Raw genomic sequence first — 72,089 nt, forward strand, 5'->3', positions numbered from 1 at the left:
GCCTTTGGGGTTAGATTGGCATAAGTGTATATAAAAAGCATGTTAATTGAGTATAAAGTCTCTTCTCAATGCTTTAATGTGCTTTTTAAAAAGTAGATTAAATATATGCCTTAATAGCTAATTTGCACTACTAATTTACATTTAGGTAGCTATTGAAAAGATAAAGATAAAGATAAGTCTGGATTTTGCTCAGATTATCAACAATTCAGATTATGGGAATCTAGATCAGGTATACAATGGTATATGATGAAAGCAGGATTTTGTTGAGAGGGTCCAGACATGGGGCACTGGAATGAAGGCAGGCAGGTGAAAGTCAACTCACAAATACTTAATGTGCGAAGCAATATCAGGGTCATGATGGGAGCACAGGTGAAACAGACATAAACCATGATTTCAAAGACAGTATGAAAAAAATACCTTGAAAAATGCATATTATCAATTACATCATTCATGGATTTCAAAAATTTTGCACCAAGATAAATTTATCTTTTAATTCATTTTCAAAACTTTTTAAAGTATCCTCATGTACATAACCATAACCTAATGTGACTGTGGTTAGAGTGCATGGTAATAATGGAAGATGGGATGACTTGGCTAACATTGAATGCTAGACTGAGAGAGGAAGTAATGAGTAGCCAAAGAAACTTTAAGCAGGGGAACAATCTAATCAAAGCTGTGTTGTAAGAGTAGCCATGCATGTGGTAATTGGAGCATGTTGTTAGGGTAGTGCTATGTAGTTTGAATGACAAGCATTATCCAAGAATTATAAACTATGGCAGTAAACTGTGACAAAGGGAAAAGTTCTCAAAAGAGAGTCTGAGACTTCCAGCCTGGGGGATATGGCAGGATGATAATAGGGTCAGTCAAGTGACAGAAGGTGAGACTGCTTTGAAAACTGAGTTTTGGCAATGATTTTGGACATTTGATTGTGAGTCCATGTGGATTATGCAGGAGAAATGTAGTTGGTAGATGGTCTTACACTTGGTTAAGATGAGTCCAAATTATAAATTAGAAAATCAATTGTATAAAGGTAAGATGAATATAGTAATTAGAGATCCAGAGTGGACAAAAGCAAAGAACTTAAGTCTGAGCTACATGTCATTAATTCTACCTTTAGGAAGTAGCACCTGTGGTCTGTTTATTCTAACTCCAGGCAGCATGAGTCTGTGTTGCAGTGAATGGGGATAAAGATGGGACAACTAAGCTTCCCTGTGAAGAAATATACCAGCACACTGTACAACCAGTGACTAGATCTTCTTGGTCTGCCAGATTATGTTGAACTCACAATAAAATTATCCTATTGAGCATTCTCAGTATTTGCTTCCTTTTTCTTTGTCTCTGTCCTTTATGTACTTTTGACTCATGATTCACTGTTAGAAATTTCCTGTGTAGTTCGGGGCTGAGAATTAGGGGGTCAGGTATTGGGATTTGTAACTGAAACGAATCTTTTACTTGTTCCTACAGTACTCTTTTTTAATTTAATAAATATAAATTTACAAAGTACAACTTCTGCATTATTGTGGCTTTTTCCCCCATAACCTCCTTCCAACTCGCAACCATCCCATCTCCCATTCCCTCTCCCATCCCACTCTTCATCAAGATTCATTTTTAATTATCTTTATATACAGATGGTCAACTTAGTATATACTAAGTAAAGATTTCAACAGACTGCACCCACACAACTGCACAAGATATAGAGTACCCTACAGTACTCTCAAATTAATTTCAGACTCAGAGGCTATCCTGCAAAAATACCAAGAACAATCTAGATTTTTATTTCTGTGTTTATCCAAAAAGTAAGCATGTGTGAAGAACAGCATAAAGTTCATCTCAGAGTAACCAAATCATGCTATTGGTTGAGAACATTAATGGATCAAATCTCACAACTGACTTCTGAAGTAAACATTTGGAAAGATAAATATAATTAATTTTGCTAAAAGATGTTACAGAATATGAGATGTAGTATATCAAGAACCCAGATCAAGCCTTAAGACATCAATAAGACAAGAAAGTCTTATTGCTGACCAATCCAATTCAACAAATACTTAGTTGTGCCCATTGAGGAAAGTGCCCATTGGGAAAAGGATTCAGTATGACCAGGGTGTGGTTGGTTTTTCTAAGAAGTCATACATAATCTTTGTTCTCTGGGATGGCATACTCTAATGGGTGACCTTATGTGTATGAATTACAATAGCCATAATCATGGCAATAACAAACTGGATAGAATACAAAGCAAAATGAGATAAATATGAGCTGAGACAAAGACATACAGAGTATGGGGGTAGTAACATCCTTCTGAGGAGAAGATTAGGAAAGTTTTCTCCAAAAAGATGAAATTGAACTGCATCTTTGAAGATAATTGTGAGCTTGATGTTGAGTGTTGTTGAAGATGATGATGATGAAGAGCAGTCACCATCCATTGCATGCATACGACTTACCCAAATTTGTATTACATGAGAAACAGGTAAAATGTTATCAATAATGCAATAGGCACAGCAGAGCAAGGGAATTTCATATAAAGAATGTGAAGAAACATGGTGTGGTTGATGTGTGTACAACAGAGCCCTTTGACTTATTCAAGGTCCATTGTGCATGGAATGTGGTTGTAGAAAGGCTACAATTGGAATCTGAATGGAGACCCAATCAGTAAGAATTTCCAAATGCTTTATGAGTCACCCAAGTCACCCTAAGAGCTCTCTATATCCATGTGTGGGAAGCTGACCCCATGAGGCTAATCAGGACAGGCTTGTGGTATGCCCATCTGTTCTCAAACACCAGGAAAATGCTCTTTGGCAGTGCATGATCTGAAATTAACTTGAGGCCTATGAAAAAAAGACCTTGAACCCAACATTTGTTGGTTTGAAAAAAAAATGGATCTGGTAAGAAGGCCCAACAGCCATCATTAGTAAAATATCTCTGTTACATCTTGGGAAAAGAAGAGCCCATGCTGGGTGATGCCTTCTCAGATGATGGGATATTCTTGTCCATTTAATTCACATGATTCCCAAAGCATGGGAACTTTTTACTTGAAACATTTTTACTAGAAATTCTGCATAGTTTACTGCCATAGTTTATAATTTTTGTATCATGATTCTCATTCAAAATATGTAGCAGCACCCTTACTACCTGCTGCAATTACCACATGCATGGTTACTCTTACAACACAGCTGAAATAGCCTACAAGCACTTCAACATTTTGATAACAAACAGTATTTTTTATTACTTCTAAAATCAACTGAATCCAGAGTCTGCAACAGTGAAAAGAAGCCTATTCATGCTGAAGGTGTCTTTATGGGAAAAATGCAGAGAATTTTGATAGTTCTTAAAGAGATAGAAAAACAGGAAAATAATGACCCCAGGAAAGGATATTATATTTTTCAAACAAGTTGAAATATCTTAGAGATATTGGTTGTAGTCTTTTTTTTTAAAGTATGTGGTCATTTGGGGAATGAGGAGGGAAGGTATGTGTGTGGCAGGAGGGTTTAATCAGCTTGATAAAGCTAACTACTTTATTCCAGTTGGGTTGAGTCCAGTGGAGATTAGAAAGGAACAGAAAGGTTCAGAACAATTAGTGGGTTATGAGGAATATTCAGTTCTGGTTTTAGTTTTGGTAAATCTCAAGCAAGATGATGACATAACAATGGCAAGACAAATACAACAGAACCTTAACTGACCCATATCTATGCTTTTACTAGATTTTGCAGACAGAAAAATCAGATATTTGAGACTTACTTCTCTGGGTCATGAAACAGAGAACATTGCTCCCAGACGTTGATTGCAGATTTATTCCTGGTGTCCCTGGGCATGCTGGGAGCAGAAGCACAGTCAGATGCAGGGAGGAAACCAGTTTCCAGAGTTTCTAGGCATCCACAAGGTTTAGTTTCCAGCAAAAAAGGTTATCTTTAAAATTCCAGAGATTTCTAGGCAAGCTGTTGGCATGAAACTTGATGTTTAACTATTTACCTCTCAAATCTGCCTTGAAACAATCAATGGAATATTCAAAAAAATGGGAAAAGAAATCTTTATTCACATGAGTGAGCAGTGAAGGATACCATCTGCATGCTAGACTCTTAGGGGATTTGGTTAGATACAGTGCTCTGGGGATAAAATGCAGCCAGTAAACAGTGGACTGACCAAACCTATCATGAAAATGTTTAAATAGTTTTTTAACAAGCAGAGAGATAGAGAGAGAGAGACAGAGAGACAGAGAGAGACAGAGAGATCTCCTACCTACTGGTTCACTACCCAAATGCCAGCAAAATCTGGGGCTATCCCAGGCCAAAGTCACAAGTTAGGAACTCTCAGTCTGAGTCTTCCATGTGGGTGGCAGGGGCCCAGGTACTTGAGTAGTTGTCTGCTAACTCATGGAGTTTGCATTAATAGATCTGGGACTTGAACCCAGGCAATACACTATGAGATGTGGGTGTCCCGAGTGGTGTCTTAACGGCTACATTTGTCCCTGAAATACTTTTATATTGGTTGACAGACAGTTACTTCCTAGAGCCTTTTGCTATTCTTGACATCTTGGTGATGATTTCCTTCTTTGAGAACTCTTGAGTCCCTTTACTGTCCGGCAAATAGCAGGATAAAGCGTGATGCAACAGGGAAGCCAGCGTCTGCCTTCTGTATTATGGCTAGTGTTCATTCTGAGTGCCCAAGCTGTATTACTGTTTAATGGTTTGAATGTCAGTGCAGTTGATTTCCTAACTGAGATGGTATATGAGGACAATATTACTGTTATTTATTTTTATCTTCTCAGTACCCTTCTCTTTGTGGGAAGTGCTTCTTCCCTAAGTGAAGAATTTGGTTTTGATGGGATAGCAAACAGCTTCCCATTCCTTTAACTGTAGTGATTGGTTTAGGGATGAACATGTAACTCAAACCCAGGTCAATTAACATTTGTTTGTCTATTTATTATTAATTGGAGAGAGAGAGAGAGAGAGAGAAAGGAAAGCTCCTACTTGCTAGTCAACAATCTTGCAGTGTTCATGAGTGAGCTGGCACTAGCCAGGTCTTCAATGTTGGAGGCAAGAACCCAATTGCTTGAGCCGCCACTTCTGCCTTTCAGAATCTGTTGGCAGGAGGTTGGAGTCAGGAGTGGGAACCAGAAACCCACACCTAGGCAGTCCTATATGGTATGTGGGTGTTTTAACTGCTAGGCTAAATGCCCACACCAATTTATTTGTTATTTTTTAATAGAAGCTGCCACTGTTAGGGGACAAAGTAAAGGAACTTGGATATGCCCATAGCAATTCTCCTGCCACATGGGGACCCTGTAAAAGAAAACAAAATGTACACAAGGAGAAGTAAAAATAGAAATCTCAGGGAAGCCTTCAGGAAGTTGATCTGGGTCTAGTTGTCTAGGAAGCATCCGTTCTTCCCACACCTATTCTGATTACTCTCGCCTTGATATAGCTGGATTTGGATTTTTGTTACTTTCTACCAAAGTCCTAAGTAGGAATTAATGAGATCTAATTCTGGAGACACTCTGTGGATTCTGTAGATTGAGGGTCTTGGCATCGAGGCCCTCATATTGAGAAGAAAAGAAATCCTATCTACTGGAGAAACCATATTGATTGCCTATCAGCAACTGAAGAAGACACAGAGCACAGTACCTGGTGGAAGTGATCACACCTTCCTGAGGCATGGCCAGGGGACCCTGTCTCCATTTATGTGCTGAGAGGAGGCTTGCAGCTGTAACTCATGTTAGATTCTTTGTGTTTCTTGATTCCACATGCTCAGAAATGTTCTCTGATATGTTCATCTATTGTTTGGGGTGTGCTGTTTTCCCATTTCAGTTTCTTGAGTCTGTCTGGAGTCTCTTCTGTTGGTTTCCATCAAGAGGATGCAGACCTGGTTCTCACAAATCCCAGCCTAAATCCTACCTGACTATGAGCCAATGTCAGGTAACATTATCACCCTTATTATGTGCTAGACACTGTAAAGTGCACACATTGCCTCATTTATCACCTGAAACAATTTTATGAGGTAAGTACTGGTATTCCAACTATTTTATATATGGTGAAATTAGGATGAGAAAATGTCACAGTGCTAACAATTGGTGGAGTCGTAACTTGAACTCAAGCAGTCGGACTCTTAACTGTATTGCTGCACTGTGAACCAAATCTGAGACAGTAGTCCTGTGAGAAACCTAAAGTTGTGGTGGTGCTCAGTTATCCCTGAAGCCTCTGCTCCAAGCTAGCTCATTTTGCTGCGTTTTTCATTGAATTCTTTGATCTAATGTGAGCTGGGTTTTTGGCTGCTTTCAACTTCTAACCAAAAGAGTAAGAATAAGGAGTAAGAATAAGAAAACCCTTGAGGTATTGATTACTGAAGGCAGAGGTTAGCACTCTTTGCAAGGCAAAGAGCGGAGATTTCCTTCTCTGGACTGATGGTGGGCCTTAGATAACCGTCTGCACATCAGGAGGTGATAGATGCCCTGACAGGTCAGAACTCTGAAATGTCTTCGCTAAAGAAAATGAACATTTGAGAAACTATTTGAGGCGTATTCTTAAACTCAATATGGCAACAGGAGCCATGAATTATATCCTTAAAAGGGAGGGAATCAACACAAGTACTTTATCTGGATGGAATACTTTATGACAAAATTAAAAATTAATTTTGAAAAAAAATGGCTTAGTTGATGCCATGAAAGACAATTAATGATGGAACAGAAACTTTAAAAAGTTTTCCATAAGTCTAAGGAAAAAGGAAAATGGTAAGAGGTTGATTAAGACATATGGGAATAAGTCTTGGAGACCAAACTGTACATAAGAAAACCCCCTAAAGACAAAATAGCACAGGTACAGTGAGGATGAACAGAAAGAAGTAATAAAAGAAAAGTGCTTGGTTGAAATGGGAGAGATGGCAAGAAAACAGAAGGGAAAAGAAGAAAAAAAGATGTAAAATAAGCTGATTAAAAAGAATATAACAGATTTGTAATACAACAGCAAACTTCCTCAGATTGGCTTAAGTTTAGAGGAATAAATGTTAATAAGAGACTCAGTCAAGGAAAACAACAAAAAGGGATTTAAAATAAAAGAATAGATAGTACTACATCAGGGATGCATAAAAAAAGAAATCTGTTAGCATACAGTGGTATCAGATAAAGTAGAAATTAAAGTAGAAGCAATTAAGGGGCCACAAATAGTCACTACATTGAACAAAGCATTGATGATAATGAAAATATGGGGTCATGATTTTGTATGTTACCAGTAACATAATGTCTGCATAGCTACTGCTTCAACTTAGAAATCTGAGGAAAGATCAACTGCAACATACTCGCATTAGGTTTGAACATAGCACTATCAGTTTATTGAAGCTTAAGTAGGCAATAATAAAAATGAAACAGGAAAACAAGAGTAAGGGCCGGCAGCACTGGGTAAACACCAGAGCAGAATTTCCAGGTTGGTGCTCCACTTCATGTGCTTACAGATAAGGTTCCTCCTTGTTGAGCATCCTTGGAACACTCATAAACATTGTCTTGTTCTCATTTTATGCCACAAAGAACATCTCAATACGAAACACCCACCAAAACCAAACAGGCTGTGTGCTAATCACAGGTTCTGACCAATAGCTTTAATAAGGAAAAAAAACTAATAAAACATTGGGTCATTTGACAAGGCCCTAGGTGAACTCCTGGCTTCCTTGTTCAAACTGTTAAGGTCTGGATTTTGAGAACAAGCATTTTGTACTCTGTGCTGTTGTAATTTTCACAAAAAGGGAACAATGTGAAATAATATACCCAGCAGGGGAGCATAGAAATTTACTGCAGGCAACTTCATGTTCGTTTTTAGAAAGAAAGGAATTTATCAAATGATTTTTTTTTTAAAAATGGAACTGTGGAATTAGATTCTTGAATCATCATTCTGTCCAGCTCTTATTTTACATAGGAGGAGATGGAGACCCAGAGAGGGAAAGGATCTGTCCCAGGTGTGCAACAAATGAAACTTGGCTACTGCCTGAACCTCTCAGTTCTGTGCCCTTCCCTGCTCAAGTTCATCCTGAAGTCAGAACTGGGTGCACATCAAGCATTTGGGTCCTGTGGTCGGTTCCAGATTTGAATGACTGTGGCGTGCTCATTTGCCTTGCAGAACTGAGACAGGCGACTCCCAGGGGACTCCTTGGTTCCAGAATCCCTGCTCCTCTTGTGGGAAAAGCCGGAGCAATGTGGTTGCTATTAGCAGAATCACAGGCATTCCACCTCTGCCAGGTAACCTGCGAAACAACCTCTGACATCATTAAACGCTGGAATCACTGAAGTGTAAGCGTGTGCTAGGGGGTGTTTTTTGGCACGCTCCTGTGACCTCCTTTGTCAAGGCTCGTTTTGTTGTTATTTTTTCCCCAGGATCTGACTGCTTTCCCCCTTTTCTGTCCTCCGCACAGGCACCCGGGATAGGTCACACCCTCTGCCTTACCTCTGGCTGTTGTCACTGAGAACTCTGTGTGTTTCTAAGTCACTCCAGGTGGGCAGCTGCTTTTCCACATCACCGGGCCAAGTTATGTTTTCTCGATTGTTGTCCAGCTGCACTGCTGTTGCATACCAGGCCTTAGTGACGGAGTGGAGAAAGCAGACACTCAGAGGTCTCGCTCGCCTCTCAAGACTCTGCTGAACTAACAGCTTTGGAGTGGGGGGAGCTGTTTCCAGCCGTGAACTTATGAACTGAGGATTTTATGAAATCCAATCCTCATTGTTATTATAGCATAATCCTCTCTCAGTTATCCACTCAATTTTTCTGTAACAGTCACTTATTCCTTTCCCTGTCAGGGGGCTCTGGTCACTTAAGCTTGGGGTATTCATCTACTGACCCCTCTCTCTGTTAAGATGCTGGGACCAAAACTCAGAAACCCATTCAAGCTTCAGAACCACAGCCAGTGGGGTGTGATCCCTGCAGCGCCTCTGGGTGGAGGAAGGAGGAGATTTCCTGTAACAGGGTTCCTCCCACACACCATGACACTTGCAGATGAGTACTTTGTGTTGAGACATGAGAAAAGCAAAGGACATGAGGGAAAGCAGGGATCCTGGAGACTGTCCTCTCTGGACTCTCTTGGTCTCCACTGCTGAGTAGAGCAAACATAATGACCAACACCATTTATTGACTCATGACTCTGGAATTTTGGGGGCGCTTGGTAGAGCTGTCTTGGCACCAGGTGGGTTTTGCTGGGGGCCGTGGTGCTCCTCCCTGTGACCTCTCTTTCTCCATATGGCTGCTCACCATCTTCTCTTAGAGGGTGGCTTCTAAGAGACAAAAGGCAGAACCGACACATTGCTTCTGCCACACTGTCTTGGTCAAATCAAGTCACAAGGCCAGCCCAGCTTCTAGGGGAGGGGAGGTGGACTCCACCTTTCAATTCAAGGAGGGTAGGAGCTTGCAGGAACAGGAGGTGCTTGACAGCGTCTTTGCAAACAGTCCTCCACGTGCTGTTATTTGCAGAGAGCTGCAATCGGCCCTCCATACCACTGAGCAAGCCAAATGAATTGGTGGCATCATTGCAGACTCTCCCTACTTATCAGGAAAGAATTGAAGTTTCCTCTTGGACTAATCTGAAATTAGGGGATGGGAGGCATGTAGTGATGGTGAGGGATTCGGGTAAGATGGGAAACAGATATGTGGTTTCAAGCCCACAACTCAGATCCATTGGCTAAATCAAGTTCACATTTCCATTTGGACTTACACTTCCCCATCCCTGGACTTCTCTGTATGATTGTTGAGTAACTTTTGATGATACCACTCCACCAAGACCACTTTTAATCTGTAAATGCATTATGTAAGCACCAGAAAGTGAAATGTTGAGGTATTTCTTATGTATACCCAAAGGTGACAATGCAAACCTGCTACTTCATCTAGAAGGAGCGGTAATGAGATGGGGAGGAAATCCCATACTAACACATGCATGAACAGAACCCGGCAGTCAGTGCTGTGAGCTCTGAGATCTATCAGAGAGCGTGGGGCTTCCTTGAGGAGGTGCTGCAACCCCCTGGCCATTTCTCCTTTTCCTTTGTTCTTTGGGAAGAGGTTCCAAAGAAGGTTGATGGAACTCTTTTGAGAATGACATAGGTGAGGTTTGTTACTCACTTTCCTGAGCTGCTTATTCGTTGGGTACTGCCTTGACTCAATGTTAGTGGTCTCCCTATTCCCCAGTCTGGGGATGAGACTATCTATGTCTGCTTTGTAGCAGATAGTACTCACAGTCGTCATCTCAGTCATTTCTTGCCCTGAAGTACAGCAGTAGGCAGGACTTTCTGGTTTTATCCCTGAGGTCTTCATATATTGCGAAGTGTTTCTCTTTAAGAGAAGGGTTTTAAGCTTCAAACTTCAAGCTTGATAGCTATGTCTATGAGTACCAACACACTCTCCTCTATTTGAAGTTATTTGGGGACGCTATAAGTGCTTAGTGTTAAAAAAAGACAACAAAAAAGAAGGTTTAGATTTTATAGTTTATTTTGATGAAAGAGATCGCCAGGAGATGCAAATACCCTGCAGGACTGAAGTCTCAAAGAAATAAATTGAATTTAATATTAAATGAAACAAATTAAAGATATAGAGGATGAAATAATTGTGATGCTAAGAGAAAACACCAGCAGGAATTTCACTGCTTTATTATTGTATTATCTATTTTTGTTAGTGCTCTGGTTAAAATTTCATGTTTTGAGTGGTCTCCCCTTAACTTATTTTTCCAAAAACCCTGCTGCTTTTACAAAATGTGATATTTATCAGAAGCACATATATGACATTACAACAAATAGCATTTCATTAAATTTCAAAGTTTCAATTAATTTCTCTGCCAGTGACAGATAACGTCGAAACTAGAATGTTAATTCTGATTTTCCTAGATTCCTCTCTCCCCACCCCAAAGGAGGATATTTTCCCCATACAGAAAAGGAGGGCATTTGTGAAATTTGAAAGATTTGAAAGAGTTTGGGCACAGGTAGCATTACGCTAATTTTAAACCAAAAGTAAGAAAAAAGAAGGTTAAGAAAAAATGAGAAGAAGATTCAGAAGTGAGACTAATAATCAATGTTACATTATTTCACTAATTTCTTAAGAAACTTAAGTTTGATTATTTATGCAAATGGACTTGGTGCTGGACTTGGCTGTTGCATTCTTTTTTTTTTTTTTTTTTTTTGACAGGCAGAGTTAAACAGTGAGAGAGAGAGAGAGAGAGAGAGACAAAAAGGTCTTCCTTCCGTTGGTTCACCCCCAAATGGCCACTACGACCGGTGTGCTGCGCCAATCTGAAGCCAGGAGCCAGGTGCTTCCTCCTGGTCTCCCATGCAGGTGCAGGGCCCAAGGACTTCCCAGGCCACAGCAGAGAGCTGAACTGGAAGAGGAGCAACCAGGACTAGAACCCGGGGTGCCAGCACTGCAGGCGGAGGATTAGCCAAGTGAACCACGGCGCCCGCCAACTATTGCATTCTGTTCAGCATCTTGTGGAAATGGTCATAAGATATCTCCAGGACCACAGAAATCCAACTTTCTTAGGGAAATTATGCACTAGGATGGTATTAGGCCCATGTTTCCCATCCCCACTTGGCTGTCTGGCACTCACCTGCTCAGTGATCGGAATTGATTTAGAAAAAGCCACCTTTGACACCAATGAAGCAGATTGTTGGGATCATCTGCGGAGAGACAGGCCCTGGCAAGAATTTTAGGCTCTTTCCATTTGTAGAAGAGCTGTTTCCTTTTAAGTTCAGAATTGTGTATTCATAAACTAAGAGAGAAAGCAAAAGAGAGAGAGAGAGACAGAGAGAGAGAGACAGAGAGAGAGTGAGAACTCTTGGATTCTGCCCATACTCTGTTCCCTACCCTGGGATTTATTTGGGGGTAACATCAGCATGAAGGCCATCTTTTTCTACAGGGGCTTGGCAGGCCAGGGGCTGGGGAGTGATGCTGGGTACACAGACCCCTGCCCCTCAAGGTGGGAGCAGGCATTGACTCAGTCCCTTCTGTCTGCCTTAGTTTTGAAAAGAGGAGGTAAAAGGGCAAGAGGAGGTGAACTTTTGCTATGCAGAGAGACAAGGCAGACAATGTGAGTTTTAATTGAAATCATATCCCTAGCATTTTACTTTTCAAAAGCTGTTAGCATGATCGGGGTTGCATTTTCTTGTGACTACTATTATTACTGTCATGCTGACTGCTCTGGGCAGGGGCTGAAGGTTACATGTGGGCTGAGAATGCTGGGCTGTGTGGGAGGGGCTGGCAGACCCAGCACCCCAGCCCGTAAATGCTCCTCCCCAGCTAGGCTCTGACCACCTTGCCTCTGGGTTCCATGCTGTCACAACACTGGGGATCCTCTCCATGCAGTGTGCAGTGTGCATGCTTGTTGGCTTCTGTTCTCTTCTGGTTCAGGCCTCTTGTTTCTTCAACGTCTCCCTCCATCCTGGAGAGGTGGATGGAGCAGCTCGAGGATTACAAAGAAAACTCCTGCTTGAGACTGTCTCTGCAAAAAATTGTGCGTTCTTAGGGCTTTCGCAAGGGTTCTACTCTATGAGAGGGGACTGTAGCTTACTTAGGCTCCCCAGCCTTTAATGCATATTTGAATCTCCTGGGCGTCTTGGTGAAAGGTAGGTGTTGATTAAGTGGGTTTAGGATGGGGCTCAAGACTGTAGTTTTAGCAAGCTCCCAAGTGATGCCAAGGCTGCTGGCCTGTGGACCACACTTGAATTCAAAAGACTAAGCATATAGCTGGAAACCAAGTTGGAGCAGGCCTCTGAATTGTGCATATTTTTAGAAAGAAAATCCAGGGAGAGAAAACTATAGGGCCCTCTGTATTTGCTGAGCACACGGACTATTGGTGCTGTGTGGGAGAAAACCTAAGTGAGGTGAGGAACATAATCTGTTGCCAGCCGCTGAGGAGTGACTGCCGTGGCTGGGAAGACAAGGCTCACACACATGCGGCCATCAATCACCTACCATATTTTATTGCTGCTGAAGTGCCAAGCGAGGGGTATGGCCTCTGTGTGCTCTGATGTTGGAAGTAGAAGGCAGTCCATGGGAGCTGGGAAATCTTGGTTCAAAATGAGGCTTGTTCAGATGTGGGAGTGGTGGTTTACTCATAGGAGTTGGTGTCAAGGATAATGCCCCTATTCACCTTGGTTCTCAACACTCAAGACTATCTGATTTCCCAGTCCCTTATGTCACCATTGATTTCCTTATGTAGACTCAGTGGTCAGGGGGAGTGAAAGGGGTCTTCACATTCACTTGTCTGTGTAACTGGCCCAGTGGGGTGTGACAGGAGAAATGTCCCTTCAACCAGAATCCATTCAGCTACTGTTTCCTGAGGGCCCACTATGCTCCAGGCGGAGTGTCCCCAAGGTCCAGCCTGTGTACATGTGAGCTGACATGTCCTCATCTTTAAGAGCTCACGTTGGTGAAAATGCAGCAGCTTTGGTTGTAGTGAAATTTGTTTCTCAGGTCCAGCATGCAACTAAGGGGTTCCTTATAATAGGCAGCTGTTGAGTTTCTTCAAAATCAGTGCAGAGAAAAAATATTAACAGTTTTCCATGAAGATTTGTTTTGGATTCTTCTGACACATTCTCAAAGAGGAGCTTCCTAAAGTCTTCTCTCTCTCCTATTAGAGGTGACTGTGTTTGTAGAGAGGTGTCAGCATGATGCTCAAGCCTCCTCGGATTTTATTTTTTTTTAATTTTTAAAAATATTTATTTATTTGTTTGAAAGCCATGGTTATATATATATATATGTATATATAGACACACACACACACTCACAGAGAGAGAGAGAGAGAGAGAGAGATCTTGCACCTGCTGGTTCACTCCCAAATGGCCACAGTGGCTGGGGCTGGGCCAGACCAAAGCCAGGAACTAGGTGATTCATCCAGGTCTCCCACGTATGTGGCAGGGGCCCAAGCACATGGGCCATCTTCTGTTGCTTCCCCAGGTACACTTAGCAAGGAGCTGGGTTGGAAATGGAACAGCTGGGACTCAAACTGATGTTCATATGGGATGTCAGCATCACAGGTGGCCGCTTAACCCACTCAGCCACAGAGCCAGTCCTTCTTGGACTTCCTAAAGATCTAAAAATCTGGGGCATGCATCCTCCTCCTCCTCCTCCTCTTTCTTCTTCTCTTTCTTCTTCTCTCTCTCTCTCTCTGTCTCTCTCTCTTCCCATAACTCTGCCTCTCAAATAAATAAATAAATCTTAAAAAAAAAAATAAAGTCCAAGGGTCTTGGGTTTCTTAATCACTTAACTATTTAGCAATGATGCAATGAGTTGGTTTGAGTAGGTGAGATAGGTTCACTTTCTGGGTCTAAGGATCCTTGTGGTCACAGGGCATACTGGTGATCCTCAGGTAGGAAACCACCTCTGACACCTTCTGCAACCCAGAGCATTGGCTGTCATCATCATGCTCATTTTTTTTTTTCTTGTGGATGTTGCCTTAAGTGTTATTAGAAGAAAAAAACCCCTGTTTTATCATTATTTTCTTGACAAAATTTAAGCACTAAAGTGACTTTGAATACAATTCCTAAGTTCGATATGTTTAACTGGGTCAGTGGCCATCAAGCTAAAACTCCTGTCACGTTGTCTCTGTAATGTGCACCGAACATTCCTGCTGGGAGTGAGAGCCGTGAGTGTTATTTTCTTGGCTTGGGTCTTGGCAGGTGTGTAACATGACTCCTGATAGCAGGACAGCAGATTACATACGGCTATAAAACCATTTCTAAGGCTCTTGGCACCCGAACTGTTATTGCATGTCTGCAGGTGTTTGGTAATTGGATTAATGCAGAGCCGAAGGAATGTCTGCTCCCCGGCTCTGAGAAACATTGAGGAAAGACAAATTCATTTCAGAGAGTGACCTGGAATGCATGATGACAGGCCTGCGCTCACACATGAAGTCAGATCTAAGCCTGCATGTTTCAAATGAACTGCTGTGAACAGTCACCTTCCATAGGAGAGTTTATCCAAAGCTAAATACAATAACAATGGCCTTGTGAGTCAGGAGGGAAGGAGCTTCAGCCTCGGTTTTGATCCTTTTCCAAAAGCAACTCAGACAACTTGAGCTTAAGCCTTCCTATCATGCCACTCATGAACCCTACAATCCTAGGTGTTTAATAATAATAGTAATTTTTAAAAGACCTGGGTAAACAGAAGAGGATGCTAAGCCTCCCAGGGAAGTGCAGAAACCACACTAGGATCCTGGATCATCATCTTCTTGCCAATGAGTCTCCCCCTTGAGTGTAAAGAGGCAGATTTCAAGTGTCACAGACCTAAGAAACACACTTGATAAAGGGTCAGTCAGTGTCCACGTTCTGCTGCAATGGGCCCAGTGCAAAGAAGTGACTCCTCTCCAGGTAATACTGCATTCTGACTGATGGAAATTGAGGCAATCCTCCGAGAGCAAGAAGGCACCCCCAGAAGCTCCATCTGAGTAGATGAAACCTAATGGTTTGCCCACACAAACAGAACCTCTTTCTCAGCCTTGTAACTCAGAAGGGAGGCGGGCTGTTTGGAGAGAATCCAAGAAGGAAGATAATAGTGAAAAGGCAAAAGAATTGGTACTGTTTAGTTTAAATCCTAGTGGGGTAACTTGTAGTTCACAAATATTATTACAGTAGGTAGTGAGAACAGAATGGGGATGGGGGAGGACAAGGAACCAGTCATGCATGCAGAGCACGAGTTTGAAGCTAAGAGCTTGGAAGGCAGAGGAAATGAGCAATCTGAGAAACCTGTGTGTGGAGGAAGGAGCATGGCCCAGATGGCCACACATTCAGTCAGCTAAATACACGCTTCCCATCTGTGTGCCCTCCCCGTGTGGGGAAAGTCTAGGAAGCACGGGCACATGAGAGGAAGGCTCTGGAGGTGACTGGATGGCTGTAATACTGCCTGCAGTGGGTTGGTGTTGCTGCTGTGTACGGGGCCGAGATGCCAGTTTGAGCCCCTGCTGCTCCACTTCTGACCTAGCTCCCTGCTAATGTGCACGAGAAAGCAGTAGAAGGTGGCCCAAGAAACTGGGCCCCTGTCATTCACATCAGAGATCTGGATGAAGTTCCTGGATCCTGACTTTGGCCTGGACCAGCCCCTGCTGTTGACAGCCATTTGGGGAGTAAACCAGCAGATGGGGGCTCTCTGTGTGTGTGTGTGTGTCTCTCCCTCTTTCTCTGTAACTCTGCCTTTCAAATAAATAAAATAAATCTTTTACAAAAATGACTGAATAGAGTATCTCAATGACCTGGGTAGACAAGAGAGGAGATGTGTCTGGGAAGGTGTTATTTTTCTTTGGAAGACACCAGGCCTTCTTGGCTGGGTTGATGGAGTTCTAACTGACTCTCCAACTAGAAAGAAAAAAAATGCTATTTGCAGAGTGTGATTGGGATGAAGTTATAACTGGAGAGTCCATGTTTGGGTAGTAGCTGAGTAAAAAAACTAAAACCTGGCTGTGTTCACCCTCTTTTTAAAAAATTTGGCACTTTGCTTTACCAGGTGAAATGACAATGAGTATTTTAATGTTTATTTATTTATTCTAATTTTCTTGCAAAGCAGAGCAATACAGAGGAAGAGACAAAGATAGATAGATAGACAGACAGACAGACACACAGAGAGATCCATCCACTGGTTCACTCCCCAAATGCCTACAACAGGAAGGGCTGGGCTAGGTCACAGCCAGGAACCAGAGACTTCATCTCAGTCTCCCACACAGGTAGTAGAGAACCAAGCACTGAGCCATTATCTGCTGCCTACTGGTTTGATATGGGATAGCTGCATTCTCAGCAGTGGCTCAACTGTACCACAATGCCTGCCCCTGTGTTCATCTTGACATATAATATTCTAGAGTCTGGAGGGGGACCATGAGGGGCATGTTGGGGAAGGAGACAAGTAGGTGGTATGTGCAGAGGAAAGAGAAGGGAATCTGTAAATAACAGACAATCACAGACAGAACTAGACAGCAGCAATAACAGTGAAACTTGCAAATGCAAGGTTGTTTAGCAGGCAAAGAGCTCTGAGCCTTCATCTCTCAGGGTCAATAGGTGGGGCAGGGGGATATCTCAGAAAAGATGGGTAGAAGTAGAAGGAGAAGAGGGCTTTCATAGAGTCAGGCATTCATGCCGGGGCCAGGAAGAAGGGGATTCTAAACGAATCACTGTGAACAAGTGGAGGAAGGGCATCTCGGGGTGCTGCTGAGTCTCAGTTCTGCTTCAGGTTCCTGCTTCCTGCTGTTGCCCATTCTGGGAGGTAGCAGGGGATGGCGCAAGTGCTTCGATCCTTGCCACTACAGGAGAGACCTAGATTGAGTTCCAGGCGTCTGGCTTCAGCCTGGCCGTTGTGGGCATTTGGGGGACCGAAGCAGTGGCTCTCTGTATGTCTATATCTCTACCTTTGAAATAAAATGAAAAATACTTATAAAAGAGTAAATGGTGAGGTGAGTGAGACAGAGGAGCTGACCTAGAGCATCACAGGATTGCACTGGCTGCTTATTTTCCCAGAGGCAAAAAAGAGCTTGGATAATAAAGATGGTGACAAGAAGCCACAAGGGCTAATGAGATGAGAAAAGTTTAATTGTAAGTATCCATTCAAAAGTTGTAAATGAAAAGAAATTATGAAACTGTTGCCAAAGGGACTCACCAGGTGACATTTGAAGAGCCTGGAATTATATAAACCCTCGGAGTTAAGCCAGAAGCAATTCTTAGAAATTGTAAATCCTTTGGTTTGCAGCTGAGGAAATAGAGAAGGACTTGGGTCTAATCACACACCCAACTGTGATGACTCGGGGCTCCCCAGGGGCCCGGAGGGGTATGGGAAAGAAGACAGTGGAGCTGAGAGGAAATGAGGCATCTCTGCTGTGCACTGCTTCCTACCCGGAAGTGATGTCATTTCCAGGGGTTCACTGATGATGGAGCGAGTGTGAGGCCTTGGGAAAGGTGGCGGAGTGTGTGGCAAAGAGCTTTCAGTTCTATTGGGAGTGACAGGAAGTCTCTGGCAGAGAACAATGGGGCCCTTAATATCTCAGCAGGTGCAGACACCATTGTGGTAGGTATGATCCTGGAGGACTGAACAATACAGGGGTGTGTGTGTGTGTGAGAGAGAGAGAGAGAGAGAGAGAGGTACATAGATAGAGACAAGTACAGACAGAGATACGAGATGAGAGGAGAGAAGAGGGGGGGTCCACAAGGCACTCACAGGTTAGTCATTTGGAAAGTCATAGCACAGCTTCTACTGAGAAATAAAATGGGTTACTGACATTGATGCTCAGTGTTGATGTCTCCTCCACAAACACTCAGGGCCAGAACGTGGCAAGCAGAGAGGGATTCTTGCAGCTGTGTGCTCACCTCCCCAGTGTTACCAGCATTCCGTTGGCCTCATCCGTGAAGTGGGATGTCTTGTTAGGAAGATATTTCCATTTTGAGCCAGTGTTGTTCAGGTAGCATCTGGAGATGCTCTCAGCTCCCAGCCCAGACTCGTTTTGTGAGGGAACTCAGTGCCCACACACAGTTGGCAGATGTTCCTTGGGCCAGGAAGGGAGAGGGCCTTCGTCAGACCTCCTCTGCTCACTGTCTGTCAACATCCCCTTTCAGCAAGGCCTCATCCTGGAAGCCTCTGAAAATGCAGTCACTCTGCACTCAGAACTGCTCCTTCCAAGATGCTTGGGCACAGATGGAGTTATTGCTTCACAGGCCAATTTATTCACCTCTTCTAAAAATTTTATCATGTAAAGCAGCCTGCTGAAAAATCTCAAGGCTACTGACAATTGCAAAACCAAGTGGAGATTCATCTGCTTTGGAATTGCATCCAAAGACTTTTCCGTATATACCCCACAGCCTGCAGTGCACCTGCCACTATCATCCAGGACAACGAGAGAGATTCTTCACCTTTCTTAGGCCAGCATTGGTCCTGAGAAGTCACCTTCCAGTAGATTCTTCTAGGGGATGCTTTCCCAGGTAAACCCTGCTGAACCTCTGGCAAGAGGAAGACTGTCATCCGAATTAGTACGGTTATCTTCTTAGAACTATGTCTATGAAATACAGGAAATCTGTTCTCTTTATATTAATAAAAATAAAAGAATTAAAAAAGCGAGAAAGCCAGTTATACACCCAAACCAGACAAATAAGTGTTTACTGATTAGTAGAGGGTCCTGTGGGATATGTTTTAAGAAGTAAATTGAGTTGAATCACAATGGATGTTACTCATATATGCAATTCATAAAGACAGTTATTTTATTAAATCAAACAGAAATTCTACTTTATTATTCTGTTTACTCTGCTGATATTATTTAATCAAACCCCTTTTTATTCAAAGATGTGGCACAGGTAAATTTTAACCTAGACACTCAATTATCCAAATCACTGACATTTTCCTGTTTTAGAAAAGCCTCTGGAAACACAGGCCGCTTGTTTCTCTACTACTTGGACTAGCAGAGCATGGCAGCAGTAAACACAGAAAGTTGGCACAATTCCACTTTTAATGCCAAAAACTGGGATACATCTTGCTTCTTTTTCTCCCTAAAATAGAAATAAGAAATAAAAGAAACCCTTCTTTATATAAAATTGAATCTTGATATTATCCAAAGGAGTGCTACCTCCTGCACTCAGATGAAGAGGGCCCAGTTTTCCCAGAGAATAATCTAGGATAGGGGAGCAAGGTGAATGGCTTCCTTCTGTAGTTGCAGGAACTCCAAGCCACCTCCAAGGGGACAGAGGGAAGCATCTTGGGGTGAGGAGCTGAGTCATCAAGGGGCAGAGACCTGGGAACCAGAGAGAGAACCTGGGGAGGCAGCTTCAGCTGCTGGGGCTTGCGTCCCATATTCTGCCTGGAATGGGGCTGGGTGGGAGTTAGTAATCTTAGCACTGAGGCCAACTCAAAAGAGAAGCACCAGGGGAAGAAGACAGTAAATGACTCCAAGTAGTGTTGACTGGTTGATGATCATTCATTCGTGATTCCGAAAGTATTCCACAACCTCTGTGTGTCAGGCCCAAGGCCAAGCAGAAGGTACAGAGATAAATGGTTGGTGGTTGCTACCTCCAGGAGGCTCCCAGTCTAGAGGCCCAAGAAGAAGCTGAGTCTCGCCAAGAGTCTTGGAATTCTGGCTGTGATTGTGTTTGCGCGTCTTTACTCCTTGTTGAGCCACAGTGTCAGTCTTTTCCAGTGGATCAGGCGCACCATGGTCTTATGAAGTGATGGAAATTAGTATAGCCTGCATAATTAAGAAAACTGAATTTAAGTTCTGGCTCTGTCTCAGGGTGGGCTTAGTGAAAAGCAAGTGACATGCCTAGGACACAAAATCTAAGGAAGCCCTCAATGCCAGGGTCAAGGAAGTGCAGGGCCTGCCTGACTTTGGCAAGTTGGCAGACATTTGTACAAGTCTTTTTGTTTTTAAATATATCTGAAGATTTCATGTTTTTGTTCATCAGTGTTCATTTTACAAAATTATCTTGTATTTAGCAAAATCATTGCATCATTTCCAAGTTTGTTCTTCCCTAAAGTTTTAAAAATAAATTTGGAGACCAAAAACTTAATATGTTGCATACATGTACAAATTATTGAATATATAAATATATATGTTGCATACATGTACAAATTATTGAATGAATCTAAAAATGAAGCATTCATGAGGTCACACATTGAAGTATTTTGATACTTCCATGATTATTCAGTACATATCATGAAGCCAAGGGTTGTAGAAAGGAATTTAAAAATGACTCTCCTAGTAGGTTGCATAAATATAAAAATGGAATTTGTTGGTACCATAGTTTAGATGATAATTTCATTTTTTTAATTGTTAATTTTAAAAATTTATTTTATTTATTTGAAAGTCAGAGTTACAGAGAGAGGCAGAGACGGAGAGAGAAAAATCTTCTATCTCTGGTTCACTGGTTCACTCCCAATTGAACGCAGTGGCTGGAGCTGAGCTGAGCTCAGCCGATTGGAAGCCAGGAACCAGGAGCTTCTTCTGGGTCTCCCACATTGGGTGCAGGGGCCCAAGGACTTGGGCCATCCTCCACTGCTTTCCCAGCATATTATCATGGAGCTGGAGAGGAAATAGAACAGCCAGACTCAAACTGGCACCCATATGCACTGCAGGCCAGGGCTTTATCCTGCTGTGCCACAGTGCAGGCCCCTAATTGTTATTTTTTTGCTTATTTGAAAGAGTTACAGAGTGGGGGGGGTGCGGAGAGAGCCATTCCATCTGCTGGTTCACTTCCCAAGTGGCTGCAATGGCTGGGCTGGGCCAGGCCAAAACCAGGAGCCAGTTTCTTCCAGGTCTCCCATGTGGGTGCAGAGACCCAAGCACTTGGGCCATCCTCCACTTCTTTCCCAGGTACATTAGCAGGGAACTGGATGGGAAATGGAGCAGCCTGGTCTGGAACCAGTACCCACATGGATTGCTACCATCATAGGCAGTGGCTTTACCCACTACCCCACAATGCTGGTCCCAATTTCTAAAATATTTATTGATGTAAAGAGAACAGATTTAAGCCTTAAGCTCTTTGTGTCTGTTTCCCACTTGTAAGACAGAAACAGAACCTACCTCATGCAGTTATTGAAAAAGTTAGTATAATGTTAGAATGTATGATAAATATAAATTATGTATAAATGTATGCTGGTTTTTTGAGTAGTAGCGAAAATTAATTATGACCATTTTCATTAACTGCAATGACATTTGTAATAACCATAATCAAGACTCAATAGGCTAATCCTCTGTCTGTGGAGCCGGCACACCGGGTTCTAGTCCCAGTCGGGGCGCCGGATTCTGTCCCAGTTGCTCCTCTTCCAGTCCAGCTCTCTGCTGTGGCCCGGGAGTGCAGTGGAGGATGGCCCAAGTCCTTTGGACCTGCATCCCATGGGAGACCAGGAGAAGCACCCGGCTCCTGCCTTCGGATCAGCGCGGTGCACCGGCCACAGTGGCCATTGCGGGGTGAACCAACGGAAAAAGGAAGACCTTTTTCCTACACTTTCTAAGAAACAGTACTAATATACAATATGGCAGTTAACTATAGTAAACTCTGGATTCTGGATTCTGACAGATGTTGATTTTAATCCCAGCTTTGTCATCTACACACATTTCAATGCTAAACTGAGTCTCTTCATTTGTGAAAAAGAGTAATAATAACTGAATGATAGAGTTGTTTTAAATATTTATTTAATCAGAGTTACACAGATAGAGAAGGAGAGGCAGAGGCAGAGTGAGAGAGAGAGAGAGAGAGGTCTTCCATCCACTGGCTCACTCCCCAATTGGCCACAACAGCCAGAGCTGCACCGATCTAAAGCCAGGAGCCAGGAGATTCTTCCGGGTCTCCCACGTAGGTGCAGGGACCCAAGGGCTTGGGCCATCTTCTACTGTTTTCCCAGGCCACAGCAGAGAGTTAGATGGGAAGCGGAGCAGCTGGGACTCAAACTGGCGCCCTTATGGGATGCTGGCACTGCAGGTGGCAGCTTTACCCATTATGCCACAGTGCTGGCCCCCATAGAGTTTTTTTAAATTAAGGATTCAATGAAATGAAGTGTGTAAAACTCATTGTATTATATGGTACTTAGAGAGCACTATATAAATGTGAATTTTTTTTGAGGGGCAGAGAGAGAGTTAGAGAGGGAGGAGGGAGGGAGATAGGGAGAGAGGGAGGGAGGGAGGGAGAAAAGTATCCTATTTGCTAGTTTATTCCCCAGATACCCACTGGGAGCTTCAAACTCAGTCTGGGTCTCTCACATGGGTGATGGGGACCCAGCTACTTGAGCCATCACTTGCTGTCCCAAGATGCACATTAGTAGGAAGGTGGAATCAAAGTGGATCAGGGACTGACCTCAGACACTCAGATGTGGAATGCGGGTACCACATGCAGCGTCTCAACTGCTGCACCTAATGCCAACCCCTCTGTGAGCTGTTATTTCTATGTGGTGACAGTAGCGGAAACAAATCTGGCACAGGCCAGCATGTCTCTTTTTTTTGGTGCTGGAGCTGAGTCCGTATCACACAATTGTGAATACCGGGTGCTGTTTTTCCTACAGACTTGATTTTTAAGGAACAATCATTAGACATTGTTCCTCTCATTCCCGAGGTTCTCCAGAACTAATACTATGGTATTGGTGCCTGAAAGTAGAGACTGGATTTTTTTTTTTCTTAAAAATAAAGCCAGAGGGGCCAGCATGTAGCATAGCAGGTAAAGCCACTGCCTGTGGCACTGGCATCCCATATGGACACCGGTTTGAGTCTTGTCTGCTCCACTTCTGATCCAGCTCCCTTCTAATGTGCCTGGGAAAGAAACAGAAGATGGCCCAAGTCCTTGGGTCCCTGCACTCATGCTGGAGACCCAAAGGAAGCTCCTGGCTCTTGGCTTCGGATTGGCCCAGCTCCAGCAATTGTGGCCATTTGGGGAGTGAACCAGTGGATGGAGGATCTTGCTTTCTCTCTCTCTCTCTCTGTAACTCTGCCTTTCAAACAAATAAATAAGCCTTTAAAAAATAAAGCTGGAAACTATATTATTAGTGGAATCATGTTTTTGCTTTATTAATTTGGCGATTCCAGTAATTTACACTAAATATCATTTTATTTTTAGAATGTATTTTACTTACCTCAGTATATCCAAACTATTATTGCTTCCACATGAAATCAACATAAAAAGTCATTGACAGATTTAACTTTACTGTATTTCTAGCTATTATTTTAAAACTCTGCCATTATTTTGAAACTAACGAATCTCATTTCATACTAGTCACATTCTTAGTGAATGCTAAGTAATAGTATGGGATAGCCCAGCCCTATGCAATGATTTTAAAACTGCAGGTCATAATCATTTACTGGGGTAAGAAGCAATTTAGAAGAAAGAAAATTAGATTTTAAAAATGAAGTGGAGGGGTGGGCGCTGTGGTGCAACGGGTTAAAGTCCTGGCCTGCAGCGGTGGTATCCCATATGGGCATGTGATTCGAGGCCCAGCTACTCCACTTATGATCCAGCTTCCTGCTATTGTGCCTGGGAAAGCAGCGGAGGATGGCCCAAGTCCTTGGGCCCCTGTACCCATATGGGAGACCCAGAAGAAGCTCCTGGCTTCTGGCTTCAGATCAATTCATCTCTGGCAGTTGCAGTCCTTTGGGTAGTGAACCAGAGGATGGTAGACCTCTCTCTGTCTCTGTCTCTCTGTCTTTCTCTCTCTCTGGCTCTACCTTTCTCTCTGTAACTCTAACTTTCAAATAAATAAAAAATAAATCTTAAAAAATGAAGTGGAAGCAAATAGGAACTTTTAGAGTTTATTGCATATAGAAATGACATGGGTTGTTTCTTGAATTTGTGTGCGCATTTATCACAGTCAAACATGTTAAATATTCTCTTGGAATTTCAGCATTTATTTTATTTTATTTTATTTATTTATTTGAAAGGCAGAGTTATAGACAGAGAGGAGAGACAGAAAGAAAGGTCTTTAATCTGCTGTTTTATTCCCCAAATGGCTGCGACCACCAGAGCTGGGCCGATCCAAAGCCAGGAGACAGGAACTTCCTCAGGGCCTTCCATGTGAGTGCAGGGGCCCAAGCGCTTGGGTCATCTTCCATTAGTTTCCCAGGTCATAGCAGAGAGCTACTTTAGAAGAGGAGCAGCTGGGACATGATCTGATGCCTATATGGGATCCTGGTGCTACAGGAAGAGGCTTGGCCTACTATGACTGTACCACAGAGCTGACCCCTAGTATTTATTTTAAAAAGCACCAGAGGTCGGCGCCGCAGCTCAATAGGCTAATCCTCCACCTAGTGGCGCCGGCACACCGGGTTCTAGTCCCGGTCAGGGCGCCGGATTCTGTCCTGGTTGCCCCTCTTCCAGGCCAGCTCTCTGCTATGGCCCGGGAGTGCAGTGGAGGATGGCCCAAGTGCTTGGGCCCTGTACCCCATAGGAGCCCAGGATAAGCACCTGGCTCCTGCCTTCGGATCAGCGCAGTGTGCCGGCCGTGGCGGCCATTGGAGGAGGAACCAACGGCAAAAGGAAGACCTTTCTCTCTGTCTCTCTCCCTCACTGTCCACTCTGCCTGTTAAAGAAAAAACAAAACAAAACAAAACAAAACAAAACAAAACAAAAAAACACCAGAGTCTGGCATTGTCCTGACCTGACCCTTCACTGTGGGAAGCCAGTGATCCGCCTCATCGAGTGATATGAAGGGTGGCCTTTGTAGCTTCCTTGTGCAGCTCAGAATGAGAAAAGGAAGACAAACATGGCTGTTTCTCTCTTGCTCCTATTGCCAGAAGCTGGAGATGTGGGCAGGGCTGGGGACACACGGTAGAGTTGATGCTCAGGGCCTGGGAAGACACATGGAGCAGTGAGTTAGTTCTAGGAGGTACAGGTTTGGGTCTAAAGAGAGGACTATATTGCAGCCTCCAGAGGGGGTCTTATAGAACATCCCTATGCTTGGGGAAAGACTTCTTGGCACATCTCCAAGCAACTATTTACCGAGAATCCAGTGACATCATCAAGACCGCTTGTGGCACACACACAACACATAGACCTTGGCTTGAAGGTGCTTTGGGATAGTGTGAAGGCAACAATATTATACACAGAACAGAGAAACTTACTTCTACAACACAGAATCGTTGCTGGACATATGGAGATTCAGGTTTCATGAGTCTGTCTCAAAAATTTGCCTTTTTTTTTCTTAACTATGTCAGTGTCTTATCTGTTATCTATCAAGTCTTGTTGGCCATTGCTAAATCCAGATCCTGGCATAGAAAAAGGCCCTTAGGAAAAAATACTGTGTCTGAATAAGTGAGTGAGTGAGTGTGTAGACCCTCACCTTGATGCCCAAAGAAAGGAATTGTTAATGGTGACATTGACAGGGTTCTCTTTTCACCAAGGAGAAGGGGTCTTGGACACTGTTGGTCTCTGCTTTCCCATCAGCATTAGTTCATTAGATTGTTTGTGGGATGTTCTCTATGTCACTTTGAGCATTTTGATGCTCAAAGGAGATCAACGATGAAGATTTGGGGTTGTGCATTGTCAAGAGTTGTGATAGATTTTTCCTGGGGTGTAAGTTTAGAAATAAGTGTGCCTCTAAAGATGGATTAAAATGCTTTGGATTGAGAGATAATAACTATTCTTTTTTTTTAATAATGTCTACACTCTTTATTTCATAAAGAAGCACTTTTAATTCTCTGATGCTTGATTTAAAAACCTCAGGAGTCCACATAAACAGCATTTAGACTCCCTACACCCATAGAAGTGGGTCTAGAGGCAGGAGTGGTCAAATCTAGGGTTGTTTTTGTGTGGGAAAAGAAGCTAGGATTTCTCTGTAACAGTGTATGCCAGTTTCCCAAATGTAACTGAAATGTCTTTAAGCCTCCATCATTTCCAAATTTTCTCCATGGAATCTGTGATAGAATAACACTCATCTCTTATATACAAACCATTAGGGAGTGAGAGGGGTGGGGTAGTGTTGGAACAGTCTTCACACATGCACCAGTCTATGTTTTCAGCCAAAAAGTTGCTTTCTGATCCAGTTTCATGGCAGTGAGTTTGTGTACAACTGTGGTGTGTGCTACCTTTTCCTCAGAGTGGCTGGGCTGGAGATTTGTAAATAGAAGCATTTCCCATGATAATAGTAAATAAAACTCAAAAGAAAAAAATAATGTTGCTGTTATCCCTAGGAGGAGGGTAAGAGTTGCTTCCAAGAATCCAGGGATGCCCACATCGCAAACCAATCCTAAACACAGCCAGTTTCCCCGAGACAGCTAGAAAGCACTAAACATCTGGAGTGGGGGAGCAGAGATTGGGGACAGTGCTTGGGAAGATGTGGGATGGAATTTTTTTTTTCCTCCCACCACCAAAAACTACAGATCTGCACACACACCTAGACACACTTATGTATCTGTTTCCAAGGTTTTCCTCTCTGTGACCTCAGGCTCCCATAATCCAGTGTCTCTCAGGCAGAGAGACAGTTACCAATTAACCTCACAGATCTAGTGTTTGGACCTCCTGTATGAGGTTCTGGGTTGTTGCACATACCGAAGGGGCAGAGCTGGGGAGCAGATTTGCTTTCTGCCTGAAATACAGCCTACTCAGCAACACTCTCTGATCTGGAGGCTGGGAGCAGCTCTGTGGGCACAATATGGTGGATGACCTGATGGTCCCCTCCCACTATGGTAAGGGGGTAGTGATTGAGAGGGGGCCAAGTAGCATCTCTCACAAAGTCTCTGTGTTCAGCCTTCAAGGCTGGGAAGGATGCACTGTGTGGGGAGAACACCAGCCCAGTGACACACTGAGAGTGCAAAGCTGAACTGAGGGCACAGCTTGTACTCTTGGTGTCCATAAGAGATACAGTGGTATTCTCGTCACCAAAGACAGAATGCACTTTGCTGAGGATGCCAAGTCAGTGAAGTAGGAAGGCAGCCAGCTGCACTGGAGCCCATCTGTGATGCTGACTTGGACCAGCGGGGATCCCATAGTCAAATACTATTGTCATCACTACATGAAAGAGGCCCAAATCCCTTGTGGGGAGATGCAGCAACACAGGTGATCTGCCCTGCCCTGCGTGAACTCACCATGAAGTCTGTACCATCTGCAGAGTAAGGTTCCAAACCTTGATGCAGAAGTCTTGGCCACCACTGACCACCTGTGTGCCAGAGCTTAGGACACTTGAGTATAGACACAATCTCATCATGCTCATACTTCCAGAACTTGCTGTTAGTAAATGTCTCATTCTCATCCAGCTCCCACAATTCAATTATACCTAGATCAGAAGCCACTAAGATACTTCTGTCTCCCACCTGCATGGGGTCTGCCATCGTGGCCTCTTCTGGACTCAGGTGGAACAGAAGTCCTGTTGGGAGCAGCACAGGGGTCCTTGAAAAGCCAGAGTGAGCCAGCCCAGCAGTGGCCGCTTAGGCTGGGGGCCCCGAGGAATAGCGCCCCATCAGATTGGTAAGGTGCAGCGTCCTACTACCATTCTATACAGGCGGGTGCATTAGGGGGCACTGTAAAAGTCAGTTTCCTTCCTCATCTCCAGGGTTCCAACTTCCACCCAAACCCAAACTGGATGCCGGTGGGAGATTCAGCACCATAGATAATAACCATTCTTAATCCAGTGTGCTGCCCATTTATTCTTAGTAGTCTTAAATCAGGGGCTAATGTTGTAGTGCAGTGAATTAAGCTGGGATACTAGCTTCACCTGTCGGAGTGGCAGTTGGAGACCCAGTTGCTCTGCATCCAAACTAGCTTCCTGCTGACGCAGCTGGGAAGGCAGTGAAGGGTGGCCTAAGTACTTGGACCCCTACCTCCTATGTAGGAGACCCACGTGGCATTCCTGGCTCCTGACTGCAACCTGGCCCAGCCACAGCTATTGGGACCATTTGGGGAGTGAACCAGTAATTGGAAGATCTCCTTTTTTCTTTCTGTCTTCCTCTCTGTGTGGTTATTTCAAATAAATAAATAAATCTTTAAAAATACTTAAATCAATATCCAACTGTTATGCTAAACCTACTTCAGTACCTGCTAATTCCATTCTTGTTCTGACTTTATGTTGTGCTTTTATCTTGGGATCATAGTTTAGCAACAATTTCTTTGTATTTCAGTTTCTGGGGAGAGAGATCAGCATCTTCTCAGGAGGATAAAAAGTTCAAGACCTCTTGTTTAGCAAGTCCTCATTCTTAATGGTGATTGCCTGGACACAATATAGTGAGGAGTAAAGTTGAAGCAATAGCTACTCTATAGTTCATGTCCCTTCTCTTGTTTTATTATTGGAACCCCAACACTCTTGCCTACCCCGTCTTGGTTAGGGGTTCACGGAATGCCAGTTAAGGCCAATGAGAGGACTCATTCTGCATCTCTCTTATTCTGGGAGGGAGTTCACCCTCTCTTATTCTTTCCCCTAAGACCTCTGGAAGGTCAAATGCCTCAAACCTTATTAAGCAAAAATTTCTGTAGGAAATGTGATGGACTTTCCCTGTGTCCTTTAGAGGCTTCCTGGAGCTCCATGATACTGGGAAGCAAGGCAGCCAGGAGAAACGCAGGGTCCGAGGACTTACAATGGAGATTTGGCACCAGGGAGGATCCACTTTTCTCTTTTGCCTTCACAATTCAAAACAGCTTAGGAAAGTGGGACTACTTGATTTTCAGAATATTTTTTATGATTCTTTTTGACTCCTAGCTATAAATTTGCTCCTTGAAACCCAGCAAGTTCAGATATAGTACATTTTTCTTCTACCTTTTAGCTCACTCATGAAATAAGACTATCATCAGAAACTATCAATCCAGTGGCAGGGTTGAGGATGGTGGTGAGTAGGTAGTCAGTAAAGCAGCTCCAAGAAGAAACTGAAAGAAATTAAGTAACTTGCCCAACATCACAAAATAAGCAGAGAAGCAGAAATAAGTCCTGTCCAATCCCCAAACCTGTGCTCTGAAACACTCTGCAAAACCACCAAGTGCAGCAGAGCATTTGTGGATTTCGTCCAAGACAGCAGGATAGCAACAGGATGGTTGGACTCACACGAGGCACAATTCGTGTGTAAAAAGGGTTGAAACTGCATTCCTGAGATAAAGTCATGGGGCATTCATAGCAGAAAACCCAGCGAGAGTGGCAGAGACAGCCCAGGTCTGTGCTGAAAGAGTGAGAAGGAAATCGCCAGCCCCAGCGACCAGGTGGTGGTGGGGAATTCACAGATTCGAGGAGCTGCAGATAGCAGCAGGAGGGATTGCTCTGCAAACTGCTTCTGAAGTTACACAAGCACAAGGAATACATGAACAGATAGGGAAGTGGTGCCCCTCTCTCTCCCTCCCTCCCTCCCCTCCCCCTCCCTCCTCTCTTCCTCTCCCTCCACCCTGCAGGGACCAGCAGCTTCCTGAAGAAGCCATTCTGCTGGTTTGAATTTTGTTGTTGTTGTTGTTTTTTCTTTTTTTTCCTCTAATTTTGGACCAAGCAGATGGCAGCTACCCCTGCCTCCTGTGCCTGCAACCAGCAATAGCGAGGGTCACTTTACCCTCTACCCAGTGAGGAACACAATAATTCAGAATACCTTCCCCCTCCATGCAAGCCATATGGCAAGGGGAAGCCGTGCCTATAGAAAGCTCCTGTCAGCCCACCACCATTCAGAAGCAAGCCCAGTAAGCGGGGGCTCTGTGCACATGCCCAAGACCCACAGACCTTTGGCAGCTCACAATGGAGGGAACCATGCTCACAGGAAAATGGCCACAGAACAAAGGTATAGTTCATTAATCAGTCCCAAATAGTGTTGAAAACACCAGAGTTAAGACCAGTGCCTCCTGCAGCATGAGGAGAAAGACTAGTCACAACAATAGAGGTGAACACCCTCCTCTACAGACATCCATAGGAGAGCTATAAAGCGCCACAGGGGCCTAACTTTGGATACTTACTCTATACTGGAATACTGAAAAAAATAACCGGCCAAACCCACCACATGCCTCCTGGTACTCACTGAAAGTATACTCATCCCACTAAGCCACACAAATGCTGAAAATCAAAGAAAAAAATAAGAATAAGGAAGACACCATGAGCTCCCCCAAAGGAACTTTGCAACACTTCAATAGTAGAAAGTGAAGATGAAAAGATTGAATATATGCTAGAAATGGAATTCAGAAAGTTAATAATCAGACTACTTTGAAGCAACCAAAAGCAAATTCAAAAAAATAAATGAAAAATTTTCCCACAAAATTGAAATTGAGATATTAAAGATAAATAGAATGAAATACTAGAAATGAAGAACTCTATAGATGAAATAAAAATGCAGTAAATAGAATGAAATACTAGAAATGAAGAACTCTATAGATGAAATAAAAATGCAGTGGAAAGTTTTAGCAACAGAGTATATGAGACAAGAAAGAATATCAGAACTAGAAGACAAATTTCTGGAAATTTTACAGTCAGAACAAAAAAAAAGAGAAGAAGTTAGAATACAAAAAAATGCTGTTGGAGATCTACAAGATACTATCAAACGACCTAATATATGGTGCTGGGAGTTCCTGAAGCTGTGGAAAGACAGAAAGGATTAGAAGGCCTTCTTAATGAAATAATGATAGAAAACTTCCCCAATTTGGAGAAAGAAAGGGACAACCAAGTACAAGAAGCAAATAGAACTCCCAGTAGACATGACCAGAAATATTTTCACAATACATTGTAGTCATACTTTCCACAGTAAAACATAAAAAAAAATTCTAAAATGTGCATGAGAGAAATGCCAGACCACATTCAGAGATTCTTTAATTAGACTCACAGCTGATGTTTCATCAGAAACCCTACAGGATAGGAGAGAATGGCAAGATATATCCGAACTTTAGAGACAAGAACTGTCAACCCAGAATACTATACCTTGCAAAGCTCTCATGTATGAATGGAGGTGAAATAAAGATCTTCCATAACAAACAGAAATTGAAAGAATTTGTAACCATCCACCCATCCCTACAAAAGATGCTCAAGGATGTGCTACATACAGAAACACAGAAACATGGTCATCACTATGAAAGAATGTGAAGGCAGAAGATTTCCCAGTAGAAGTACAAAAGAAATCCAAAGTAAACAATAGGAATATTTATGGGAAAATGGCAGGACCAAGTCATTAATTATCAATAGTCACCTTGAATATAAATGGCCTCAACTCTCCAGTTAAAAAATACAGACTAGCTGAATGGATTAAAAAGCAAGACCCACCTGTTTGCTGCCTACAAGAAACACATCTCACCAACACAGATATACACAGTCTGAAAGTGAAGGGTGGAAAAAGATAACCCATGCAAATACAGACCCAAAAAGAGCTGGTGTAGCCATCCAAATATCAGACAAAATAGACTTTAACACAAAAATTATTAAGAGACAAAGAAGGCACTGTATAATGATTAACAGATCAATTCAACAGGAAGAGGTGACTATTGTAAATGTATATGCACCTAATTACCGGGTACCAGGCTATTTAAAAGAAATGTTAATGGATTTAAAAGGAGACATAGACTTAAATACATAGTAATTGGGGACTTCAGTACCCTACTTTCAGCAATGGACAGATCAACCAGACAGAAAATCAGCAAGCAAGCAGCAGAGTTAATTGACACTATAGACCAAATGGACCTAACAGATATCTACAGAGCTTTCTACCCTACAGTCAAAGAATTCACATTTTTCTCACCGCATGGAACTTTCTCTAGAATTGACCACATTCTAGGCCATAAAGCAAGTCTCAGCAAATTCAAAAAAAAAAAAATCAAAATCATACCATGCATATTCTCTGATGACAATGGAATGAAGTTGGTAATCAACAACTCAGGAATCCCTAGAACAGATGCAAACACATGGAGACTGAACAACATGCTCCTTAATGAAAAGTGGATCATCAAAGAAATCAAAAGAGAAATCAAAAAATTTATGGAAACAAATGAAGATGACAATACAACATAGCAAAACTTATGGGATACAGCAAAAGCAGTGTTAAGAAGAAAGTTTATAGCAATTAGAGCCTACATCAAGAAACTGGAAAGACTACAAATAGATGAGCTCTCAATGCATCTCAAGGACCTAGAAAAACAACAGCAAACCCAACACCAAACTTGTAGGAGAAAAGAAATAATTAAAATTAGAGGAGAAATCCACAAAATTGAAACCAATGAAGAGCTGATTTTTCAAAAACAAAAATAAAAAGAATTCACACACATTAGCCCAAATAACCAAAAAAAGGAGAGAGAAGATCCAAATTTATAGAACCAGAGATGTAAAAAGAAATGTAACAGACACCACAGAAATGAAAAAAAAAGAATCATCAGAAATTACTACAAAAAGCTGTATTTGTACAAAATGGGAAACCTAGATTCCTGGTCAGATGTGACCTACCTAAATTGAGTCATGAAGACATAGAAAACATAAATAGATCAATAACCAAGACAGATCTTGAACCAGTAATGAATACCCTCCCAACAAAGAGAAGTCCAAGACTGGATAACTTCACCACTGAATTCTACCAAACATATAAAGAAGAACTAACATGAATCTTCTCAAGCTATTCAAAACTATCAAAACTATTGAAATGGAAGGAATCCTCCCAAATTCTTTCTAGGAAGCCAACATCGCCATAATTCCTAAGCCTGAAAAAGGTGTGACGGAGAAAGAGAACTGCAAACCAATCTCTCTGATGAACATAGATGTAAAATCCTCAACAAAATATTAGCCAATTGAATCCAACAACACATCAAAGAGATCATCCACCCAGACCAAATGAGATTTATTCCTGGTATGCAGGGATGGTTCAACATTCATAAATCAATCAATGTGATACATCACATTAACAAAAATTGAAGATTAGAAACCATATGATTATCTCAATTTCTCAAATAGAGAAAGTGTTTGACAAAATACAACACCCTTTTCATAGTGAAAACTTTAAGCAAATAGGGAATAAAGGAACATTTCTCAACATAATCAAGGCAATTTATGACAAACCCACGGCCAACATACTATTGAACAGGGAAAAGTTTGAAGCATTTCCACTGAGATCTGGAACTAGACAGGGATGCCCACTCTCACCATTGGTTTTTTATATAGTCCTGGAAGTTCTAACCCAAGCTATTAGACAAGACAAAGAAATCAAGGGGGTACAATTTGGGAAGGAGTAAGTCAAATTATTCTTATTTGCAGATGACATGATTCTATATATAGGGGATTCAAAATAGTCCACTTAGAAACCATTGCAACTCAGAAGAATTTGGAAAGGTAACAGAAAACAAAATCAACACACTAAAATCAACAATCTTTGCTTATGCAGACAATGCCACAGCTGAGAAAGGGCTTCTAAATCAATCCCATTCACAATAGCTACAAAAAATCAAATACTTTGGAATAAATTTAACCAATGATGTCAAAGATCTCTACAATGAGAATTACAAAACGTTAAGGAAAGAAATAGAGGAAGATACAAAAAAAAAATGGGAAAATCTTCCATGTTCATAGCTTGGAAGAATCAATATTACCAAAATATCCATACTACCAAAAGCAATTTGCAGATTCAATGTGGTACCAATCAAACTACCAAAGACATTCTTCTCAGATATAGAAAAGATGATATTGAAATTCATATGGAAACACAGGAGACCCCGAATAGCTAAAGCAATCTTATACAACAAAATCAAAGCCAGAGGCATCACAATACCAGATTTCAAGACATACTACGGGGCAGTTATAATCAAAACAGCCTGGTACTGGTACAAAAACAGATGGATAGACCAATTGAACAGAATAGAAACACCCAAAATCAATCCAATCATCTACAACCAATTTATCTTTGAAAAATCAGCTAAAATCAACCCCTGGAGCAAGGACAGTCTCTTCAACAGATCGTGCCAGGAAAGCTGGGTGACCACAAGCAGAAGTTTCAAGCCAGACCTTTAACTGACACCTTTCACTAAAATCCAATCAAAATTGCTTATAGACCTAAATCTATGACCTGACAATATCAAATTATTAGAGAACGTTGGGGAAATCCTACAAGACATTGGCATAGATAATAACAGTCCTTGGCAAAGACCCCAGAGGCACAGGCAATCAAAGCCAAAATCGAAAATGGGATTACATAAAACTGAAAAGCTTCTGCAGTGCAAAAGAAACCATCAGCAAAGTGAACAGACAACTGACAGAATGGGAAAAAAAATTGCAAACTATACAACTGATAAAAGTTTAATAACCCAAATATAGAAAGAGATTAAATAACAACAACAAAATAATCTAGTTAAGAAATGGGCAAAAGTCTAAACAGAAATTTTTCAAAAGAGAAAATCCAAATGCCCAACAGACATGTGAAAAAATGCTCAGGATCACCAGCCACCAGAGAAGTGGAAATCAAAACCACAATGAGGTTTCACCTCACCCCATTAGAATGGCTTTCATACACAAATCAACAAACAACAGATTCTGGCAAGGATGTGGGGGAAAAGGCACCCTATCCACTGTTGGTGGGAATGTAAACTGGTAAAGCCATTGTGGAAGACAGTGTGGAGATACCTCTGAGGTCTGAAGATAGACCTTCCATATGACCCAGCCATTCTACTCCTGGGAATCTACCCAAAAGAAATGAAGTCAGCATATCAGAAAGCTATCTGTACCTCCATGTTTATCACAGCTCAATTCACAATAGTAAAGACATGGTATCAACCCAAATGCCCATCAACTGATGACTGGATAGAAATTACGGGGTATATATATATATATATATACACGCACACACACACACACACATATATATATGTATATATATACACCATGGAATACTATACAGCAGTAAAAAATGAAGTCTGGTCATTCCCAATAAAATGGATGAAATTGGAAAACATAATACTTATTGAAATAAGCCAGTCCCAAGGGGACAAATTCTAAATGTTCTCCCTGACATGTGATAACTAATAGAGCACATAAAAGACAACGTGTAGAAACAAAATTGACACTCTGAGAAGCAATGAACAGCCCTTCTCTTGTCTGTTGAGGAACAGCTTCTTATTCTGTATTTCTGTTTATCTTTTCCTTTATAATATTTTCCTTATCTTTTTCTTTTCATGTGATTCATCAAATGCTATACTTAACATAGAGTTGCATGCATGGTAAACAACAGTTGATCATATATGTATAAAGTTAATTTAAAATAGATCTTAGTAAAGAATAAGAGCGAGAATAAGAAAGGGAAGAGGAAGAGGGTGGGAGTGAGAGTGGGAGGTAAGGCACAGTGGGAAGAATTACCAAGATTCTAAAGTTGTAATTGTGAAACCTATGAAGTTTGCAACTGCAAAGCAGTACAGTCCTGCATACATTTGTACATACTTCTAAGGGTACAATCTAACAACTAGTCATAAGACCCCCAAATCCCTTAAACTGGATGATAAAAATAGCAGCTTAAGTGTTACAAAGATCAGATGGATAGGAAGAAGTGGTAAAATGAGCAACTAGATACAATCAAGAGTTAGAGTGATCATATTAATAGGACTAAGTGTTTGGAAACAAGAATAGACAGAATTAAAAAGTAATGAAGGTTACAACACGGGAAGCAGTCCATACAGCAGACTCATGGAATGACAATCACTTTAGTTAACACTCCAACCTCAGAATTAGCTTTTAAGGCATTTCATTCTGGCTGGAAAGCCCAGGGCAAGCATTTCAGGCATGGAAAGCCAACATGCTCTGGGAAGAAAATGTCCTATATAAAGGACCCCTGTGGCTGAGACCCCAGTGGAAAGAAGTGGCCACCAAAGAAAGAGGAACTTTTCTCTGAAGGGAGGAGAGAATTTCCACTTTTCTTATAGCCTTGTCGAGCTACTGCATCCAAAAGACTTCCATAGCTGAGGCAGCTCATGTCAAGAGCCCTGGGTGATCACTGATGTTATATATAAGAGTGTTATTTGTTAAATAAACAACAAGAGTCACTGTGCACTAACTTCCCATGCAGGACCTCTCTCCACAAAGAGTTGTATCATGAGACTTAATAGTAAAACTTGTTCTCAAGAATCACTTTCTTTGGCCGGTGCCACGGCTCTCTTGGCTAATCATCCACCTGCGGCGCCAGCACCCCGGGTTCTAGTCCCAGCCGGGGCACTGGTTCTGTCTCGGTTGCTCCTCTTCCAGTCCAGTTCTCTGCTGTGGCCTGGGAGTGCAGTGGAGGATGGCCCAAGTGCTTGGGCCCTGCACTGGCATGGGAGACCAGGAGGAAGCATCTGGCTCCTGGCTTTGGATCGACACAGCACGCCCACCGCAACGCGCCGTCCGTAGCGGCCATTTGGGGGGTGAACCAACGGAAAAAGGAAGACCTTTCTCTCTGTCTCTCTCTCTCTCTCTCTCTCTCTCTCACTGTCCACTCTGCCTGTCAAAAAAAAAAAAAAAGAATCACTTTCTTTTAGTGTATTAAAAGAAGGTTATTATTATGTATCATAAGTTATATTGATGTCTGAGAGGTCACAAAAGATGTATCATCCTTGGGTTCTTCTTTGAAGACAGTTAAGTTCCAATGAGGAAACAAGGGGGAAGAAGGAAGGAAAAAGAAGGGGAAATCAAAGTGGAAACACCTTTGAGAAGCAATAACAAAGAATAGCCCTTGTTTAGGCTGTTGAGGAACAGTTCTGTTTTTTTTTTTTTTTTTTTATTCCATTCTTTCTTTCTTTTTTCTTTTTCAGACCAAACAGGAGAGGGAGTGGAAGGGGAGGAGTGGGTGGGAGGATGGGGGCAGTGGGAAGAATTACTCTGTTCCTAATGTTGTATTTACGAAATACATACAAATAAATAAATGAAAAGAAGAGCATTTGTGAAGATGAAGCATGTATGAAGGGCTGCCCTGAGTGATGACATCATACACTGTTTGCACATCAGGACCACAGCTGGATTCCAAGAGCAACCTCCGGGCTGCTACCAGACTCAGAAGGCAGAGACACTCGGTTTCTGTGAAGCATGGCACTAACTGAGCCACCTGGCATGGGTTTTATAATCACTTCAACATTGAAATATGTCATTAAAAATCTTGAAAGTGGGAAACGCAAAGCCTTTGTTCCCATAATTGCATTTAAAATAATAATATGCACAAATGTGCACAGTTTTACAAACAGATGTTTACTTACAATGTAAAAACTGATGGAATGAGACAGAAATTTGAATAAATGCACATGCATACACACAGTGGGGTTCTGAGCAGGTACTAAGCCCATAAGGAGGGAGATTGGGTGTAGAGAGGAGAAAGGTTTCTTTCTTCTAATATTACTAAGGGCAAAGGCAGGCTGGAGAGCAATTCTTTTATTTTAAAAGGTATAGTCACAGTTTTTAAAAAATATTTGGTTGAACAAAATGTTAACAATGTTCAAAGTGGTGGGATTCAGGTTTTTTTCTTCTCTATTAATGCTTCTCTATTCCCTTTAATCTTTGTGTATGAATGCATATTATGTTTTTACTTAGAAATAAATATCTTGTAAGTGCCATTTATTAAAAAAAGGCCACGCTCTGCCCCCAGCACTCAGCTCAGAGGTCAAGCCGCTTTGTCAGCATCCTACAGGAGCTACGACTACACAGCTGTTTAGGCCTCTCTTGAGGACTCCAGCACTAGCCCCGCAAAGCCCAGCAAAGCCCCCTGAGCTAGGAAACACTCTGAAAACCATCCTGCCAGGATACAAACAGTTCCTCTTCTCCAAGGCCAAATGCGTGATCTGATCTCATGCTTCAGACCCATTTTCCTTGTAGGAAGTTCCTACCCCACTCACTATACTGCCTCCTGGGGGTGAATCTAGTGGCTGGAGGCCCCTCATGCTGTGGGGTGTGGTGACTGTCAGCATTGGCCTGTCCAGGGACTTCCTCAGGACCTCATGCAGGATATCCTGGGCAGGCTCCAACATGCTTGTGCTTGCTGGAATTTGCACTGATAGCACCCAGGGCTCTGCTTTGCTCCATTTTCATGAATAAATCGCAGATAATCCTTTTGGAAGGAGGTAGGATTTAAGTCCCATGTTAATGACTACCTACCCAGAATGAGCTATTGGCCATACCTACCTCTCCATGTGCTGTCTTGTTCAGGATGTTAAGATACTGGTTAGAAAGGCTGTGTGTTGAAGTTAGCCATCTGTAGACTCAAAACTTTTGAAGGGGAGCTGAATTTCAGCGTTTGGAAATGCTGTCATTCCATTCTGAGACAAGCACCAGTCCTCTAGTTGATTTTCTCCTGCCTGCTGCCATAGCTGATTGGTACCTGACCCTAGAAGTGCAGCTGAAGTGGAGGGCAGGCTTGCAGCCCATCAGGAGCTGAGAAGGGTTACCACACAGCCTGGAGAAAGGTGGCTTCACAAACGCTGTGGTTGAGAAGGACAAAGTCCCAGACGGATAAATCCCAAGTGCTTCTGCTCCTCTGAGCTTGTGACCTGAACTGGGAAAAGCACCTCTGTGACCATTAAGGGAGCTACGTGAGGGTTTCTGCTGTGCATGTGTTTCCTCGGTTTCCCTGCCTTCCTTTCTTCCTCTTTGAAATGAAAAATAAAGCCACCTGTCAAAGCTGGTGATATGTTCAGACCTGTAACCCACACAGATTCAGGAAGACTTCAAAGTGGAAACTCCTAGGATCTGATTACATTTCATCGCAGATGGTGAATTTATGCCCTGAGCTCCCACCTCTGCTCTGACTTCTGTCCTTTATGCTGGTGAATAGAATATACAGAGAGGCTATTTGCAGACTAATGAGTTAAATGCCATTTATTTTCTCAAACTTTAGAGACTCTCTGGATTTCAGCAGAGATGAGCTTTAACTTAGCTTTTTGACAGATTCTGGGCCCTGAAAAACCTTTGCTAATTGTAAGATAAAATGTTCCCTACCAGGGTGTCTGTCAACTTCACAGCACTTCAACTTGTAAAAATGCAGTGCAAAATCCATAGGATGGTTATGAGCAATAACTGACCTTTTATACACAAAGCAGTATGGATACTGCCTGAGACCTCTTCGATATTGTGTATCTGTGAACTACTGTTTTCATGAGGCTGGGAAAAGGCAGCTGAATCATCGTGCTGAATATTCATCAGTGATTATCCATACCTATTGTCTTACATAAATTCCATTGGCAGCCATTCAGGGTCCACCATCATCTGACTCCAACTTAGCCAAAAGAGAAAGCCATTTGTTCTGTGGTTCTTGTTCATGATCATTTTACTCTGGAAAGACTGGCATGCGACCTCATAGATGATCTACCCAACTTCTGCTTTCTCTGTTTTCTCTGAGCTTCTATAATACATGAGTTTTGGTCCATGGGATTTGGGATTACATGGACTATAAATGTGGTGTCCTCTGACTTATCCTGTGAGACTTTTATTACTTCTCTGAGAGACGTCGACATGCCTTCTCTGCTGTGTGCATCTGTCAAAATCTGACTTGAGTTTACAATCTCAGACTAGAAATCTCTACTAAGAAAAGATTAGCAATGTCTTGGAAGAGATGTTGGGTTCATTCTGGGACATCAACTGTAGTTTTTGGATGGTGCCTTTCAGCTGAGTAGAACAAGGTAGGGGAGAGTTTCCTCATACCGGCCAAGGAAGGCACATTTTCTCGTGTGAATAGTCATTCATTTTTTCAGAATGGGCACAGATGACCCAGCAGGAAAGCATATTTTTCAGGGTCTGGGGATGTTGCTACATTAATATTTCCCTCTTGCAGGCTGTAAAAATTAGGCAGACTCTCAAGGCACAAGACTTCTGGATGGAAGGCTCAAGACTCCTTGCCTCTTGTTCATGACCTGCTCCCGCCTGGTCCTTCATTGAGTAGAGAAGTGGCTTAAAGGGGGTCTGGTTTGATATTGAGTGGCTCCTCAAGTTCAGTTGTTTACCAGTCAACAAATGTCCCTGGAGAGAGCATTTCTATGTCATGCATTTCCACTAAGGAGCTGCAGCATTGCCACTCCATCATTGCCACCCTCATCAACATCCAAACCAACGGTTCTTGGACTTGGACCTGAGTCTCCAAAACTGTGAAGTCAATGGACTTTTCCGTTTTGTAGTGTTGGTTTCCTCATATATTTTTTGTGGTAATGAAAATCTTAATAAACACACTCCTCTTGACAAGGACAGACCATTCAATAGATCCTCCCTGACTACTGATGCTGCTCTTGATCTTGGGGGAACAAAAAATAATTGCTGCCCTCTGGGAGCTCACAGGCTTGTGGTGTGGACAGACGTAGGAAGAGAGGACTACTGCAGGGCAGAGGCTGTTGCAGTGGGCCTAAGGGTGAGCTGTGTGGCTGTGTCCCCTGCAGTGGTTCCTGTTTAACAGAACAAGGACATAGTTAGCCCCACATCTGAAGTGTCCCTGGGAACTATTACAGTCATCAGAAGCAGAAGATCTTCTTCTTTGGAAACTGATGCTGATAGTAACCATGGACTTCCCTCGGAGCTCCCAAGAGGTCCTAGGACTCTACATGGAAGCTGAGACTGGTTCTTAATTTCTCAGATCCTTTCTTCTGAGCATATGGTCTTATCTCCCAGCGATTCAGCAGCTCCAATTATACGAATATCTTATTTTTGAAGTCTTTTATTTATCTTTATAAGAAGTAGAGGAAGGGGAGAGGCAGAGAGGGGAAGGGGGGTGGAGAGAGAGAATCTCCAACCAACTAGTTCTCCCCCAAATGCTCACAATGGTTGGGAATGAGCCAGGCTGAAACTGGGAGCCAGGAACTCAATCCAGGCCTCCCATATGGGTGGTAGAGATTCAATTAGTTGACCCATCTTGACTGCCTCCCGGAGTCTTTGTTAGCAGGAGGATCAAAGATTATAAGCACTTTGGAACATACATTCCATATTATATATTTTGGTGCCTTTGCAAAGCTTACAATAGTTGATCACACTGTTTCTGATTTCTAATAAATTTATACCCTTTAATATTTATCAACAGCCACTACTTGACTGTATTGCTTCTTCAAATTTTTTTTAAAATCTTCACACTCTTATATGCTCCTGTTTATTGGATACTGACCTCAAGCCAGACTGAAGGTGACTTGTACACACTGTTTTAACTCTTTTTTTTTTTTATTATTTGACAGGTAGAGTTATACACAGTGAGAGAGAGAGAGACATAGAGAAAGGTCTTCCTTCCGTTGGTTCACTCCCCAAATGGCCAACAGGGCTGGCACTGCACTGATCCGAAGTGAGGAGCCAGGTGCTTCTTCCTGGTCTCCCATGCGGGTACAGGGGCCCAAGCACTTCGGCCATCCTCCACTGCCCTCCCGGGCTACAGCAGAGAGCTGGACTGGAAGAGGAGCAACTGGGACTAGAACCCAGAGCCCAGATGGGAAGCCGGCGCTTCAGGTAGAGGATTAACCAAGTGAGCCACAGCGTTGGCCCTACACTATTTTAACTTTTGTGATAACTTTGCAAAATGGGTGATATCAGAGATCAGAAAACTGATGGCTGTGGCAAGACTTCTTGTTAGATGAAGGAAGAAAAGTATATGCACCCAATAACTCTCCATACCTGTTGTCTAGTGTCAACTCCTGACCAGGGAACAGTGGATTGGAAAGGAGGACAAGTCCTTGTTGACCAAAGAGCCCCCTGCTTTGCAGAATTGTCTTTTTTTCCTTTAGCAGTGCTGTGTTTTAGGCAAAACTTACATCAAATAAGGAAATGACATAAAGAGGGTCATTTGAACGGTTTTAATTAATTACATGACAAGAGTACTCAATATATACTTGGCACAGCTGTGTTTTTAAATAATCCAAGCCAGATTAAAAGTTCCCATGTCTGAAAACCTTATTTAACAATGTGTTACTTATAGCACCTCAGACACAGTGGGGCTCTGAGTTTCTGTTGAGGAAACTATAGAAATGTTCAGCACATTGGTTTTCATAAGATTTGTCTCCTCTAAATCTTATAAAAAGAAGTTCCAGTAGCTCATGTGTCCCTCAAAGAAGTGAATGCTAATCAACTCACACAGTTGAGTTCATTTAGTGTTTAAAATAGCTCCATACTATTTCACTTTAAGAACCTTAAGAGATTTCCTGAAGAGAGCATTACCACCAAGTTAGTACTGACTTGTGGAGGCAATACAACAAATAAAGTCATTAAAAATAATTTGAACAAAAGGAGTAACTTGATATTATGCCATCTACATTTGGTTAAAATGACATTTTAAAGTTCTCTTTCATCTTACTAAACAGATCTCTAAAAGAAAAAAATGTGATTAATAAATTATCCTCCATAAATCTTATGATAACTATTATAGTCTTGGGAGAATTATGAATCCACATCTGGAAAAAGTATTTTATATGCTACTGCCTGTAAAACAGCATGCCTTGCATTTTACAAGTGCACATTAGTAAGTAAAAATACGGTATGTTTTTTTGTGTTTATCATTTTCCCCTCCAAAAGAAGTGTAAGCCTAGTTTATTTCATAATAAAGAGTGCTAATAAAGTTTATATGACGCTTGTTTTCTTCCCTTTCTTTGGTGCTGATGCAGTTTCACTGGGTCATTGGAAATGAGTTTTCTATCGCAACTCAAGGAAATCTTCATAAGTGGAGTCAATTGGTGCCATCAAAAGCACCGAGTAGGCAGAAGCCAGCTGGTCCAAGGGGTGGCAGAAACATCGCAGGCGTAAGCTGAAGACATAAGAGCCACACACTTCACGTGTGTGTGTGTGTGTGTGTACGCACATCCATGCGTGCTCTTGAACTTGATCCCTTTTTACTATTCTAAATGCACAGGACTAACTAGCTAGTGATTCAAAATGCAAAGTTGGCTCATTTTTGGAATTAGAAATTTGATTAAACTTAAACATTTGTTAAATAAAACAAGTAAAGGAGTCTGAGAGCCAACAACGTCCCTTGGAAATAGAAAATGTTTTTTCGTTTCCAAGCAGCTGTTTGCAATAAGAAGAGGCTGGTGAGTGAAAGGGAAGGACGCTATTAAGGGAAGGTAACCCCTCCAGGGTTTTACAGCACTCTGCACTCATGTGAGCACCACCAGTGATAAATATCACAATGGAGGGTGCACAGAGCCTGGTTTTATTTTCACGTGGATCTTTGAATAGACTCTAACTTAAGGCACAGAATACATTTAATGGCCATGGAAAGCTACACTCTTAATGGCCTCAAAAGCAACCTTAGCAAAAAGAGATGTACAAATCTTATTTCTAGAAGATTAACCTGCAGTAACCCATAACAATAACACCTGTAAACCAAATTTTCTTTTGTTTGGGTTTTGGAAAAGCAGCAGGCTAGGCTCTACTAACTAGATACCAGGCCTTCAGTCTCCAGAGAGTTTTAATGCATTTATCTTTTGGGCCTTGTTTCCAAACATTTAGAATGACCAGATTAAGGGCTGTGATGCTGTTGGAATGGTGTGGACCTTAGAGTTCACCAAGTCCAGCCCGATTACTTCACAGATGAGGCATCTGAGGAGCAGAGCAAGAAAGGAAATTGCCCAAAGGCTGGGAACTGGCAAAGACAGAACCGGGGCCCGATTTTCTGATTGAAGCCTCCAGACTTCTAGCCACTCCAGTAGACAAAGCATATGTCTGACTTACAATGGGAGTGGCATAGCATGCCAGGAGTGGGGTCTCTGTTCTTTCATCAATGAAACATCTCCTAAAATTTAATCACACTTATGGACAGAGTGATTAATAGTGCCACTGATAGTGTCATGCGAACATCATTTAATTGCTGTGACATAAATAATTGCGGGTAATTTTGCAGTGCTCAGGGCAGTTACAGAAATAGTTCTGTCTGTTGTTTTAGGTTTCTAGACTTACTGCTTCCAACAACTAGATGTGTGGACATATAATGCTTTAATACTCCCATTAGCTGTGCAACAAAAATTTTAATAAAGGTTTATTCATTTATTTATTTGAAAGTTAGAGTTATGGGATGGGGGAGACTGAGGGGGAGAGAGAGAGAGAGAGAGAGAGAGAGAGAGAGAGAGAGAGATCTTCCATCTACTGATTCACACCCTAGATGGCCATAGCTGCCAGGCTGCCAGGGCTCAGCCTGGCTGAAGCCATGAACCAGGAGCTTCATCTGGGTCCTCCATGTGGGTGACAGGAACCCAAACACTTGGGCCATCTTCTGCTGCTTTTCCCAGGCTGCTGGTTTGGAAATGCAGCAGCCAGGACTCAGACCAGCACCCATATGGGATTCTGCCATCAAAGGCAGCACCTTTACTCACTACACCGCAGTGCTGGCCCCACACCAATATCTGTTCAACTTTAAAATAGGATCAGGAAAGATGATTACAAAGTTGCATTTTAGATAAAATTATATGTTTGAGGAATCATCCCAAGGTTGGTGTCAGAGCTGAGATGAGTAACAAGGTGTAATATCTGTTCCAGTTTCTAGCGCACGCCTGTGGATGTGCATCAGTTAGCCAGTAGTATAACAAACCACCACAAGTCTGAGAGGCTTAAAGCAATAAACTTCTATTGAGCGGTGCTTCTGTGGGTTGGGGATTTGATCTGTTGTGCTGATGACTCTGCTTCTGGTAGTTAATGGGTTCTTGATGGTTGGGGTGCTGGGGGCATCTGGGCAATGGTATCTTTGCAGATCGCCAGGACTTGCGAAGGTGCAGGAGGCAGATTTCAAGGAGACAGTAGAGGGCATAAGGTCTCGTGCAGCCTTGACTTCAAGCTGGCATATCATGGATTCCATGTCACTATACCACCAAAGTTACAGACCAGACAGACTCAATGGGGAGGGAAATGATTTCTGCCCATTGATGGGAGGAGTAGAAAATTCAGGATGTAAAGTTCAAGTGACATAGATACAGAGACAAAAAAAGCATTTTATCCATTGCACCTAACTCTTACTACTGAGAATTCTATGTGCTCCATGAATCAGTGGGGGGAAGAGTTTTGAATTTCATAGACCAGTAAAATAATAAAATAAAAGTGTGGGAAGTACATATAGGTATTCTAATATTGCAAGTTTTTATTTTAATAATTAAAAATTTCTGAAACCCAAAGCTGATCATCTTCTATTCTCATTCTCTCTCTCTCTCTCTCTCTCTCTCTCTCTCTCTCTCTCTCACACACACACACACACACACACACATAAAGGGTAATTTACTACCAGAAAGTACAGAAAGAGTATAACCATATAACCTCAGACGAAAGGAATGGAAGTTTTGTCCTGACATTTTATACACCTAATTTACTGTACTTGTTTTTCTTCTCTACCGACTCATGAAAACTTCATCAGGAGTGGCACTGTTCCATGTGGTGAAATTTAAGGACCACTGATGGCCCCAGAGAGCGTTCATGTTAACAGGGGCAGCTCCTCATGCATGGCTTTACAGAAGCCTTCAGTGTGGATCTGACTTCCAGACACATCTCACCTACAGATTAGTTGGAGTAAAACAGTGAAATAGCCCAAAGATCTGGTCCCATCAGGCCCCATACTTAATTTGTTTCAATACAAAGCCCAAATGAGTCCCTCCCTAGTAGAATCACATTGAGGAAGTTTCTCTGGCTCCATTCTTCCCTGGATGGCTGGGAGGAGTCACTGGCTCTCAGAATGCCTGCTCCCAACCTTGGTACCACATTCACCAACTGAGAATCTTCTATTAAACCTTACTTGCCCAAACTTGAGTTTTCTCATCTGTAAAATGAGGTAGTAGTTAACACTTTTGTCATGTCACTTTTGCAACTATTAAGTAGAATAGCATATGTGAGGTACATGACACCATGCTGGCTCATGTAAGAGCTTAGTTTACAACAACTGATTATCGGGTGGTTGGTTTGTTTTTTAAAAGTTTGTCATTGAATTTTGCACACCAGCCCCTTGAACCAATAGTTTTGATATGATATGACACAGATCTCTTCTTGTTTTAACCATGATTGGAATGTACTAGAGAAAGAATAACCATCAAGCAAATAGGAAATTAAAGCTGCATTTTGTAAAAATGCAAGCAAGCAGTTATAATTGGAAATTCTCACAGATACTCAATCAACATCAGTATCTACAGAACTTAATCCTTGTCCTTTGAATAACATTTACCTACAATGGACAATTTATCTTGGGGCAGGTAGTATCCTAAGCCTTGTTAGATACCTTAGGAATTTTTGCAGAGCTCAAGTTCTTTCAGCTTTCATTTGGTACTAGCTTGTACGACCACTATTCCAACTCTCTCCTCCCCAACAACTAATATGTAAGGAATCACTCACAACTGCTCAAAGCAAAGACTGCAATTTATCTTTCTTGGTATCCTGATCTTATTCTTTGAATCTTCCCAATGAGAAACACCAAAGAAATTGAGCAGAATAATGGAGTGACGTGGTTTGTGTGTAGCTGTTGCTGAGGAATGAGGTAGGAAGGTTGGTTGTGTTAATTCTTCCTGTCAGCTGCCTTTGCAACTATAGATTTCTCTAGTCTTCATTTGCTTGAACAGTCTCTTGCAAGTATCGTTAATACAATATTACATGCAGAATGGTTTCTTGGTTGCGCGCTGGAGTCATAAAAACTTCAATGCTACTTGAACCAATAAGACAAAATGATTTCTTTGACAAATCTATTTTCATCATAGCCTGTCACCAACTTGTTTTTTCCCTAAGTGTTCTTCTTAGCCAGTTGGCTTCCCCGTTCTGAGAGAGACAGATGAGAGGGATGGTGAGCTGACACAACGCCATTCTCTATGTTGGCTGTTGGGCTGGTTTCCTCACCTCAGCGTTTCCTCTTCACTCCTGGTCCCATGATGCTCACATTAGCCCACCACTTAGGAAGGCTTCCAAAGCAACGGAAAAGATTGGTCTTTCTGGACCTACTTTATTGTTTTCTTAGCATCACAAATGAAGTAGTTCTTCCCCAAAAAATTAACCTAAAAAATTCCTGGAGCCAAAGAAACCACTTTCTTCACGCTGTTGGTGTCCATGAACCCTTCTTGCTCCTTCATACGCACCTTCTACATGTTATATTGAAAAACTGTGCATGTGTATGCAAGCACATGCATGTCATTCTATTCTCCTTTTTTCGTGTTCATTTGGAATCTAGCAAATGTTATTTTTAGCTATCCATTTAGAAATGTGAGGAAACAGTAGACCAACTGATAAACCCTGGAAAATCAAATGGAAGGGAGATGTTGAGATAATAGTAATAATATTAACTGCACCATATTAAGTTGTTAATTCCATGAACTGATTTTAAAAGCCTACCACCCAGGACTGGCATTGTGGTGTAGTGAGTAAAGCTACTGCCTGCTAGACACCGGCATCTCCTATGGGTGCCAATTCAATTGCTGGCTGCTCCACTTCCAGTCCAGCTCCCTACTAATGGCCTGGGAAAGCATCAACAGATGGCCCAAGTGCTTGTGCACCTGTACTCACGTGGGAGACCAGAAACAAGCTCTGGCTCCTGGCTTCAGCCCAGCCCAGCCCTGGCTGTTGCATCCGTCTGGGGAGTGAACCAGCCGATGAAAGACTCTCTCTCTCTCTCTCTCTCTCTCTCTCTCTCTCCCTCTCCTCTGACTTCAAAATAAATAAATAAATCTTTTAAAAAAGTCTACTGGGAATACAAAAATGTACTACCTTGCCTCTCTCTCCCCACCCTGACCCCTCAGATGGAGACAACCTGTGGATTATAGCAGTCATATATGTCTTACACTGTGTTTGGATTTTTAATCTTAGATTGGCAAGTGCATATTAGTGCCTTTTTTTTTTTAATTTACCATTTGGAGATGAAATGGAGCTGAGTTTCCATGAAATTGAAAGGAGGACAGTAGCAAGTAAATAAAAGTGCTCTTTGAAGCAATACCCAGGATCTAAAACCAGTCCTTCTCTTGAGGGTTTGTGGCTACACTATGAAAGTTACAGGCATCTATAGAAGAGTTTACTTTAAATAGGAATGTGTGTGTGTATGTGGTGTGTGTGTGTGTGTGTGTACAGAGGGAGAAACACACACTCCACACACAGTGACTGACAGGGAATTAACCCCAGCGGCCAGTCAGAAGGTCACACAAGTGCACTGGAAGCCCACTGTCCTGTCTGCAGTATTTTACCAGGTGATGAAATTTCTAGGCTCCATGGAAAATATAATCTGAGTTTCTTCTATAAATTGTAAGTGTTTGTTTCATTGTGGCCTGCTGGCACTAGGATTTGGTCTGTCAAGGGTATAATAAAAATGAACATAATGCTTTGAAATGCCAAGAAAAACAAATGCTAAACAGGAGCCTGAGCAGGCTAAACTATGCAAACAAGCCATGGGATCTTATCCCAGCAGCAGGATGGGGAGCTGGGGCCGTGCAGGCAAGAGGGAGCTGCTGGGAGCAGAGTTAACTGTGCGGTTAGCCATGCAGCATGTTGGGTGGGGACACTTGTACTTCCAGCAGTGGGCCACAATGCAAGTGTCCACCTGCAGGCTTCTCCGAGATTAATGTGCGTTATGACCAGTTCTAGCCTAAAGTTTCCAAGAGGAATCAGATTCCAGTGCCAGGCTGCCTCAAAACAGATGGACAGGACTTTTCTATGGAGAAAGAGCACCAAGGTGAAATGCCATATGTCAGGAGAAGGCATTTCAAACTTAATTCTCAACAGGCAGAAACAACACGGAATAATAAACTGATCTGCAGGAATTTCTGGTGTGAACATTCAGAGGTAACCAAAAGCTCCGTTTTTAGCAAGAGTGCCCACTCTCACTGTACCCTCAGGTTTCCAAAATTCACCTGTTGTGAAATGCTAGCATTTGTTGCTGGAAAATGACACCAGATAGTATGTTTTCACCCTCTGCAAAAAATATCTGTTTTCATGAATTCAGTGTGAGACCAAATATGTCATCACTTTTCCTCAGAGCTACAAAAAAAGGGAATTCTTTCAGCTGCCTTTATTGGAACAGAGCATGTTTTTACACTACTTTGTGTCAATGTCTCCCATTTTAAGCTCTTGTTTTTATTGGATACTTTGGAATTTTTTTTTTACTCCAAAGTGCACAAATCCAAAATCTACTCGATTATAAGCCAAATGATCAGGCCAGAGAATAGGCACTTATTCCCAGATTTATGTCAAAACTGATTGAGTAAAGACCTAAGCCTGCCACTTGCATAATCTTCAGTCTCAATTTGCCGCAAACTCAGGCCTTTCCAAGATGGTGAGTGTTGGTTATAATTATAGTATGCATTTTCATGAAGTTCCAGATTTGTGTTAAGCAGCCCATGAAAGCAATTTTATATGTTCCTGAGTCCCTAGTATGTGTGGATTACCACCACCAAGGCTGTGACCCTGTCCTGTGGATTGCAATTGAAAGAAGGTAATCGTAGTGTTTGTACCTGTTGAGGAGTCATGAAAGAGATGAGGGGCATAGGAAGTATTTTCCCACGGAAGTCTAATGAGAAGTAGTGCTAGGAAGATTGCTGAGAGTACTGGTAAAATTCAAAATTAAACAATGAAGATGTTTAATTGCTATGAACACTAAAAATATTTAGTGTTAGATGAATAAGTTAAGTGTTAAAACTGTAGATAGCCTCCCTACCATGAGGTTCATGGCATTTCATAAGAATTTTTCATAATTATGAACTCATAAGTACTAATATCCACTTAAAAGCAAATACAGCATGAAGACAATGTTGGTCTTTGCTGTAGAAAATATGGATGCTTACTTAACTTTATTACTTATTAGCTGTGTGACCTTGGGTTAATGATGAAATTCTCTCTGCTTATACTTCTTCAGCTGAGCAATGGAGATAGCAATAGTCATCTCATAGCTGTTGATATGATGGCTAAATAATATACAAAGTATTTACAACTATGCCAGGAACGTGAAAGGCACTTTTTCAATAATTGTTATAAGAGTAAACCAAAGCAGGAACTTGGCACTTACATGCAACCCTGAGTGAGAAACAGATGAGTCATCTCTCTCCTTGAATGGAGTATTCCATAGGCAACACACAATGGAGTTTAGGTAAGATGACTTTGCAGCAAGGTCGCATTCCGTCCCTTAGAAAGCATCCCTGCAACAGAATATGGTCAGAGGTGAAAGGAAGGTGGAAAGGGGTTTCAGAGTGAGGATCAGCCCTGGTGGCTTCTTTTTGCCTCCCATTAGCAGCCTTTTTAGGCTGCTGCTCACAGAAAGTGCCGGAGACCTTTCCCAACACCTCCCAGGGTTGGAGGTGCCATGGGTGTAGTGAGCCTTTGATTAGACTGTGCAAGGAAAGACAACATTTGATGTAGGAGGCTCTGCCCAATGCAGAAGAAGCTCTTATCATCAGTAACTGCTTTCTCCCCTAGTTCTTCCCTTTTTTCCATTTTGGGTATTCAGTAAATATTAAATAAAAAATATTGAATAAAGATTTTGCCCTGGGTTGCTAGAATGTATTGAACAGATAGTTACCAAGTGCCTTCTGTATACAAGACTTACTGTTCTCACTGAGGGAACTTTGTCAGCTGCTCATTTCTTGCATCAGTTCTCAACCATATTGCTCTTTCCACTGAACTTACCAGCCTTAATGAAGCGACCCACTTGTGGACGGCTGTGTTGGAATCGTAGTGGAAGACAAAGACGCACAGAGTTCCAGCTCAGCTCTTCCTTGAGAGTGCACGGTCTCCTCCGGGAAGCTAGGTCCTTTCCTAGAGGCAGCCTGGCAGAAAAGCATTCTGGGAACCAGTGCAAGGACTGGAAAGCTATCAGGGGAGACACTGAGGGGGAGGAGGGAGGCAGGGCCTTGGCGGAGGAAAGGAGGCATCGAAGAGTGGCAGCAGCCTCAGGACTCAGAAAGCAACAATGTGGCCGGCGCCGCGGCTCACTAGGCTAATCCTCCGCCTTGTGGCGCCGGCACACCGGGTTCTAGTCCTGGTCGGGGCGCCAGATTCTGTCCCGGTTGCCCCTCTTCCAGGCCAGCTCTCTGCTGTGGCCAGGGAGTGCAGTGGAGGATGGCCCAAGTCCTTGGGCCCTGCACCCCATGGGAGACCAGGATAAGTACCTGGCTCCTGCCATCGGATCAGCGCAATGTGCCGGCCTCAGCGCGCCAGCCACGGCGGCCATTGGAGGGTGAACCAACAGCAAAGGAAGACCTTTCTCTCTGTCTCTCTCTCTCACTGTCCACTCTGCCTGTCAAAAAATTTTTAAAAAAGAAAGAAAGCAACAATGTAACAAGACACATAGCATTTAACATCTGTTGCAGGGAATGTTAGGTGTCTGAAAACACTATATATATTTTTTTCTGGTAAAATGTTAAGTGACCTTCATTTGCAGCCAGTAATGGATCAATGGTGCAGAAGTCATCTTTCCAAATTTGTAATTACCGCATGGCTTGCTCCAAAAAGAGTCCCTCTGGAAACTTTAGAAAGGGGTGGGAGCCTTCGAGTTCTAGAGCTGAGGAAGCTTCACTTTGAACTCAGTCTTGAAAGAGGAGTGCAATTGGAGAATTAAAGAGGGGTGAAGGGGGTTGAGGGCAAGGCCCTGGATTCTGCCCTCTGATAAGTCCCTCACTTGTCTTGTTTTCCCTAACCCCTGCAGATGCTGAGTTTCTGCTGACAACATCCTCACCTGAGAAACCTCCCCTGGCTGGGTGGCCCCTGGCCTCAGCCCAGTTCCTATCAGCCCACGTCTCCTCAGCATTGCAGGCGCTTTTACCCACCTCTGCTCGAAGCCCCTCTCATCAGCACCGCTGAGATAGCTACTAAGTACCTTCCGGAGCCCAGGGATCTGCTTTTATCATCACTGTCGCTCTCCCAGCTCTTTTACAACAGGTAACGCCCACATCCTTTCTTAGATCCCAGATCTGTCTCCTGCAACCCAAACACATTCTTTCTCCTGTCTATGGACTTTATCCTCCAAATAGCCTGCCAAATGGTAAAGCTCATCTCATCAGCCTTGTCCCTTCTCAGCCCACAGTTCCTAATCTTTCACGCAGAAAGCACAGATGCAGTTCAGTGCACAGGCTTTTATTAAGCACTGCGTGTTTGCTTAGGCCTGCATTGGAGCTGTATCATAAACCCAGAGGTACACACATGTGAAAGTCACGCAGCTGCCTTTGATCTCTGTAACAGCGCCTAGATGCCGACAGACAGAGGAAGTGTTAGGAGGGACATTATAGAAAGGGAAGGAATGAGTTGCAGGAAAATGAAGTGACCTGCATAAGTCATATGACCTCCCCCTGGTAAAGCCTGACAGAGCACCAGGTCTTCTGATTCCAGGTTCAGTATTCCTTCTCACCTTGTTGTCCTACCTCATCATACTTGCTAAAAACATGACCTGGGGATAGAATCTGATACTCTGCTCATGCTTCAGATGATTGAGAGTTGGAGAACTTAACTGCGCCAGTTAAGTGAGTAAGTGGCAGAGATGGGACTCGAACTCAGGTGAGACCGAGTGCAAATCTCATGCACCCCCCCAAAAAAAAAGCATGCACATAAGCACCATGTGATCCAACTGTGGTTAAAGGAAGAGTTTCATTCTTTGTGACTTTGAACCAGAAACTCCACTTGTCAGAGGAACACAGAGACTTGTGCTTAAGGTCTCAGTCACAAAAACTGTTAAGGACATGTGCCACTTTGTGAGATAGTGAGCGACCCCTTAACAGGGTGCCTGTGTTGTCAGCATAGAGTCCTACGTGTGGAGGAAGCTGGAGCAAATGCAACTTCTGGTTTCAATGTTCTGAATGCTCACGAAGTCAGGGCCTAGCACGGAATTTGGTTTAAACTACAAAGAGCTGTGTTTAGAAGTTGCACTGAAGTACCCTGAAGCTGGGTGATAGAAAAGTAGGCTCCACTTTCAGGACATTTCATGCAAGGACATTGAAGGAGCTGTGACAAACCTGCTGAGCTTAAGCAGGCTCCTTGGGCCCACCAGTAATGCCCACTACACCTCCTACATCTGTTTCTGACTTATTTGGGGTCCCATGTAAGCCTCAACTAAAACTAACAATTTCCTCCCTCTTCTTCCCCTCAGTAATTTTTATGAAGAACCCTTCAGAAATGAGTAGAAAAGGAATCTAATTTGACTTCATATTGCACCCTGAGGGCTGAGCCACCTGTTGGGGTTTGATCCTAGAGGATTTTTAATCTCTGTTGTGAAGGAATTTAGTCCCTAATGGGTCAGCTCCATCCTGCTGAGTGTTCTATCAACACCCTTAACCCAGCAATCTGCAGGGACCCTGACTCCAGAAGGGGAGTCCCAGATGGAAGCCAGGACACTGCTTCAGGAAGGACTATGAAAAAGGCATAAAAGATACAAAAATGTGAATTATGTGTGAAACAAACAAAAGCACCAGGCAACATGGAATTCATGTCAACAAAAGCCTGCTGCAAGCTCTTGCTTGCCTCGAAGGGGAAAGCAGACTCCGGAGCCTGAGGAACAGTAGCAAGGAAAGACGTTCAGGACAGAAGTTGCAGAAACAAAAGGAATTGCCTGTTCTATCATTGCTTTCAAGTCCCTAAGTTGCCTTTTCCGATTCCACCACTCCCTGCAATGGAAGTGCAGCTGATGAAGTTGCCGATTTTTTAAAATATATTCATCATTTGAGAGGCAGAGACAGAGATAGAAATACAGACAGGGAAGAGGAAAAGAGAGAGCTCCCATTTGCTAATTCATCCCCAAAATGCATATGACAGCCAGGACTGGGTCAGGCTGAAGCTAGGAGCTGGGAACTCAGTGGTTGGCTGCAATCCAATTACTTGAGCCATCACTGCTGCCTCCCCAGGTCTGCATTAGCAGGAAGCTAGAACGAGGAGTCTGAGACAAATATTGAACCAGGTTCTCTGATATGAGCAGCAGACATCTTAACTGCTCAGTTAAATGGCTACACCAAAGTTATTGATTATGAGTCAGTCTGAGACATGAGGATGCAAATAACTGACGTTTATGAGGTTTTTATGTATTTAAGGGAGGAGAAGGCCAGTCCTCCAAAGGTGGGGCTCCTGCTGACTTTCTTTTGACCATAAACCAACTTCAGATTGGGCTGCTTAGATGAATAAGAGCATGGCAAGGTTCTCAGAAAAAGTCATGCACAGGATTATCAGGAATTGATATGATGTCTGTTCCAATTACAATAATTTAAACATTTTATTTAGAAAAGTGCATATTTAATATGCAATGCAATTTAAAAATCTATACAAATATTAATTTATGTATAACTTACACAAATTATAGATTAGATAATATTATAATATGCAGCCATTATATTATTTAAAATTATATGTTCAATGCAAATATTAAAAACAATATTAACATATTAATAAACAATTAAATATTTAAATATATATTCAATATGCAATTATTATTATATTTGTGTTTGCTACAATACAGAAGCCCACATTTCAATTACAAAATTAAATCTAGGCCGGTGCTGTGGCTCACTTGGCTAATCCTCCGCCTGTAGCACCAGCACCCGGGGTTCTAGTCCCAGTTGGGGCGCCGGATTCTGTCCCAGTTGCTCCTCTTCCAGTCTAGCTCTCTGCTGTGGCCCAGGAGTGCAGTGAAGGATGGTCCAAGTGCTTGGGTCCTGCACCCGCATGGGAGACTGGGAGGAAGAACCTGGCTCCTGGCTTCGGATCGGCACAGCGCGCCAGCCACAGCACGCCAGCTGTAGCGGCCATTTGGGGGGGTGAACCAATGGAAGGAAGACCTCTCTTTCTGTCTCTCTCTCTCTCACTGTCTAACTCTGCCTGTCAAAAAAAAAAAAAATTAAATCTGGTGGGGGCCTGTAGTGCCGGAATCCCATATGGCAGCAGTTCAAGTCCCAGCTGCTCCACTTCTGATCCAGCTCCCTGCTATGGCCTGGGAAAGCAGTGGAAGATGGCCCAAGTGGTTGGGCCCCTGCACCCATGTAGGAGATCTGAAACAAGCTCCTGGCTCCTGGCTTCAGATAAGCTCAGCTCTGGCTGTTGAGGCCATTTGAGGAGTGAACCTGTGGATGGAAGACCTCTCTCTCTCTCTATCTCTACCTCTCTCTGTAACTCTGCCTTTCAAATAAATAAATAAATCTTTAAAAAATTAAATCTGGTGACATTAAACTGTAAAAGGCTTTTGGTACCAATAAATGAAAAAGTTTTAGGTACTGCTTTCCAAACTAGTTTCAGAGGTCAAAATTTTTTTATAATATATTTGTTTTTTTAATTTTTATTTAATAAATATAAATATCCAAAGTACAACTTTTGGATTATAGTGGTTCTTCCCCCTATAACCTCCCACTCACCCGCAACCATCCCATCTCCCACTCCCTCTCCCACCCTATTCTTCATCAAGATTCATTTTCAATTATCTTTATATACAGAAGATCTACTTAGTATATACTAAGTATAGATTTCAACAGACTGCACCCACACAGATACACAAAGTATAAAGTACTGTTTGAGTACTAGTTTTACCATTAATTTGCATAGTACAAAACATTAAGGACGGAGATCCTACATGGGGAGTAAGTGCACAGTGACTCCTGTTGTTGATTTAACAATCGACAGTCTTATTTATGATGTCAGTAATCACCCGAGGCTCTTGTCATGAGCTGCCAGGGAAGCCTCTTGAATTCACAAACTCCAATCTTATTTAGACAAGGCCATGGTCAAAGTGGAAGTTCTCTCCTCCCTTCAGAGACAGGTACCTGCTTCCTTGATGGCCTGTTCTTTCTGCTGGGATCTCGCTCACAGAGATCTGTCATTTAGGTAATCTATTTTTTTAAGAGAGTCTCAGATGGAGATTTCCTCTTCTAGACTGCATTCCCACAGTGAAACACTGGGATTATGCTGTTGACTTCGCAGGGCGTGAAGGAAATTAAATGCTGCAAAATACTCAACACATTTAGTACCTGCTAAATTTAATGCCATGTTATTTCTATTAATCTAATTTTATTATTTTGATTATTTTATCCATTTAGCTGTAAATGTATTTCATTAGTATTATTTTCTTCATTGTTTTGGGAGCTTCAATGGGTTTTCTACACTTCTGGCTCCTTAAAGAGTTTGGCCTTTCATTTATGGCACAAACATTAACCGAGCACCTGTTAATTGGTAGATATTTCATTAAGCCCTTGAACCACCAGAACTGAAAAACAGACAGGACTCCTGGTCTCTAAGAGCTTACCGTCTACTGAGGAAGTCATAGAATTAACAACTTAGCAAATAATTTCTTATCATGTAGTAAGTGCAGGAGCACAGTCGAGATGGGCTGATGTGAGCGCACAGAACAGGTGCATGTGCCTTGCTGTGGGGCTAGGGGAAGGGTGGGCCGGGACAGTTCAAGGCAGGAATGGCCTGGCAACTACATATTGGACAGACTTTTCTTAGCCTTGAAACAGAAGAATTACTGTTCATACTGTGCTACTGAAGCCACAATAAAGCTAGTAGCTAAAATGTCTAAATAGTTCTTCCAGGCTGTACATCAAAGGCAGAAAAGCAGGTTGGGCGTTCTGGGACAGTTTCATTCCATGGACGGAAATGAATCCTCTCCAATGCCTGGGTCCCCAGAGTAGCACTTTCTAAGCATTCACACCCAGGGGCTAGATTTTCCTTGAGATTTGTGTACAGTAGAACACCTGTGGATGACCTCACCCAGTCAGGTCCACAAAGTGGCTTTGAGGAAAGCTCAGTATGGTGACCAGGAAACACATCCAGGAAGAGGGAGCCTCAAGACATCTGCCTGACTAATGTCTGTCTGCTGCCCTTGCTTTCTTTCCCATGGAGGGACGAACCTGCAGGGCTGGTGTCAAAGAGGTGGAGCAGGGAGCTGGTGAAGCCCTGGGCAGGCAGTGATAACCAGCAGTGCAGAAAGCCTACCTTCCTCCATTTCTGTTGCTTGGTGTAGAAAATAATGCTCCGGAATACCCGGGCTGATTTCTCAGTCAGTGCCATTGGCCAAAATGAGGACCACCTTCCTCATCATCCCAGTAAGAATGTTTCCCAGATTCTGACTTAGAAGCAGAGGATGTCCAGAGGCACAAGGCTTAGGAGAGACCCGAGACCGCCTTTCTCCCGTCCACTTCCTCCTATTGTTTTTATAGTCCTTTTTTTTAAAAAAAAAGATTTATTTATTTGAAAGGCAGAGGTACAGGACCGAGAGAGAGAGAGAGAAAGAGAGAGATAGAGAGAGATCTTCCATATGCTGGTTCACTCCCCACATGGCTACTACAGTGGCTGGAGCTGGGCCAGTCTGAGCCAGGAGCTTCTTCTGGGTCTCCCACATGGGTGCAAGGGTCCAAGCACTTAGGTCATCTTCCACTGCTTTTCCAAATTCATTACCAGGGAGTTAGATCTGAAGTGGAGCAGCCAGGACTTGAACTGGCACCTATATGGGAAGCCAGGGTCATAGGTGGCAGCTTTACCTGCTATGCCACAGCACTGACTCTTTTTTTCTAGTTCTAATGTTTCTGCTAATTCTCCTTCCTCTCTTTTCTCTCCCAGAGGCAACCCTGAATGTTGTCCCAAATCTCATGAGATGCTTAGCTTCTGGATTCAAAACGAAGCACTTCTTAACTTCCTTGACAAAGCACGTGCCCTCTTTTTAAACTTCATGCACATAACCAGAGATCCCAGGAAGGTGGTCTCTGCGCACCTTGAGAATGCAAGGCCTCCTGGGGTCATGTTAGCAGGCACATCACACCAGAGGGTCAATGCATTCAGGGTGGATGGCTGGAGAGGAGGAGTCAGCCCAGTCTCTCCAGTTTTAGGGCTGAGGGATTGTCTGTACTTTCATTCTGCGTGGAAATTAACCTCAGGAAGGGAACAAGTGAAGCCAATTCCTTCACAAAGAGATTCCTGAGTCACTGGAAGGGACTTCCTCACAGGGGCCTTCCTTCTGGCACCCCTTAATCACAGTAACAAAACTAGGAGTGATAATAACAAAGAGCAAAACCACTATTGTGCTGTCAGTTTACTTGTGAACTGGGTGGTAATTGACATAGTCCTCTAACAGAAGGTTTCTTCTTTTACCCTGTAGGGGTGATGTTGTAGGGCACAGGAATGAGTTCAGTCTGGTAGAGCTGGAGTGAGACACTGGAGCCAGTCTTTGTACCCAGGTACTCCGGCCGGGGATGAAGGCATCTTAACCGCCAGGTCAAAGCCGGTCCCAAAGGCAGGTTTTATTGTAGCTACAGGACAGTCAGTTGTGCAGCTGGTAGGCGTGGCAGAGCCAGATTCCAATGTAGTGTCTCTGACGCTAAATTCATCATCGTTTCCTGTTTGTAATTTACCGAATGCATATTTCTTGAGCTACAGCTGTGCTGTGCACTCTGGTCTGGGATATGAGAGGGAGAGGCTCATCTGGATATGAGGGGGTATTAGATGTATGCACAAGTCCCTCAAGCACAAAGTGCTATGCGTTCCAGTGGGATCACTGGGCTCAGAGGCAGCGGTGACCATCTCAGGCTGGGGATCAGGGAGGGATTCAAAGAGGAGGAGTCTCTTAATGTAGGCTCTTGGGATGGTCAGGACTTAGGCAGAAATTAGGGGAGCAGCTGCTACTTGGCAGGACCGAAGGCTTGTGCCTCCAGGGCAATCTCTCCTGTGACACTGTGCAAAGTCAAGGTGTTACGGTGCCCAGGTGGATGTCAGGTGGATTCAAGGAAGGCCTGTGGCCATGAGCACCTTACGCAAGCTTTGTTTCTGGCCTATTCTTCACCCCTTTCTCGGGCCTTGCCCTCAGCGCCTCTGGCTCAGGGTGGTTTGGGCCATGGAGACAGGACGTACTTTCAGCCTCAGTGCAGGTGGCTTTAAGCACAGTGAGGACTTCTTGGCCTCTTTAACACTTAGCTGGACACCTCGGGAGGGGCCCAGAGACAAGTTCCCCAGCCCCAGTGTGGTTGTCAGGAGGAACACCAAGTCGTTAGCAGTTTTCACAGACTTCCTTTCATCTGGGCTGTCCTCAGATGTGAAGGACACAGAACAGAAGGTGTCTGAGGGTCTGGAAAGCAGGGGTCGGGGAGGAGAAAGCGGGGAGTCAGAATTCAAAGCCGAGGCCCTCATCCACACTGCTCTGCGGCAGCTCATCAGTTTTCCCTCTTCTCACCTGTGTGGGAGCCCGTGTGTGCCTGTCCTGGCCTCCACAGCATCTGTTAGCAATGAATAAAGAAGGGGCAGAGGAGCAGGGCTGGAGGTGGGGGCAGGAGCAAGGTGTACTTAAACAAAATCTGCTTTCTCACACACATAAAACCACAGGCCTCCTGGAGGAGACGACCCTGCTGGGGCCCCCGGCCTTCTTAAATTTGCAGCCAGGGGCATGTGACTGACTGAATGTGGGCCTCACTGTCTTCCTTAGGCAGTGAGGGGCTTGCACGAGAGAGTTGGCAGCACGTTTTCACGGCTGGGATCCTGTGTCCCATGGAGAGAGGTTTGCCAGTCCTGTGAGTCCTCACACACAGCACAAGGTGCTCTAGGACACCAAGAGGGTGAAGCAGACATTCGGGGAAAGGACCCCTTACTGCCCAGGGGAGACATCTGTTTCTTCACTTTGGCATTTTAAGGCCTCCAGCATCTGATGTCTGCTTTCCCATTGTTCTCATCTAACTGTATCATGTTTACTTCAAAATCATGAGCTCCCAGGAAATAAGAGGGATGACCCCAGAGCCATAATTCAATGTCACTAGAATATTTAGACATTGGATTTGTGGCAATGATATTATATTACATAGAGAGTTTCCAATTTTTTTTTGTCTCGCAATTAACTCTTCTTTTTTAAAAAAGGTTTATTTATTTATTTTGAAAGTCAGAATTACACACACACACACACACACACACAGAGGGATCTTCTATTTGCTGGTTCACTCCCCAGATGGCCGCAACAGCCAGCGCTGGGCCAAACCAAAGCCAGGAGCTTCATCCAGGTCTCCCATGTGAGTGGCAGGAGCCTGAAGATGGGATCTCTTCTGCTGCTTTTCCCAGGCCATTAGCAGGGATCTGGATCAGAAGTGGAGCGACTAGAACATAAACCGGCACCCATATGGGGTGCCAGTGTCGCAGGTGACGGCTTTACCCGCTATGCCACAATGCCAGTTCCAGAAAGTAACTCCTCTGTAGAAGTGATTGGGAGTAAGTGAAGAGTTGGAAACTCCTTTAAAATCTCTCCAGATCATAAAGTGGGGATGCAAGATTAAGTTCCATCCTCCTCCTGTGGACTCTGCAGTGCCCGTACCTGCACTACCCATTGCAGGTGCATGACGGGAGCTGAGGCCTCCACTGGAGCTGTTAATGAGGAGAATTGAGAGACTCACCTCACCTTGGGCTCGCTATGTGTGGATGCCCCTCCAGTGACTTCTGAAAGGTTCTAGTGCTTCTATTTTTAAGAGAGTCCATTGTTCCAGGTAGTGATTAGGTGGGAGTTAGGAAGGAAGAGGGGACAAAGAAGAGGAGTAGTATGACATAAGAGAAAGGTGTTGAGCGTTTGGAAATCCTTTATGCCTGCTTCAGAATAAGGCGCCAAATTCACCAGGAAGTAGGCGACACTAAAGTAGGGGTAGAAGCAGGGCACAGGATAGGGTCACTGGTGTAGGGGAGGCACCAGGAAGCGTGTGAGGGGATGCATCTACATCTGTTTGTTTTGTGGCCAGTCTTGACTATTGCCCTGAGGTTCAGCTAGCTGGATGTACTCCTGTTATAAGCTCTGCAAACTTGGCCATCACTGATCCAGTGTGTGACTTTGGCTATTAACTTCTTAGTTTCCAAGTTTCCTGCATATCTGTAAATCGGAGATCCCATGGTACAGACTGCTCAGCAGCTTTGGGGATTAATGAAAGTCTTGTTCACAAATGTCTCAGAATCCATAAAAGTTTAGATCGATAATTAACAAGAAAAAGAAGGTATAAACATTTCAAATATATATCAACTTCTCAATCTATAACAGCCAATAAGTCTCCAATCTGAGTGGCCACAATTTCCCTCAGTGACAGGCAGCCCATGCACTTTCAAAAGTAATTCTTCAATAAGTATAAATTACTACTTGGGGAAGCCTTCTATGTATACCACGATGGTGGATTTATTAAGTGAAAATGAAACCTTTAAATAAATATCTGCAACAGAAAATGTATTTCTCATCTCACAGGGCCACAAGGCAAGGGTTCCAAAAGTGCGATGGAGTGTAGACTCTGTAAGTAGATAGCCGGGCACATTGCCTTAGAAGCTGTTTTGCTGAGTCAGTAATTGCCAGGCAATCTCCTACTCCAGCTCCCCACACATCTTGCTGCTCTTGACATTTGCCAAGAGCAGCAAGAGCACGAAAGTCCTCAGGGGAGATCTGGTCAGCCCTGTTGGGGCCCTGATGCATCTTGTTTCCCTAGGAAGATCTGGATCTAGGTTTAGAGTCCCCTCTCAAATTCTGCACAAACTTCAGTAATCTACTTTCTTAGGCAAATGTTCCTGCCAGGCTTCTGCCGGTGAAGGGAAGAGGACAATGTTACCTTCGGATTTGGATTAGTTTTGCTGGTCTGAATAATCTTGCAAGAGATGCCTGGAACACAGCGTGTGAGATAAAAGGGAGAGACCAACTATCTAACCAGTGTCATGAATGCCTGAAAGAACTTCCTGTAGCAAAGACACCAATGCTCAGTGAACACTACTTGTCTCTCTAGGAAACATCTTAGTCCTTCTCTTTCCAGCTCCAGGTTTGTGTCCTGGATCACATGAAACCAATCATGGCTATCCATACCCCTCTTCTCAGAGAGTGGGAAAGAATTCAGGCCTGACTTGCGAATTTGTTCAAAGGTGGGCAAGCCACAACCTGGAAGACAAGAGACGTGAGAAGATGCTTTCTAGGGGCTCTTGGTAACATGTTCCCCTGGTCATAAGAAACACATCAGGGAGAGGTGATGTCTTACTCCTGTTGGCAAGAATGAGTCTGTAGTGCTATAGGTAGGCAATCTGTGACAGCATCGGGAGCCAGCCATGGGATGGAGCTACGTAGAGAGGGGAAGGCAGCGATGAAAATGCAATTGATCCTTGATGTCCTCGTGGAAAGACTAGGTTATTTTTCCCCCTTGGGAAGTTTAATTTATTCCATGAAGCTTTCAAGTGCTATGAGAGGTGGGCTATTTCTAAGACTGCTGATTCTCCAGCCTATTCCTGGAGAGAGATATCAGATAACAATGACAGTTGTGCTACAAATCAATTTTAAGGTGCTGAATGGCAGTGAGAAGCCCAGAAACAGAAAAACAGTATCTCTCTGAGGGAAAACTCTTTGAATTTCTGACTTGAATATTCCTGAACAGTCTCCTAAGAAATGTAAAAGGCCAGTCAAAAAATTCTCATAGTGCTGAAACCTCTGTGAGTTACAAAACTGTAAATCAAATCCAGCTTCAAATAGACCAGGCTGCAGTGTAAGCTTTCTCACTTTGTATTCTCACAATAATGGTGACAGCTGAGCATTTCCTTTTCTTGTTTGGAGTTCGTATCATAATACCAAAGACTGAAATAACAGCCGCATGCCCATCTTCTTTCAAACTTTCAAAGACGATGCACTCTTCCAACGTCTGGTTTTCAGAACAATGGGCTATTCTGGACTCACTCTTCTCCATCCAAATCTGAGAAGTCAAGAAGCTCTCAACAGACCAGGATCTCCAGAAAGGAATCACACACATCGGAATAAAAGCACTGTGGTTTTCCTGTGAAAACCTTGTTACCACATCTGAGGGTCATGTTCACTCCTTTGCTACAAAGCTAGCTGTAAATGCTGCAGCCTGTTCTTGTCTTCCTCTTGAAGTCACAGACTCCACCTCCACCCCCACTCCGCTGACAATGATCACTTCCTGCCAGAATCCATTTCATGCCCATGGCCCTTTCTGCAACACTGCTGATTCAATCCTGTCCCCTACCTATTCCAGGTCCAGAAAATGACTGATCTGTTTCCTTTCTTTACAATTTTGTTATCTTTCTCAGATTATCAAATCAATGGAATAAAAGAGTATGCATTTTTATTTAATTTGGCATCGCAGATTTGACATTAATCCACATGGTTACATGCATCAGTAATTCCTTCCTTTTTATTGCACAGTAGCGTTCTGATGAATGGGCATACCAGCATTTGTTTATACATTTTAGATGAAGAATATTTGAAATGCTTCCAGTTCTTGGTGATTATGAATTTAGCCCTTGTAAATATTCACAGAGTTATTGGGTGAATATAGATTTTTATATATCTTGAGAAAATGTCTAGGAGTAGGATGGTGGGGTTATATGGCATGCATGGTGTTTGTAAAAACTGAAAATACTTTCCAAAATACCGGTATCATTTTATGTTCCCAATAGCAATGAATTAAAGTTATAACTATTAAAAATACTCTCCAGCACTTGGTATTTTCAGTTAAAAAATACTATGTAGCCATTCTGTGTCTAGTAGTCTATACATGTCACATGTATTCATGTAGCAGAAGTGTAGCCTTTTTTGAAAGATTTATTAATTTATTTGAAATACTGAGTTAGATACAGACAAAACAAAGAGAGAGAGAGAGAGAGAGAGAGAGAGAGAGAGATCTTCCACCCTCTGGTTCACTCCCCAATGGCTGCAGTGACTGGGCTGCACCAGGTGAAAGCCAGGAACCAAGGTCTACCACAAGGAGGGCAGGGGCCCAAGCACTTGGTTCATCGCTTTGCAGGTGCATTAGCAGGGACTTGGATTAGAATAGGAGAGGGAGGAGGAAGAGGGGTGGGAGCACAGGTATGGTGGGAAGAATCACTGTGCTCCTACAGTTGTGATTATGAAATGTATGAAGTTTGCATTCCTTAAATAAAAGGTTTCTGGGGTAAAAAAAAGAAGTGGAGCAGCTGGGACTTGAACCAATGCCCAGATGGGATGCCAGTGCAGCAGGTGGTGGCTGGCTTAACTTGCTCATCACAGCACCGGCCCCATGTGCAGCACTTTGGAGGTTGAATTTGCATTTCCAGAATGATTATTCTGCTCAGCAACATTTTCTGTGCTTATTTGTCATACATGCATGTATTCTTTGGAGAGTGAATATAACTATCCCAGGCACATAAAATGAGTTGAGGAATACTCTTACCTTTCCGTTTTTTGAAGAGTTTGCATTCAGTTGGTATGTCTTTCTTAAATGTTTGGTAGAACTTTCTGACGCAGCCATCTTGACCTCATATATTCATGTGTGTGTATGTCAGGGGGGAGGTTTCTTAATTACAACTTAATTTATTTAATAAATATATCTATGTGACAATGTTGTTATTCTTTTAATGCGTAGGCTTTCTAGTGATGCCTTACTTTTATTGTTGACATTGATAATTTTTATCGTTTTTCTTTTTTTATTTTGCCATTATTTTTAAATAATTTTTTATTTATGTAAGCTGAACAAATTTCAAGTATTTCATATACACAGATTTAGGAGCATAGTGATACTTCTCATCTTACCCTCTGTCCCACAAAATTGACATTTTGAGATTTGATTATTATTTACTGCCCTTGTCTCTACTGTTGAACAACAGCTTTTTTTTTAAACTTTTAGTTAATGAATATAAATTTCCAAAGTACAGCTTATGGATTACAATGGCTCCCCCCCCCCCGTCCCCATAACTTCCCTCCCGTCTGCAACCCTCCCCTCTAATGCTCTCTCTTCCCTTCCATTCACATCAAGATTCATTTTCAATTCTCTTTATATACAGAAGATCAATTTAGTATACATTAAGTAAAGATTTCAACAGTTTGCACCCACACAGAAACACAAAGTGAAAAATACTGTTTGAGTACTAGTTATAGCATTAAATCACAATGTACAGCACACTAAGGACAAAGATCCCACATGAGGAGTAATTGCACAGTGACTCCTGTTGTTGACTTAACAAATTGACACTCTTGTTTATGGCCTCAGTAATCACCCTAGGCTCTTGTCATGAGTTGCCAAGGCTATGGAAGCCCCCTAAGTTCATCGACTCTGATCATATTTAGACAAGGCCATGGTCAAAGTGGAAGTTCTCTCCTCTCTTCAGAGAAAGGTACCTCCTTCTTTGATGAACTGAGGAACAGTTTTTTTTTTTTAATTGCTGTTTTTTTCTTCTTACTATTTGTTGAATTCTTTACATAGTGGAGGGTTAAGCTTATGACTATAAAATAAACAAAGTATGTCTTTTTCTGTTGTTCAATCTGATCACAGATTTTTGCATTTCATTTCTTACTTCAATAAAATGGATTCAGGTTCCATTGATATTTTTCTATTCCTTTTCCTTTTAAGTATTTTTAAAAAGTTTTATTACCCAAATGTGGAAGATTTCCCAAACAGCTCTTACTGTTACACATGAGTTGCCTCCTCATTATCAAAATCTCCCACCAGAGTGGAGCATTTGTAATAGCTGATGAGCCTACGTGGTTTCATCAAGGTCACCTGAAGTCTACAACTTGCGCTGGGACCTCACTCTTGGCACTGCACATTCTATGGATTTGGACAAATGTTCAGTGACATGAACCCACTGTTATAATATTAAACAGGTTTGTAGCCCTAACAATCCTCTGTGTTCCAACCATCCATCCCTCTCTACCCATTAGCTCTTTGAAGCCACTGGTCTTTTTTTGCCTCAACAGTGTTTACAAAATGTTATGTAGTTGGAATCATACAATATGTATTGTTTTCGTATTAGCTTCTTCTCCTTAGTGATGTGCATTTAAATTTTCCTCTTGTCTTTTCACAGCTTGATAGCCCCCTTGTAAGTTAACACTATTATTTTACCGATTGGATGTACATGGTTTATTTATCTATTCACCTCTTGGCAGCATCCATATTTCAGCCGCAAACATCCATATGTAAGTTTTTGTGTGGATATATTTTAAACTTCTTTGGGTGGATATCAAAGGATGTGACTGCTGCATTTTATGGCGGTATGAATATGTGAGTTTTGTAAGAATCCACAAAACTGTCTTCCAAAGTGACTATGCCATTTTATATTTCCACCAGCAATGAAGGAGAGTTCCTGTTACTGCACATTCTCACTAGTCTGTGGTGTTGTCAACATTCTGATTTTGGCCATTCTAGTTGATGTGCCAATTGATATATCATTATTGTTTTAATTTGCATCTACCTGATGACATGTGATGTAGAAAATCTTTTCATGCACTTATTTTCCATCTCTATATATTTGGAGAGGTATATAGTAAGGCCTTTGGTCTGTGTTTTGTTTATTTTTAAAATTAAAAATATTATTCATTTGAAACAGAGAGAGAGAGAGAGAGAGAGAGAGAGAGGTGGTTCACCTCTCCAAATGCCCAAGACAGAGGAATGCTGAAGTTCAGAGCTGGGAACACAATCCTGGCCTCCCACGTGGGTGGCAGGGACATAACCACTTGAGTCCTAAACCCTTGAACCATCACTGCAGCCTCTAAGACTCTGCATTAGCAGGAAGCTAGAGGTGAGCCTCAAACTTGGAGACCCAGATATGGCCTGCAGGCATCCTAACCAGCTGCCTAATAGCTAGGCCAAATGAGGAATGACTGCCTCTGAACTGTTTTATTTAGGTTGTTTGCTTTCCTATTGTTGAGTTGTTTATTTTTGCCTTTTTTTTTTTTTTAAGATTTACTTATGGGGCTGGTGCTGTGGCATAGTGGGTAGAGCTGCCGTTCTGGCTGCTCCACTTCTGGTCTGCTCTCTGCTATGTCCTGGGACAGCAGTGGAAGATGGCCCAAGTCCTTGGGCCCCTGCACCGGTGGGGAGACCCAGAAGAAGCTCCTGGCTCCTGGCTTTGGATCAGCTCAGCTCCAGCTGTTGCGGCTATTAGGGGAGTGAACCAGCAATGGAAGACCTCTCTCTCTCTCTGCCTCTCCTTTTCTCTTTGTGTAACTCCAACTTTCAAATAAATAAATACATCTTTTAAAGAAAAAGATGTACTTATTTATTTGAAAGTCAGAGTTACAGTGTGAGATGGAGAGACAGAGAGTGAAAGAGGAGATATGTTCCATCTGCTGTTTCACTTTCCAAATGACCGCAATGACGTGGGGTTGGGCCAAGCTGAAGTCAGGAGCCAGGAGCCTCATCCAGGTTTCCCACGTGGTTGACATGCTTGGTATAAGTTCCACTTAGTTGTGCTGTATAATCTTTATCTATACACTTTTGGCTTTTATTTGCTAATATTTTGTTAAGAAACTTTGTATTTATATGAGAAATTGTTCTGTAGTTTTCTTTTTTGTAATATCTAATTTGGACTGATTTTGGTATTTTTTTCTTCTATTTTTATCATTATAAAGCCATTGCAGAGAATTGGTATAGTTCATTCCTTAAATGTTTTGTAAAATTTGCCTGTGAGTCCAGCAGACCTGGTACTTTTGGGTGTTGAATAATTGATTCAATTTTAATATATATGAGCTATTTTTGATTGTCTATTTTTTTGCATAGGACTTTGGGTAACTCAATCTTTAAATGAACTGGTCCATTTCATGTAGATTATCAACCATGTTGGAATAGGATTGTTTAAGTATTTCTTTACCATCTGTTTAATAGGACCTGTGGTGATATCTCTGCTTTCATTTGTGAATTCTTTTACAGTTTAATGCATTTTATTTTTTATTATATTTTTTGAGGTTTTAAAATTGATTTTATTTTTAGAGTAGTTCACTGCAAAAGTCAGAAGAAGGTACAAAGATTTCCTATGTGCACCCTGCCCCCAAACATGCATAACTTTATTATAAACATCTTCCACCAGAGTGGTTCACATGTTACAATTGATGAAGCTACATGGATATATCATCAGCCAAATACCATAGCTAAATTTGTGCTCACTCTTGATGTTGTGTGGATTATGGTTTTAGATAAGTGTGTAATGACATGTATCCACTACTATGAAATCATACAGCATAGCTTCATTGCATTAAAAATTCTCTGTGCTCATCTGTTCATACCACTCTCCCACAGTATGTAGGCTTTTAAGATTGGTTTCTTTCACTTAGTAAAACATTTGTAAGTTTTCTCCATGTCTTTTTGTTGTTCAAAGCTCATTTATTTTATCAAAGACATTTTAAAACTATTTATTTATTTGAAAAGCAGAGATATCAAAAGACAGAAGCACAGAGAGATCTATCCTCTTATTCACCCCCAAAAGCCTTCCAGCCAGGAGCTGGGACCTCAGTCTGGCTTTCTCATGTGGGTGGCAGGTATTCAATTACTTGAGCCATAACCTATTGGCTCCCAGGGTGCACATTAGCAGAAAGGTGGAATCAGAAGTAGGACTAGTACTCAAACCTAAGTGCTCCGACATAGCTTGTGGCTACCCTAAACGGTGTGCAAACCACTCCCAAATGTGTGCCACAGGCCAGTTCTTTTCAATATACTATAGTATTTCATTCTATGGATATACCCCTATTTATATATGCATTCACCTGAAGGACATCTTGGTTTTATCCATGTTTGTACAATTCTGACTAAAACTGCAAAAAATCTATGTACGTTTTCATGTGGATGTAAGGTTTCAACTCTTTTGGGCAAATACTAAGGAGCAAGATTGCTGGATCATGTAGTAAGAATTTGTTTAATTTTATTTGACACAAGTGGAGAGGTGAGGGGCATCCATAAGCCTTTCTTAGGTATTTGATATTGGATGTCTGGTCTTGGTGGACATATTTTCCACTATGTCTACAAAACACAAGTCAGTTGGCTGGGTGACTGAAATAAAAGAGTCAAGGAGTGTAAGAGTGAAATGAAAGTAGAAAGGAGAGGTTAAAGAAATTCCATAAACCTGCCTGATTCTCTAACCTTGTATTGTGTATATCCTTTTTCTTTAAATGATATTTTATTTTTATTAACATAAAGATAACAGAGTTCATAGCTACAGTTCTAAGAAAATAATCACACTTTCCTCCCTTCCTTTCTCCCTCCCTCAATCCCCCTGCTTCCCTCTTTCTTTTTTTCCTTTAATTTTTGCAAGGACATGCTTTCAATTCACTCTATAATCACAAGTTTAATAAACCACCAACCATAATATTCAACAAGTAAAAAAATAGGAAGACAACAGTTCCACAGGAGTATAAACAAGGGCTAAACACTACAACCATATCACAAGTTGTTGTGTTTGATTATTTGTGTTCTCTCTCTTGAGGATTTTTATTTTCCTCCCTCCCTCCCTCCCTCCTTCCGTCCCTCCCTTCCCCCTTCCTCCCTCCCTCCCTTCCTTCCTTCCTTCCTTTTTAGTCAAATTGGCTACAGATTTACAGATTTTTTTCAAAAAATTTTTTCAAAAAATCAGCTTTTGATTTTGTTTTATTCTTCTCTGATGTTTCTCTGTTGTTGAAATTTGTTCAAATTCTTACTTTTTTTTCTTCTGCTTATCTTGGATTTAATTTCTTCTTCTTTTTTTTTCTTTAATTTCCTAAGGTGGAAACTTATGTTATTGGTTTTGGATTTTTCTTCTTTTCTTCTATATTCATTAAATGCTGTAAATTTACTTCTAACCATTACTTTCAATCTGTATGTATCTTTATAATTAAAGTGGGTTTCTTGAAGACCACATATAATTTGATCTTGTTTTTTGACCCAGCCTGACAATCTCTGCTTTTCAAATGGTATACTTAGACCTCTGATGTTCAAAGTGGTATTGACAAAGTTGGATAAGTAGGTACCTAATATGTGTTTTCTTTTTTTTTTTTAAGATGTATTTATTTGAGAAGCAGAGTTACAGAGAGAGAGAGAGAAAGAGAGGAAAGGAGAGAGAGAGAGAGAGAGAAAGAGAGAGAGAGAGAAAGAAGGTCTTCCATCTGCTGGTTCACTCCCCAAATGGCTGCAATCGCTGGAGCTGGGCGGATCTGAAGTCAGGAGCTGGGAGCTCCTTCCGGCTCTCCCACATGGGTGCAGGGGCCCCAGCACTTGGGCCATCTTCAGTGAGCTGGATTGGAAGTGGAGCAACTGGGACCGGAACCTGCACTCACATGGGATGCTGGCACCACAGGCGCAGTCTTAACCTACTATACTACAGCGCCTGCCCCACTGTATGTGTCTTCTATTTATTGCCATGACTCTTTGTTCCAGATTTTGTATTTCACTCTTTTTTCTGCCATTTGCAGATTTAGCCAGACATACTTATATGATTCCATTTCCCCTCCTTTCTTAGTATATCATACACAATTCATTTTTTACTTTTTTATGTCCACTCTCCTAGCATTTAGAGTATGCATTTACTACTAATCCAAGTACACTTTTAGATAGCATTATACTACTTCACAAGTAGTTTGAGTACATTACAATAACAAAATACTAATTCCTGTTATTCCTGTCATTCATTTCACTTAAATATAAACGTACATCAGCTTATATATGGTATGTACATAAATGTACATAATTGAACACGATGTTACTATTTTGAACAAACTGACTTGCTAGATCAACAAAGAATACGAAAAATAGAGTTTTTATTTTACCTCCACTTATTTTTTAATGCTTTTTTTCCTCGGGATATTTTCTTTATCCTTGATTTTCAGTAGTTTCCAAATTACAAAATTATACATTAGGTATACTTTTGTTATTGTGTCTTTTTATTTATCCTGCTCAGTGTTTGGATTTGTGTGCATTTTATATTTCTTCCCTTTTTTGTCTTTGTTCTGTTTGCTTTTCAGCTTTGGAGGTTCGCATTGTGATATCCTCCAGCTGAGAGCACTCCTCTCAGTGGCTTCCAGTCTGCTTCAACGCACCTATGAAAGGCATTTTTCATTCTGTCAGTGTTGTTTTATGTAGCATTTCTTTACGGCCACTTCTTAGGATTTCTGTCTTTTGGCGTACAGTGCCCATTTGCTTTTGCATTCTGTCGACTTTATCAATTAAAGTCCTTAGCGTATTAATCATGGCTGTTCCAGACTTCCAGTCTGGTAATTCTCGCATCCCTGCCTTGTCATAATCTGTTGCTTGTTCTAGCTCTTTTTTTTTAACTTTTATTTAATGAATATAAATTTCCAAAGTACAGCTTATGGATTACAATGGCTTCCCCCCATAACGTCCCTCCAACCCGCAACCCTCCCCTTTCCCTCCCTCTCCCCTTCCATTCACATCAAGATTCATTTTCGATTCTCTTTATATACAGAAGATCAGTTTAGCATACATTAAGTAAAGATTTCAACAGTTTGCTCCCACACAGAAACATAAAGTGAAAAATACTGTTTGAGTACTAGTTATAGCATTAAATCTCAATGTACAGCACACTAAGGACAGAGATCCTACATGAGGAGTAAGTGCACAGTGACTCTTGTTGTTGACTTAACAAATTGACACTCTTGTTTATGGCATCAGTAATCACCCTAGGCTCTTGTCATGAGCTGCCAAGGCTATGGAAGCCCCCTGAGTTCACCGACTCTGATCATATTTAGACAAGGCCATGGTCAAAGTGGAAGTTCTCTCCTCCCTTCAGAGAAAGGTACCTCCTTCTTTGATGACCCGTTCTTTCCACTGGGATCTCACTCATGGAGATCTTTCATTTAGGTTTTTTTTTTTTTTTCCCCCAGAGTGTCTTGGCTTTCCATGCCTGAAATACTCTCATGGGCTTTTCAGCCCTATCCGCATGCCTTAAGGGCTGATTCTGAGGCCAGAGTGCTGTTTAGGACATCTGCCATTCTATGGGTCTACTGTGTATCTTGCTTCCCATGTTGGATCGTTCTCTCCCTTTTTGATTCTATCAGCTAATATTTGCAGACACTATTCTTGTTTATGTGATCCCTTTGACTCTTAGACCTATCCGTATGATCAATTGTGAACTGAAATTGATCACTGGGACTAGTGAGATGGCATTGGTACATGCCACCTTGATGGGATTGAATTGGAATCCCCTGGTATGTTTCTAACTCTACCGTTTGAGGTAAGTCAGCTTGAGCATGTCCCGAATTGCACATCTCTTCCC

General features: G+C 42.4%; 1 long non-coding RNA gene and 1 pseudogene across 1 annotated transcript; one reads left to right on the plus strand and one right to left on the minus strand.

Moving 5' to 3' along the window:
* Positions 1 to 1,600: 1,600 nt before the first annotated feature.
* Positions 1,601 to 52,674, plus strand: LOC138848831 (uncharacterized). The gene is made up of 3 exons (XR_011386952.1): positions 1,601 to 8,212; positions 51,829 to 52,061; positions 52,603 to 52,674. It is a non-coding gene; the product is annotated as an uncharacterized lncRNA (long non-coding RNA).
* On the minus strand, positions 26,976 to 29,462 carry LOC100357980 (methylosome protein WDR77 pseudogene; annotated as a pseudogene).
* Positions 52,675 to 72,089: the final 19,415 nt, after the last annotated feature.

The sequence above is a fragment of the Oryctolagus cuniculus genome, chromosome 2, assembly GCF_964237555.1.
Source record: "Oryctolagus cuniculus chromosome 2, mOryCun1.1, whole genome shotgun sequence".
NCBI lineage: Eukaryota > Metazoa > Chordata > Mammalia > Lagomorpha > Leporidae > Oryctolagus > Oryctolagus cuniculus.